Source organism: Crocodylus porosus, unplaced genomic scaffold, assembly GCF_001723895.1.
Source record: "Crocodylus porosus isolate Cpor-Errol unplaced genomic scaffold, CroPor_comp1, whole genome shotgun sequence".
NCBI classification, from domain to species: domain Eukaryota; kingdom Metazoa; phylum Chordata; order Crocodylia; family Crocodylidae; genus Crocodylus; species Crocodylus porosus.
This window is the reverse complement of record NW_017728918.1, coordinates 17,299,973-17,368,425: the sequence shown is the minus strand read 5'-3', so window position 1 is coordinate 17,368,425 and position 68,453 is coordinate 17,299,973. Positions and strand designations below refer to the sequence as shown.

Genomic DNA, 68,453 nt, shown 5'->3' with positions numbered 1-68,453 from the left:
AGACTAACCAGCCTATAGTTTCCCGGGTCGTCCTTCCTGCCTTTTTTGAAGATGGGAACCACATTGGCCCTCTTCCAGTCCTCTGGTACCTCACCAGAGCACCACGAGTGCTCGTAAAGCCATGCCAGGGGACTTGCAATGACCTCGGCCAGTTCCTTTAGAACATGTAGCTGCTTGGTATCTTGTGGAAGCTTTAAGGTAGGTGCCTCTGTGAGACTGTGAATTACAGCCTGAAATTCCACCTAGATTTAGGCACCAAAGTCCGAATGTCCACCTAGACTTAGGCATCAAACACATTATCCCTTTGTACAGATGTAAGAGGGTATTGCTACTGCACACCTAAACCACTTGCCCAGGAAGTGGAAACCCAGCATGCGGTGGTTCAACTCTGAGTCTTTACCTTCCCAGGGGAGTGTGTAAATCACTAAACCATGAAATACGCAGAGATGATGGGACCATCCATCCCTCTTGTTAAAGCTGGGCCACTTGGTAGCAAAAAGTTCAAGATCCAGAAGGAAAGGGAGAAAAAAGCAAAAGGGTAGAGTCCAGCTCTATACACAAGAGGGTAGCCCTGGATCTGTAGCCCATCAAGAAGGCCATTTATCAAGCAACTATTAATATAAAAGACATAATCAACCCAAAACCGAAGACTCCTTCCTTCACTCAGCCCAGGTGAAATTCCCTTTGGCTTCTGATGAGAGTCCTCACATTCTAATTCTAAACTCCCTTATGCTGAGGAGTGGGGTAGAAAACCTAAGTATCTTATTTCCCTCCTGTCTTCTCTAGCCATTAAGCTATTATGCAAAAGTGCTTTTCAATAAAAGTGGCCATGGCAGGTAAACTTGGTGCTAAGGGGACTTAGGCTTATGAACCTTTATAGTCTGTGAATTATAAACAGGCTTACATAGAGCATAGACCCTGAGATGCTTAGCTCAGCTGAAGTGGCAGCATTTCTGAATATGTGCAAGGTGCCCAAGTCAGGTTTTTTTCAGTAATTTAGTTCCTTAAGGAATTTCAGTTGCATGAGTAGGTCGAAGAGGATTTATATGAATCACTTCCTTCAGTGCCTAAATATTCTGCAAAGCCCCTTTATGGTGTCCAAGGTCCTTTGTCATTCTTATCTACCACCTCTTGGTAGTTTCTTCATATGGAGAAAAAGGATAATAAAAATTGTGTGTGTCACAGAAATGTTGGTGTTGGACAGAAATATACGATTTGTGAGGCTCTCTGATATGACTGTAAATCAATCATTGGAGCATTTAATACTGAAACTCCCAATAATTTTAATAGCAGTTAGATTCCTAAATATCATATTAAGCTTGCAGTAGCTAATGTATATTTCTATAAGAAAAAACTATGTTTAATAAAATGTGAGCCAAAACCTTTTTTACTGTCATACATTCCATTCTCTTCACTTAAACAAGACTGAGCCCTAATGTTATAACTAGAAATGATTTAACCAGTGAACCAAAGCCCACTGCAGTTATTGTTAGGATCCCACTGAATCCATAGGGCTTTTGGTCAGACCTTTAATTTTCTGAGCTACTCCAGTGGCTGATTCTCCAGTGCTTTGTCCTATGCAAAGTAGGTACAAAATGCTACTGAATTGGAACTCCCTGTGCACTTTCCATGGTGAAGAGATTTTACACCCGTTTCAGTCAGCTGTAAATGACTATAGAAGGCGTAGAGGAAATTGGTCCTCTGTGTGTTCTTCTCTTCCTATTTACTTTTCAATCACAAGCAATCCACACCTATATAAAACAGGTGTAAATTAGAGGGGAATCTGACCCTCCTTGTGACTAGGGAGGAACTAATTCCCAGACCTATATGGGAAGAATTAAAAATCCTGTGTCAGTTCAAGATGTTAGATTCATCAGGTGAAATGTAACCTTCATCCTTTATTGAGCCAAACTTCTCATCTTCTTCTCAATGAGATTATTAACATGTATTTCTAACGTCTGTTTATTCCATTTCATTTCATTAGCAACCATTCCAAGTTTAGGAATGCAAACCATGCAAAACTTCAAATACAGATTTGCAAGAAAATATTTAGTGCAATCCATATATATATTATTCCTGTTTTCCTTGGCAACAAAAATGCCACAGTGATGATATGTACTTTGTTCAGGAAGAGAACTTGGATTTGCCCAGGAGTCACCTGCACTTTATAGCCTTGCAGTCAGTGTTAAGGGCTATACAGAAAAGTCCTTGGGGGTCTTTTGCACAGCTGTAGACAAGACAGCAGCAGAATTTTAGCCAACAAGAGCATTCCAGATCTGCAGTCCTGTGTTCTAACCCCTCCCAAACAACTTTACATTCCCCCATCCCATATGTAACCTTCAGCCTCTACTCGAAGCAAACCGCCTGACACTAACAATAGTAGTCACAAGGAAAAGTAACCTCTGTCATCCTAACAACTTTTGAAAACTAAAATGCTTAGGATGTGATTTTAATTAAAATGCACATTGCCTGACTTTTCGTTCTCCAGAAAAACATCTCTCTCTCAGACAAAGAGAGAGAAGTTTGGAGTGTCCATTTCTACTCTCACAGTTTACTGTCAATGTTGCCACTGTACAGCCTGATTTATTTCATTTATACAGTTTTGAAGAAAGATATAAGTAAACAGATAAGGGTTGTTTTTTTTGTTTGGTTCTGTTTTCACAATAACGTTCGACTAAACCGTGTTTTGGAAAGAAACTAGCAGTAGATTTTTTTTCTTGCCATTTTAGGATGCTTTTCTGCATTCCCATGAAAAGAAAAATATTTTTATTACTGTTATATTTTTTCACTCCACTACTAGGGTTTTTTACTTTGCGTCAAGGTATTTTAATTTATTTCATGAAAAATTGCTTTGATCTCTGTTAGAAAACATAGCACAGAAACAGCAACAATTCTGCAGCTGACGATAGTGCCTACCTTTCGTGTCACACTTTCCATCGGTTGTTCTGAAAGTACTTTACAAAAGAAGGTCAGGGCCAATCTCATCATAGCCATTTTTACCAAGAAAAAGTAAAACCAAAACTAACGCTCCTTTTTCCAAGTTATAAGTGTAACTGAACTAAAAATATAAATGAGGACATTCAAGCATTGCTGTTGCCTACATTATATCAGTATAACAATGTTGGCCTGCCAGAAACTATAGTTGCAGAGGAACAATCAAATATCTGACTATGCATATAGCAGGGTAGAGATGTGCCTTACAGACTAGCTGAATTGGAGATGCATAAGCTTTCATGAGCTCAAGTTCACTTCATCAGATGCTGTGAAAGGACATGCACAGAGCAATCAAACAAATAGAGTGATCTGAATACAAAAGACAGGGCATGAAGGAGAGGGGGTCAGTGCTTGGAGTGGCAAACAGGTAAAAAATCTATAGGGACACAGTGGTCACAGCATTTAATCCAAGTAATGGGCTAGGAATCTATATTCTTGGTTTGCACCAGAGGTGTCAAACTCATCTGGCCCTGCAGGCTGGATGAGTGGCATGGGACCAGTCCATGGGCCAGATCAAACCCATGATCCCCACCCCACCCACATGTCAGATCCAGCGCACACGGTGCCTGCTCCAAGATCCAGGCTGCATACCCACCATGGCTGGTCTGAGATCCATGCCTCACGCAGCGTCCCCCCCTTCCCTGCTCCCCCCCAGCTGGTCTGGGACTGTGCTAGTCCAGCTGGAGTGGGCACCATGTATGGCACAGACCTGGACCAGGCAGAGCAGAGCAGGGGGCACGCCACACATAGCTGGGATCCTGGACCAGCTGGAATGGATTCCAAGATCAGTGTGGATCCCAGACCAGCTGGAGGGGATGTGGCATGTGAGGCATATCCCAGGCCCTGCCTGCAGGACTCATCCAGCATGAGCTGTGTGCTGTGTGGGTCAGCTCAGACTCAGAGGCAGTACCTAGGGCCAAAAGATGGGGTTCTACTGGCCAGATCAAGCCCGCAGGCTATATCTGTGACACCTCTGGTTTAGACCATAATTAACAGTCTAATCTGTAGATGATTGCTTGCTCTTTGTTGGATAGACTGCTCTGTGCATGTCTGTTCAGACAACCTGATGAAGTGAGCTTGGGCTCACAGAAGCCTATGCATCTTTGACTTCTTGAGACCATAAGTTGCATCTCTATCCTGCTTTCTATATGACTTTAGACTAAACCAGCTAATTACCTCCAACTGTGCATATTTCAGCCAATGGGCATTTCAGGAAGTCTAAATACTCATTTTTATGCATACTGCAGATATTCTGGACTCTCAGGGAACTCTATTTCATACATGAGCTTAGGGCCCAGAAGTCAATGGAATTTGACTCTTGATTTCAATGGGAGGACAGTTAACATTCAGTGCAGCTCCTAATGTAACTAAAAATTATACAACTTTGTGGAGAGTGCAGTCTCCAGAAGGCAAGATATGTTGTTCTCCTGCTGGGCTGACTTATTCAGGGGAAAGTCAGTCCATGGTGCAAAGGGGAAGGAAGCAAATAGTATATCTGCGGCATGCCTAGGAGATACAGAATCTCTGGGAAGCAGGTCTGTATTTCCACTCCCCACTGGGCCTGAGCAGCCTGAAGGAGTTACCACAGCTCAAAGGCTGCACAGCTGGAGCATGTGTTTTCAGCCTACTCTGTTATTAAATAAAATAAAAAAGTTGGGTATTTCTTGGGGATGAAGTCTCTTGCCTTCTCTACTGATAATTATGCTCCTTTCCTATCTCTGGTAACGCTGTAAAAGACATGGATGGGAGGACGAGTTGTGTCCCCCTGTCATTCTTTGAGGTGCTATGGGTCTACTCCAAGCCCTATTATATAGTTTTTAAATGTATAATTTTTTTCCCTAAGAAAGTATATGTGTGTGTGTGTATGTGTGTTGGAAGTGAATTTCAGCCCCAGTATCTCCTTGTCTCTTGGTAACCGTTCCCTTTCCATCATATTCAGAAAAGCCATCCCTCAGAACAAACTGTAGCCAACAACAGCCTCCATAGATGTGCACCTCAGAAAACATAGATACAGCTGTAGAGGAAGGAATGGGCCAGAAAAGGACCCTTATGAAGAATATTCAGTTTTGTTACTGTGAACTGGATGGGAAGTTTTGTTAGCATCTAGATATACCACCTCTCCAGAGAATTATGGTTTATTGCCAGCACGGCTGAGTTTTTCCTTTGACTTTTTAAAAATCATGTTATCATTGTAAAAAATCATTGTTAAAAAAAGAAAACAATGAAAAGTGTACTGATTTTAACCAACAGACGTTTACAAATTTAGATTTTAGATTAAAACTATACTGTGAGCTCAAGCCTTTGGGTTTTTTCCTTCATTTACCATAGGGCATATTAGAAGGAAGCATGCTTGAGTCTCATGTCATCTGCCAGTCTCAGTTATGTCTGAGTAAATGCAATATACCTAAAGTTGCCAGAGGATCCTTGCTCTCCAAGGAGAAGGGACCATTGCATGACATTTCTTATTTACAGTAATGCCAAGCATGAAAAAAACAGAGTACCTAAAAGACAATGAACAGTAAAATAGCTAATAGACTCACAAAGCACTAATCATTATCACATAGGTGGGTTTTTCATGCTGTGGCTTTGCAGACTTCTACGGGGGAGTTACTTCTGGGCAGAAGAAAGGAATTCTTGAAGGTTTTTGTCCAAAACTGACAAACGGGCAATCAAATGCAGTGTCACTGAGAGAACAGACGATCAAGTTCATGTCTGTAGAGCCTATTTAAAAATGCTAGGCCAAGAAGCAGGGATAAATATGCAAGACTCACATACCTGCCTAGTTTGCTAAGTAATCTGGTACTATTAAGCACTATTTACTCTGTGAAGTTTGTGGATGACATTATCTTTGGCCCAAAATTATTTCATGTCAGGTGTTTGCCGAGGGTCACACACTCCTACAAAATGCAACATAGTGGATTTAACCTGTTCTCACTGCAATCAAATCTAGAGTTCATATTGACTTCACATGAGTAAGGTTACGCACATTTGCAAAAAAATGGCCTTAGAATCAAGAACTGGATGACAGCCCAAATTCAAATGCCCACAAAAGCATTTTCCTGAAATGACATCATATACTGTCATGTCACTTCGCAGCATTTCCCAATGTATGACCATCTGCTGTAGTACACCATAATTCATTAGCTATTAAAGAAACAGTATCCAGGTCACTTTACAACTTACATTTCTGTTCAGTCAGTCAACAAATTATCTACTTGAAACTGACTGTGATGAGTAAAGAATTAAGAAACAACACATCAGAAGATAACTTAGTAGTACATAAAGCTGAATTCATTTTCAGTATTACTAAAAATTTGTAGTGTGATACAAAAAGCCCTTAGGGAATAGGGAGAAACTGGGTGCATCTACAAGAGACACTTTACTGATCAGTAGTGTGGCTTACTGTGCAGTAAGCATACACATCTACACGTGCACAAACTTATTGTACAGTAAACTTCACTACTCGTGTAAATTTGCAACCTGCAAATGCAAGTAGCAAATTTACTCACAAGTAGTTACTGTGCAGTAATGCATGTGTAGATGCCAACTGGGAGCAAATTTGCTCCTGGTCAGCCCTGTAACTAGGGGGCCAGCCTCAGGCTAGCCCCAGGCTCCCAGGGCTGGGAGCCTCTCCTGCCCCAGGGCTGGACTGTATTTATGGCAGCCCCAGCCCCAAACCCTTAAAAACCTGAAGTCATTTAGAGCCCTAGGACACATGTGCAGGAAGCCTGGAGTGACTACTGCCCTCTGCTCCCCTTGCTCAGGCTGCAGACTACCTGTGACAGCCTGCCTGCAGCCTGGTGCTGCTGCCTGGTGCCACAGTGCTGCGTGGGTGCCAGAGCCATGCTGTCAAGGCCTGCAGGGTGCTGCAGGCTCCTACCACTGGGGCAGTCACTCCAACACTCACATCTATGAGGGCTGTAAGGCTGGATGTGGGTGTGTGGTCACTATCTGTCAGAATGTCAATGCCATATAAAGATCAAGGCTTTTCGGTCACAATGTGTTACTATAACTGACCACAGCTGTCAGGCAAGGAGTGCCCACAAGTCCATGCCCTTTATGAGGGGGCTAAGTGACATGCTTATGCCCCAGGACCCAGGCCACAGCCATGCTGTGTAATGTAGTATGGGCACCCTGCCTGAGCCCCTACCCCAGCCTGGCACCCATGGTAATGTGTCACCAGGGAAGGGCCCTTGGGCCCCAAGAAGCCTGTCCTGCCAAACTCCCTGCCCTCAGCCTCCACAAGCACCTGCCCTAGAAGCTCCAAATTCTCAGCCCCAGCCATGAGGCACAGCTAGCCATGTCCACCAGCAGTGCCAGCTCCTCCATGGGGGGTGGGCTACCCAGGCACCCAGACACCACCCGCTCTCCAACTGATGAGTCCACTGGGAGATGCACATCATTGCTGCCAGGTGGGACTGACCAGAGCCTCTGGGCATGCCAGCCCCACCCAAGTAATAAGCCTTGCGCTGTGAGGAGAGGCCTCCAAGCTCTGGGCCTTGCCCTCAGCCCCTGCCCCGCTCCCTGCTTAGCCTTGCTCTCCTGGACCTCAGACTTCCCCCCACAGCACACAGGGAGCTGGGAGATAGTAAAAAATTTTATTGAGCATCCATGCCTCTGCAGTTAGGTGGGCACAGGGCTCTCACATACCAAGGCATGTGTTGATTCTGGCATCTATGTACTCCTAAGCTGCAGGTGCTTGGGATGTATAATGCAGCTGCAGCTAGCCCTCCATGCAGTGGCAGAGGTTGTGGGGCAGCACAGGATTGCCCCCCACACCACTGAAGCACAGAGTCCTATGCCAGGTGCACAGGTGTGCCTGGGGCATCATGGCCCTCAGCAGCAGCAGGGTGTAGTGGGTTGGGCACCCTTTGGTCTGCTCAAACAGCTCCTCACACTGCACCTGGGACACATGCAACAGAGGCATGCTTGGGGCACAGAGTGGCCATGGTTGGGGGGGCTGACCCTGGGGGCACATCCCTGAAGAGGCCCTCTGTGGAGAGGTCAGGGTCATAGGCAGCTCTGTATCCATGTTGTCTGGGAGCCTTGTACACTCCAAGCCAGAGTAACATGGTCTTGGTAGCAGCACAGGAGATAGACTGGCCTGCAGGAGGAGAAGGAGATGGGAGAGGGGCAGGAACTATAGGCGATGTGGTGGGGCCATATGCCCCCCCACCACTGAAAGCACTGGTGCACCCCTTGAGAATGAGTGCTCTGGCTGGTAGGGGGCATGGAGAACACTTGTGTCCCCCCTGAAATTGGTTCCACTGGCAGGATGTCAGTGGCAGAAGTGCCAGCGGCAGAAGTCTAGGCACTTCCATTGCCACCATGCCACATGCAGAAGTGCTGGCAATTCTGCCACCCCATGCCACTGGTGCACTCAGCGACCAGCTGCTGGAGGACCCCCCCGGTCATGCCCAACTGGTACCCCTCAGACTTGGAAGGCACCAGTCGCCCATGGCTGGAGCCATGGCAGCAGGTAGTGTCAAGAGCCCACTGGCCCCTGGGGAGCAAGCAGGGACAAGGGACTCGGCAGCAGCTGCCTAGGCCTGGGCCTGCCCAGACAACTTACTATGGTCCCTGGGCACCCGTGCACACATGACCCCCATTCTGAGGCCAGGCAGCACATGGGCCCCTGGTATAGAGCATCTAAGTTTCATAGTTTCATTGTCTTATCTCAGAAATGTTGCAAACTCTCACAAACAGCTTGTTTCTCATGGCTCTGCAGGCCCTAAAGCTTCATGTGGGGGAGAGACTTCATGTGAACTCCTCTTGGACCAGCTGGTGTCTGGTGATGGCTGTGGAGGACCAGCTTGTAGATGTGCAGGCTGCACGCAACTAAGTATGGCTGTGCACAGCCTTTTCAAGGTCGCACACCAGGTAGTGCTCTGCTCCCCCACATCAGAGCCAGGGAATGGAGCACTTCTCTGGCTGTCAGAGCCCATACCTGCCCCCCACCCCAGCCTCCATCCCTGCCTTGCCTCAGGGAGGAGCCACTGCCTGCTAGCTCCGGGACACTGCTTCGCTCCCCTGCATCACCTCGGGTAGTGGGGAGGCAAATGCCATCAGGGCCAGGGAGTGGAGCAGTGTCCCAGAGCTGGCGGAACCTCACTCAGGGCAGGTAGCAGCTCCTCCCTGAGGTGAGCCAAGGCAGGGATGGAGGTTGGGGCGGGTGGCTGGCACAGGCTCTGCCAGCTCCAGGGAAGTGCTCCACTCCCTGGCCCTGATGCTGGGAAGTGGAGCACTTTCCCAGAGGCAGAGAGCCTGCGCCAGGCTCACATTCCAGCCCCTGGTCACCAGCCCCTGGCCTCAGCCCCTGGCTCCAGCCCCTGGCCCCCAGCCTCAGCCTCTAGCCTCTGGCCCACAGCTCCCAGATCCAGCCCCTGGCCTCTGGCCCCCGGCTCCCAGGCCCCGGCCCCCCCAGCCCCCGGCCCCAGCCCCTAAGCCCTGGACCCGGCCCCTGGCTCCAGCCCCGGGCTCCTGGCTCCTGGCTTCCGGCTCCAGCTTCTGGCTCCTAGCCCCAGCCTCCAGCCCCCAGCATCTGCCCCATCCCCCAGCTCCAGCCTCTGGCCCCTGGCCCCAGTCCCCGGCTTCTGGCATCCAGCTCTCAGCCCCCTTTGGTAAGTGTCCCATGCCAAACCGAGGTGGTACACTCATGGACCGAGGTGGCACACTCATGGACTGAGGTGGTGGGCTCATGGGCCACTGCTCCTTAGAGGGAACATTGATGACCACCAGGTGCTGGACACCATCTTGGCCCTGGCAGTCATCTTCATGCCACCTAGTACCCTGACCCTGACAGTATCCCCATCTGGTCCCCAGCAGCCAGCTGCTGCCCATCTTATGGTCCCCCACCACCCAGGCCCCCTACTTGGGCCCAGCCCTCACTTTCACTCACACAAACTCCACACGGGCATGGAGCTGGAGCTGCCTGCAGCAGGGCCAGGACCATGCACCAGTCCTGCTGGCACTGGCCATCTACTGTTGGAGTGGGAGCCACCAATGCTAGGGTACCAGTGGCTGCCGTTACTCCTGGGTGAGCACCCACTCACCAGCTCACCACAGCATGCACACCTGCAAGGGAATGGACAGAGGCTGGGGTGTAAGCCACTTGTCCCAGGGCTTAACCCCTTTATGCCCACACTCCTTATCTGCCCACACCAGAAGGCCCCACACATAAACCACATTGTAAATAGTTTGCATGGGAAAGAGGGTGTTTTATTGTTGGTGGGTGGGGTGGGTGGTGGGGGGACTTGGTTGTTGGGGAGGAGGGGGATAGAATTAGTTTTTTGGGAGGGTAGGAGGAAAGGCGTCTGCCTGAAAGGGGCAATAAAGTGTTTTTTTGAGAACTGTCTGCAGTGAGCATGATGCTGGGGGTAGTGGTGAGGTGGGGACTCTATGGGTAGCTGTGCAGGTTGGCTATAGCAGGGAGTGCAGGAGGAGGTGGTACCTCTCGCACCCCATCCCCTGGCCTTTGCTGGCAGGTGTCTGGCTTGGCTGAGGCCTTAGTGGGGCTGGGAACCACTGCTGTTGTTTCCATCACAGCTGGTGCTCCCACTGCCAGGTGTCCTCCACCCACTGCACCTCCACTCCCCCCAGGGCTTGCAGATGTTATGCAACATGCAGGCTGTAACAATGACCTGGGAGATGTTGGCCTTGGTGAACTTGAGGTGGGCTGTGAGGGTGTGCCATGAGGTGGCAGAAGGTGCACTCCACCAACACACGGGTCCAACCTAGGCACCCATTGAAAGGAGTCATGCGGAGGTCCAGATGGCTGGTGTAGGGATGCATGAGCCAGGGGAGGAGCAGATAGGTAGGGTCCCCAATGAGGAGGGGTGGAACAACCACTGCACCCAGCTGGAAGTTCAGCACCGCCGGCATGAAGGACCTACTCTGTACCCTGCTAGCAGGGCAGAGTTTCTGAAGACACAGGTATCATGACACTTCCCCCCAGCCAGCACTCACATTGGTGAAGTTGCTATGGTGACTGACAATGGCCAGGAGTACAATGGAGTGAAAGCCCCTCCGGCTGTAGTAGGGGCAGTTGCTGTTGGGTGGGCAGGCGACAGGGATGCATTGGGGGACTTCCATCTAGGAACACATAATCTGCATCCCTGCTAGGGTTCAGTCAGCAGGATGGAGTCCAGGCAACAGCTGAGCAGCTGTGGTGGTGGCCCTGGGATGATGCAGTGTGGCCAGGCAAGCAATTGCTGTGCATGAAGGAGCTGGCAGGGCCCAGACATTCATATGCCAGCCAGTGGTCAGTGCAGTGGGCCATCAGGGCCAGAGTGGAGGCCAGCAGGATCCCAGGGCACTGGGCATCACTGCTAGGGGTAGAGGCAGGAGCAGCCATGGTGCAGGGAGGCAGAGAGAGCTACTACATGCTGCCCCTATGCTGTGTATGCTGGTCCTGGCCAGAAATGTAGCTGGGCAGGGATCAGGGAAATGTCCTCCAGCTGCAGGCGGCTGTAGCTGAAGCCTCCAGCTCACCCTGGTGGCAGCAGGGGCTCATAGTAAGGCCCCAGGAAGTGGGAACAGTTTCCTGCCATTAGCAGCAAATCTGCTCCCACTTCTGTGCATGTATAGATGTCTGCCTGGAAGCGTTTACTCATGAGTAGTTTATTTGAAAGTAAACTGCTTCTGTATCAAATGCACATGTAGACACACCCATTGTGTATGTTTGGAAACATGTGGTGCCTTGAGATATGATTTTAAGGTTCTTAAAGGCAAAGTGTAGCATTAATGGAGTTTTCAAAGATTACTTTTTTCTATAAAAACAAAGGATCAGAACATTGTAACAGTGTTAAAGATGTGTAAGATAAGTAAGTTTTCTAAATTACTTAAGCACTTCTGAACATTTTTTAAATGTGACCCATAATGCCATAAATAGAGCTGGCAAGGAAATCTTGATGTAAATGAAATTTCAGTGTTTGTTTCATTCCTTTTCTCATATTCTAGCCAGATCTAAATATAACAGTATATAATATGACAGTATAAGCTTAGTTTAATTTTCTATTGTTTCAGTCCCAATGGCTTCATGATAAGCAGAGGTTTTAAGTGCTTTGCTGGATCAAAGTCAAAGTGCTCACCACCTTGCTTTATCCATGCATGTGTGTATAATTATATTTATATTATATAGGCTAGAATTGTACAGTAAACTTGCTGTTGATTGACTGGTAGTGGGCACTGAAGGAGAAACAAGTTTATATACAGATCTGAATTGGGGCTACAGCCCCTAGATGGAGTCCTGGACCTGTCCTTCTTACTGTGCTGTGTATGGATCTGGTCTGTGGGGGTGTAAAAGGGGAACAGAAAAAAACAGGGGTTTTCCCTGATTTCCCCCCACCCAACAGACAAAATGGTGCAGGCAGGATGGGCTCTGGCATAGCAGTTCCACAGCTGCCTGAAGCTGTGGATCAGGGGAAGAAGGGGGCAGAGCTTGAAAGAGGAGTGGGCAGGAAGAAAATGACGCAATGTGCGTCGAAGAGAGAGGAGCCAGGAAGCGGCCAGAAAATGCCACAGGGGAAGATGAGCTGGGGAACAGAGGCTCGGAGTGGCTTTCCAAAGGGGCAGGGCTGGAGATTCACCCCAGGAGAGTGGGATGAGAGCTGGGAGTCAGCATGCAGACAGAGCAGGCTGCAAATGGCAGAGAGCAGACCCACTTGTGACGGGTATGGCTGGGAAGTCATGCACAGCTCGCCCATAGAACTGAGCCCACTGTGCACACCAGCAAAAAATGACCAAAACAAGAGAACAGAGAAGCCCAACCAGGAGCTGCAGAGGGACCCAGAACACAGCCAGGACTGGCAACATTGGGGCTCTGAGGTAACCCTCAGGTAAGAGTGGGGACAGGAGTCAGGAAACAATGCAAGCCCTGACAGGAAGACCCCTTATGGTCCTTTAGTGGACTGGGGTCATGAGGCAAATCAACTAGCAGGGAGAAATCTGCACAAAGGGTCAAGGCCTATCATCAAGACAGGACATGAAGTCCCAGACAACATAAAAGCCAAGATTGGCAGCCACAACAGGAAGGGACCCAAGTAAAGACCCTATTGAGATCAAAGGGCATAGCAATACCCAGGCTGGCCCAGTATGGGATAAGAACTCATTATCCATGAACGTATCCCAGCAGAGGCTGGACATTAGAATATTATGTTAATTCTCCTAAGTTTGTGTTTAAAGAACTCTTCTGATGCTATCCCATGATGAGATTAGTCACTGGAACATTGGGCTGAAATAGTTAACAGCTGAGGACTAGCCAATGGCTGGAGAGCATCTCTCCCTGGCAGTGGGAGGTTTGGGTAAGAAGTGATCACCTGCAAAGAGAGAGCCCTAGGACAACGGCGCCCAGTCAGGCCTTGGATGTGGTAAGGATGGGGTAAAGGGGAGGTTGAAACCCCCTGAAGAAACCAATGGAGTGAGATCTCATGAGGCTCCTGTGGGTACTGTCTCCCAGCAAGAACATCAAGACGTGGCAGGTGAGCAAAACCACACACAGGATTCTCAAGATCTCACCCTGATGTCACAAGGAGGTAGAGTGTCAGGCAAGAAAGGATTGAAACTGTATAACACCTACCAGCAACAGTGGGGTGGATCACAAACTTCCCAGGGATGGTTCTCTCAAGCTTACTGTAGTGCTGTGGTTACAGGTGGATTAATTAGTTTGGGATAGACCAACTGGTACAGTCACTCAGCTAACTACCCGCCCCCCCAGAGAAGCATAGTATGTTTACCCCTTCACCACGGAGAACTTGAGGAGATTGCACAGGTCTTAGACTAGGTGCTTATCTTTCAATATCAATTTGAGCTGTGATCCTATCAATCTAGAACAACAGTTTTTAACCCTTTTTTTTCCATTTATGGACCCCTAAAAAATTCTGAATAAAGGTAAAGACTCTTTGAAAATTTTGAGTGCACACTTTTGAATGATAAGTGTCGGTATTTACATACTTTTGATTGATCATAGACATCTTGCACAGATCCCTGAAATAAAGTCTGTGGTGAGGGTTGGGGGTGCTAAAAATAACCCTGGTTCTGGCAGATGGGGGAGAAATCTTTCATCCCCCAAGCCTCCCTGATCTCCACCCTGGTAGCCTCCCTGATCTCACCAAACCCTCCTGAACCCCACCAACCCCCTGCAGGTCCTGCCTGCCCCAACCCTGACACTCCCCACAGGCCCTGACTGATCCCCAATTCCCTTGATCCCACCTGGAACCTGTCCCTCAAACCCCACAAGCATCCCCCACTAGCCACCCATCCTTACTTACCTTAGATTGGGTGGCCATTTTGAATTTAATATAGCCTCCCCCTAACCATCCTAAATGTCTCTATGCAACCCCAGACCTCTCTAGCTGCTGTCTGTAAACACCTCTCCCTTGCCCCAACCTCCACCACCAAGCAGAGCCGCAAGAAAGTATTTTTTTACCTTCATTCTGTCTTTCAAAAATCAGGTGCATAGTTTATTCAGGGGTGTTTTTATATGTGAGAAAGTACAGTAACATCCTTTTCCCCAGGTCAGTAGCCAGGTAGATGTTATAGCTGATTGAAAAATATTATTTCCTACCAAAGGTATCAAAAGGAATGAACATTTTCATGTTTTCTTTCTTATAAGTTTTCCAGTTCCTCTACAAAATCCCCCATGTACTTTTGTTAAAAAATGGGGGAAAATCAACAAGATTAAACCATATTGTAGGAAATATGTATTATGTGAAAATTCATTTTATACTGGAATTTTTTTCTTACCAGCTCTAGGAAGCACAGGGCATTTTTATGATCCTTGGGGATTCCATTGGTATAAGCCTCTTGTTCCTTATTTCCTGTCCTAAACCATTATGCACAATGTTACCTCTTCTTTTGCTGTTGTATCGTACCCTAGAGTTGGCTGAATTTCAGGACTGGACTGAGTGAGGTGAGTCTTAGACAGTTTATCAAATTGTAAGGCATCTGTAGGTCCTCCCCAATGAAAGAAAAATGCATCTTCATTCATCTGTTGGAGGCTTCATGGATCCCTGAAATTCAGACCCATTTTCATTCTGCCTGAAATTCATATGGCTTGGGAAGAGGTAAACCAAGGCCAAAGAACAATGATAGTCTAGATCCAAAGCTGAAGACCCTTGTTCCAGTGTTTGGCTTTTTTTTACAAGTCTCCTGAAATTTGAGATGCTTCTTAAAACCCCAATTCCTAGAGTAATATGATTCAGCAGGCACTGCAGCTTTCATTATTGAGAGACTGACCTCATGGTTGTGGATTGAAACTTGAAAATGTAAAACAAGTAGAGGTGCACTGATACATTGGTCCGATATCAGATTGGCACCAATATAAAGAAAACTGACTATATCAGAAATAGGCCTGATGTGGCTAATAATTTGTCTGATTAATGCCCATGCAGTCACGCAGCTGCAGCACAGCACGCAGGCAGTGAGGAGCGCAGCCCAGCAACTTGGAAAGCTGCATGCAGATGGTAAGTCTGTTTTGCTGGAAGGAGTGTGTCGGGGGGGGAATCAATGCCCCCCATGGTGAGGGAGGGAGTGGGGCTATGGCTGAAGCAGTTGCTGCCCAGCTGGGGTGGGGCAAGACATGGGATGGAGCTTTGGCTTGTCCAGAGAGCACAGGTTGCGGGGGAGCTCCTGCCACTGTGTGCACCCTGGGAAGGCATGAGGGGGTGCCCCCAGATCTGCATGCAGTGGGGAAGGGGAAGCTGCAGCTGTGGGCTGGGACCGAGGCTGCACCAGGTTCTTCCTGGTGGGGGCAAGGCAGATTGCAGCTGTGGGCTGGGGCTGGGGCTGGGGCTGAAGCCAAGCTGAGCTCTTCCTGGTAGGGACTGAGCCAGGCTGTGGTTGGGGTGGGCAGCGTCAGTACTAGGAGGAGGCTATGGGGGGGGCTGCAGCCACTCCAAATTTTGCCAGAGCCCTACCATAGCCCCCCTTCCAGCGCCATCACTGCTCACCCCGAGCACAGCCCAGCCCAGCCCCCTCCAGGAAGAGCCCAACACAGCCCCGGCCGCAGCCTACAGTCGCAGCCCAACCTACTCCACTTCACACAGATCTGGGGGGCACCCCCACCATGCCCTCCTGGCAGCTCGCTCAGTGGCAGGAGCCACCCCCCAACACACACACACTCTCCAGACATACCATGGCCCCATCCCACACCCTGCCCTTCCTCCCAGTCCCACTCCCTCCCTCACCCCAGGGGACATTGGTCTGCCATCCCGCCCATGCCCCTTCTCTCCCCCTTCCCCTTCCACCACAACAGACTTACCCGCTGGACACAGCTGTATCAGAAATCAGATCAGTATTGGCCAATATGCCTTCTTAAAAAATAGCTATTGGTATTGGTCCCCAAAATCTCTATTGGTGCTCCCCTAAAAAAAGGGTACCCTCAATATTCAAATCCCAGAATGCACAAAATGGGAAAATGCATTAACTTCCAAAAATCACACTTTTGGGATTTTTTTTAATGCTTGTATGTTCTTGAGTGTGATTATGGATGAGAACCGTGTGGCTAAACCAACCCCCTGAACCAGATGTGCATCTGGATTGTTCAGAATCCCAGTTTTCAGTCTCAAGTTCCTTTGAAGTCCATGAACTAATCAAGCCCCAAGATGTAGCAGTTGTATTAACTAAATTTCAGGACAAGTTGTACTTTGAGGATGGACTTCAATATCTTTTTCTGCTAAGTGGTAGATGCAGATCAGCTTTTTTGGTGGATGAGAATGCAGTGATGTGGAGACTGAGTGTATTTAATGTAAATGGTTTCATTTATACCTCCCCTGCCCTGGTTCTTGAATTAAAGCAGTTAATACAACACTGGAGGCTGGGGTACACTGCAGGGTTTCTGCCACTTCCATAGTAATGGATCCAGCGTATGCTAAAAGAGGTTTCTGTAATAGCATAGCTACACCACCTCCTCAGGCAACAGAAGTGAAGCTGACAGAAGCACTCTTCTCATCCATATCAGGAGATTTGCCAACACTGCCACGTCATCTTGGGAGTATGATTGCCTTAGTGGAGACTAAGAATTTAAAAACTACATTTGCATCTACACCCCTACATTGTACTTCCTCCAAAAAGCCATTCATTCCCAAATTAACAACAATAAAGCATTCCTTGAAAGCCTGAACACTTCTTGTGTACTAAAGAAAAAGAACTTCCAAGACTATGTATCACAGTGCCATCTGGTGATGTATGCCATGGCTTTTTTTGTTGGCTTATAACGTAACTAAGGGCTTTCAGGCAAGTTTTGTCCACCTGCATGACAGGACTAAGAGCAAGCTTTAATTGTATTAATGACTGTCCCTAAGTAGAGCATGAGTGAGCGAAGTGTTTGTGGGCTTCTAAATTCTCATAATCTGCTGCTTTTAAAAATGTTTGCCACTGGGGTAGCATTGACAATATATTACCTGCAAACTACGAGATGGAAGGGTTGATGGAAATGCATCAATTTCACAAAGAAAGCCACTGTAAATTAATAATACCTTCCATTTCTCCTTGCTTTAAAAAATGAAAATGGCTAGACATTTCACTCCTTAATTAAAGAGCCAGAGACAGCTTTATAGTTTGCTGTTGGGAAGCAGATGGGAGGACCAAATGCATTGTCATCTTGGGATTTGATATACACTTATTGAATGTGAGCAGCTTCCACCCACTAGCATCAACAGGAGTTGCTCATATTCAGTTACTGCCTATCTGAGCATTAGGTGTTTGCCTCGGAGTAGGATGAATGGAGCTAAGCATAGATGTCCATGTCTCCATACAGGAAAAAAAAGTGAGTTCTGCCTTTACAGAAAAATTGGGTGATGAAGTGAATGAGGATTATATTATAATAACAGTGAGAGTTGGATTTCATAAAATCATCAGTTCATAAGTTCATGGCTTAAAACCTGGTTGTTCAGTATACCCCTGATACAACTCCAAAATGAGCACTAAGGAAAGAGCAGGACCTTTATATTTTTACATTTTTCTCTCTCCATTAATAAAGATTGGTATGTGGAATATAAATCCAGGAGGAAAACAATTGCAAAAACACAACTGCAAAAATAATTTCTTAAAAGCACTCATCCACCTGGTATCCACATAATAAAATGGAAGTTCAACGGAGTGAATGCATTTTTAAAAATGAATTCAATTGTGTACTACAAAGTGACTTGAATGTATGAACTGAGGGGAGTGGGTAAGTGAGAGACTCAGTCCTTACAAAAATTTCTTGGTAAAAAAAATATCCCTTCCTTCCCTCTTCTCCCCCTGCTTTTTAAAATTAATGTTGATATTCAACAATCACAGCAGAAGTTGTTCAGTGAATAGAAACAGAAAAGCCACAACAGCATCAATGCTATCCATGTTTGCAATCCAAAGGACAATTAACAAAGATCAGTGAAGTTTTTGCAGCATAGCCTCAGTAGATCCATCAGCTCTCCTTAGGAATGAATAGTCATATCTATTTAATGTAAGTGAATAGACTATGGGACTGAACGGAGTATGGACCCCCTCATGAACATCCAAATCCTGGTCCTCAAAGGACTTTGTGTCAAGGTGTCTGGGTTCTTTTTCTGGCTCTGATTAAAAAAAAATAATAACAATAAACCTGTGTGACACAGAAAGGCACATGACCTTTTCCATTTCCCCATGTGAAAAATGGTGATCATAGCACAAATATCTACACATTGGGTACACCTGCACGAGACGTTTTCTCCAGAGCTCCCTGAACAGCTCCGCAGTAAAGTCTCAGTGTCTATACATGTGGCCCTATTAGACCACAGTAAACTAATAAAGACTGGTGTAAATTAGTACTTGTAAATACAAGTACTGTCCTACAGCAGTGTTATTTCATGCACAGCAACACATGTAGAAAGTGGCAGGGCTGACTGGGGCACAAGGGTGCCTCAGTGCTGGGGCTGCCCGCTGACCAGCCCTCACACTGAAGCACCTTCATGCCCCAGCCAGCCCCGCCACAGCCCACTGAGCCAGGTCAGAGCAGCCCCAGGCTGGCATGCTGACCCTCTGGGCTGCCCCAACTCTGCTCAGTGTGTTGTGGTCCCAGGCATATGTGTAAATGTGGCACCTCGGAGCAATAAACTCTGGTTTGGTATGTACCAGAGTTGCTTGCTTCACATTAATCGCACGTGTCAGATGCACCCAGTATTACTTAATTCCAATGCTCATGGGTTCCTATGACTCTCTCCAGGCTTGTCCCATCAATATCCTTGGCATCAGATGGTGGAGGGCATGACAAACTCACTAAGACTTTTTTGACACGCCCTGAAATCCCAGTGGTCCCTCCCCGCTTTCCCTCCATCTTTTGGGGGCTCTGATTTCAGTACTGCAGCCTTGTATGCCACATCTACAGCACTCAAAGATCAGGCTTGCTGTGTTTGCTCCCTAGGTCCTCAAGTGGTGGCAGTGTGCCTGAACTTGTGTCCTGCACCGGACTCCATTTCATCCTCTGGCAGAGAAACCCTTTCTAAATTCTAATTTTTTTAGAGGTAACGTAGTCTCATGTTGGCAAAGAAAACAATTCTTATAAAGCCTGAGAATATACGTGCCCTGAACTGCTGTGCCTCCATCAGTGTTATATAGCCTCTTCCAAACTGTCCTCCCTCCTCATTTCTGACTTTCTCTTACTCATTCTCCATTCTTTTGTTTGGGGGATGATTTTCACCAAGGACGTGGCAAAATCCCTGGTTTTATTAAGTGTTCTATTAAAGGCTTAAATCACAGTGGTTATGACTGAAGTTTTCACTTCATATTTCTGTTCCATTATGTCCAAAAATTAAAAAAATAACGAAAGGAGGAGGAAACAACAAAGTATTATTTTCAAAAAATAGAAGAGTAGGGGCTAGTTAGATGCCTCAGCTAAGGCCACACCCACACCAGGGAAAATCTTTTTAAATGTGTGAGCTAGCTGTGTTTAAATCTAAGGTTTTAGAACCAATTTTTTTCAAGTGCCTTCAATTCACAAACAAATAGGCTTGGAGGAGACATAGCGAAGAAGCATGCTAGTTTAGTAATTTTGGCATAAAATGTCTGCTTTCCAGGAACCCAGAAAGCATGATTACTGTGAGATTCACAGACTTTTGTTGTACAGTTTGTGCTCAGATAATCTGTTTCCAGATGTCCTTTTTTGTTGTTTAAAATGCTACAAGGATAAGTTATCTTGATTCACAGAAGGATTTGATTGAAGTGAAGAGAAGGAAAGAACACATACAAATATAATGATTGTTTTTTCCTCTTTATGGCAGAAGGTCACTATTGTTTATTTGCATGATAATTTATCTGGAATAGCACAAGTTGTTTTCAATGATTGAGCCACCTGTACAATGTTATAAAGAACATGTAAAAGATGACTTTCAGTGTTAGCCATATGTGTCTAAAATGCCTGTTTATCTGTTAGGTAATTGGCAGCCTTTCTGTAAATAATATGAAGATATTGAAATATACTATGCTCTCTGGTTCTGCACAAGAAATGTCAATGCATAGTGTTAGCTAAACACATGAGAACACATTAAAGAATTCCTGTTTCATTTACCATCAGAAAAGTATTGGTTTTGGAGTAATTACACTGGTTCTACTATTGACAGCACTTGTGTTTGCTTCTGTAACTGTAAATACAAATGCAATGTAGATCTGGGTGTATATAGGGATCCCAGTTAGTACAGTATCTGAGCACCTTCCAGGTATATACAAATAGAAGTAACAGCAACTCATGTTTAGAGGTGGACCCAGTGGTGGTGCACTTGCACCACCTTTTGATTCCTCGTCCATTCAAAGTTTAAAGATAACTGCCTAGCAGTGGCAGTCGCATTTATATTCAGGCAGCAGTGAGGGAGTCAATTGATATAAAGGCTCATTATAATTTGTTTGGTTATCATCTTTCTAAACTCTCCATTTCACAGGTGGTACTGACCCTCTTTCTTTTGAGATGCTTTTAAATGGTTCCACTACTCCATTTAGACTTCTACAACGTCGCTGTCTATTAGCTAGTCCAACAATGGACCTCCCATTTCATAACCTTGTGGACTGTTTTTTACCTCTAGCTATGAACATTAACTCAGGTGTGGAAATATTAACTCAGATGAACATTAGCTCAGGTGTGGAAATCACTCTCAATGAAACACGAGAGGCACTGCTCAGATGCTCAAGAATGCCTGATTTTGTTTTATGAATCTGAAAAAGAGATGTACTTGTAACTATAATGAGTCCAGGACCAATGAAACAACACCTTTGGATTGTTTTTGCTGTTTGTTATGTTTTTATATATAATATATGATCTATCAAATTAATGCACATTCCAATAAGATTTTTCCCCTCCAATCTTAACCGGAATAATATATACCTAGGCCCTTACTTATTAGTAAAGCTTCTAATTTCTTTTTAACTGGAAAAAAAATGTGTGTTGTGTTGTGTGTGATAATGCACTACACCATCTACCCCCCCCCGCCTTTATTATAAATCCACCTGTGCCCATGTTCATTCCATGCTATTTTGAAATGAAAAGTCAACCTTTTAAAAATATGTACCAAAATAAACTTTGACTTTTCAGATTTTTTTCTTTAATTGAACAAAAAAATTGCCAAATGTGATTAATTTTAAAAATTTAAAAATAACTCTATTTTCGTGAGGAATTTACTGATCACCAAAAATATACATCCAGGTCTCATGGTAAAGATGTTCTAAGTAGAAAAACAACTTAATAATCAACTCCTCTCAATTATTTTGTTGTTATAATTTTGGGACAGTACTGATCCTCTAGAAAGACAAGGTGGCCTATTGAACAGAGCCCTGGACTGAGATTTAGGCACTGTTTTGTGCATGGCTTTACTATTGGCATGCTGAGTTACCTGGAAAAAATCACTTCACTTCCCTATGCCTCAGTTTCCCCATCTGTAAATCTGGCATAATATCATTGGCAATGCGTAGAGGGTCCATGCGGGTGCATGTGCACCCCCTGAGATGCAACCCCTAACAGAAGCACCACCAATGCTGCTGGCAGTGCATGCAGGCAGTCAGCACTTACCCCTGTCCCCCACCACCAACACCACTGCGGCTACCTGTGGGAGCTCCCTGTTCACCGCCACTACACCCCACCGCTGCCACCACCACCTGCAGGCAGTCGCCGTGCCCCCCCAGCCCCCAGGGGCACGCAACATTAAGCATAATATCCTTCTTTTTGAAAGAATCAGGCCCAGAGCTGAGCTCTGAAGATTACAGTACAGTTTAACAGCTAGGTACTGTGATTATTCAAGCTTTGCCTCTTTCCAGCGTGGGTGATAATCTATGAGATTGACCTCAGCCTAGGAAGGAAAATTAACTCAATGGAATTTTGATGAGGCCTTCTGTAAATACCTTCTGTGAATGTGAGATCAGCTCAGGAGCCTGTAGTTTGAATACCAACTACCATGTAGAGCATGTTGCCAATGGATCTGCAGAACATTCACCCAAGAAAAGTGTGTGGTATATTTAAAACCAGACTGGGAGTGCCTGTCCAAGTCTCTAACAGTGGCTCCTCTATTCTGAGATGCTCTGAACTGCTGAACCTGTGGTTAAAACATGCTCCTTTTTCCATAGGTCATACCCAGAGGTAGCCTCTGAGCCTGAAAATCCAGTAATATGACTACTGACATCCTCCCTCCACTTTCTTGTTTTTTCATCTAAATTTCTAGTGATGGGCTAGATTACATCAGAAGAATATCTGTGACAGTGGTCCATACCAGCTGCTCCAAAACAAAGTGCAGGAAACTGAGTCATGGGAAGCTAAGGAATAAACTACCACAGGGAAATTTTCTTTACACCCAGCATTGCTTATTTACAACTGAGTTATTACTTAATAGACCAATCACCTGAAGCATAAGGATTTATATCCCTTCCAGAGTTCAGTGAATTTCTGATGGTACTGAAGTCAAACAGAAGAGTTTCCATTGACTTTAACAGATCCAGCAGTTACCCTCCCTCTCTTATTCTAACTGTTGTAACTCTGATTTTTTCTTGAAAAAGAAACTTGAAAATGTAAAACCATTGTCACTGCCAATGAAAGAAAAGGCCATATATTCTACTCTCTTATATTTTCCCTGTTTCCAGGCATTTGCATTACAGCACTTAGTTTATGCATCAGTACCATTATAAAAGACCAATTTTGGTGTCACACAGTGTTGGTGAAGCACTGTCAGAATTGTCACCATTATTTTTACTGCTACACAGTAGTGGGCGCATCTACATGTTCATTAACGTGCTTTAGTTAATGTGTATTAAATCTACTGTGCAGTTAAATAAATTATGAAGTTCTATGAAAATGTGCATTAGCCTGCCTTAATGTGCATCAACTATAGAGCACAGTTTTTGGGTGCTTGTTCATGAGCATGGAGTGTGCTCTGACACATTGTAATTACAACATTTCAGAGCAGACTTGATTAATTGAGTCTGCTGGAGCATGGTAATTACCACACTCCAGCAACCTCCTGCATCTCATGTATTAGCATCCCTGTACTTCCAAATGGTGGTGGGGGCACTTGAGCTAAAGCTTAAGTTCAAGTGCTTGCAGCTGCCGTTTTGAAGTGCAGAGATGCTAATGTACAAGACACTGTGGCACTTTAATTAGAGTGGCTCTAATTAAAGGGCTGTCTCCCCCCACCCTTGAAGCATGTGTAAAAATACCCTTTAAGTGACTCTTAATGTGCATTAGCCTATTTTAATGCACATTAACAAAATAGCATATTTTAGTAATGCTTTAATGTGCATTTAAATAGGCTGATGCACATTAAAGTGCACAAATTGTGTCATTTTCTGGTGCCAGTATCAGAGAGAGCAGGAGAGAAGAACAGGAGAGAGGAACACGAGTCCCTTGCTATAGGCTTATGTCTTTCTGAGTTTTATGCCAAGGATGGAAACCCTAAGTACAGCAGGTTTAATATGCTTCTTACATTTAGTAGCTACAAGGGCTTTGCTAAGAGTGACCCCGATTTGCTCAGGTGTAAGTTAGAGAAGGATCATGTCTTGTACTTTAAAATGTTTTGATATTCTCCACAGAGTACAGAACTTGGAGAACTTTGTGAAAACAAGCTACTGTAGCTGACTTGCCAGGTAGGCAACCTCTCCTAGTGCTAGTTAAGGGCTGATCCAAATAAAATGTTTCACACAGCTATGACTGAATTGCACTAACTCAACTAATATCAACAATTACATCAGAAACCTGTGTTTACTTTGGTTCTGTGCCACAGAAACTGGGCCCAAAATGATGTTGAACATATGCCTGTCATTGTTGCTTATGGGGACAAATAATTTTACAGGTGGACCTCAGCATTCCTTAGCTTGACTGTGTACACTTCTTACGGTAAATAATGTTGGAACGTGGTGCAGAATTTATGGAATTATTTTCTTTATCCCTTTTAAAGTGAACAAAGTGCAAACGTAAATTTTCAGATGAGAGAGAGGGACCAATATGATCAGACTTCAGCTTCACTTCTGCCTTTGTTTAGAGAAAAGGGCCAAATCCTTTCCCTGCAGCTACAGCTGTTTATGTAGAGCCTACAGCTGAGGCTCTCATAGTCTTGTAAAGTAGGAATAACTTCTCTGAAGTCAAAGGAGCTTCATTAGTGTAAACAAGTACAGGAAGATATCAGAATCAGGCTTATTCTTGGTTAGTTAACTACTCAGAAATTGATCCAGACAGCCAGAAGTGAGGGAAAATGCTCTATTTAGCCAGACTGTTGGTTCAGCCGTCATACAATATCATTTCAGTCTAGAATTTTCACCACTACTGCCAAGAAAATTAAACAGAAACATTGCATGACTTCTACTTGCCTAAGTATAGCCATCTTGTTCCAGTAACAATTACCAGTATAGGACTACAGGAATTATGAACTGGAGTCTTGATTTGAAACTACTTGACTCTGAGACTGGAAACAGACATTGATTTTGTGACGCCATACCATTCTTATGGCAGCACAAAGCAAAAGCAAATAGACAGTCATACTGTTTGTCAAGCCATAAATGCTCCAAAGGGAGTAATAATTTGTGTAACTTTTATTGTGGCAGACATTTATTTCCCTTATGGCTGGAGAGTGCAGGCTGCCTGGGGCTGCCCAAACTCTCTAGCCACCCTGGGCAGGCACTCCCATGGCTTGAGAAGCCCAGTCCTGTGTGCTCTGGGAATTCCCATGCAGGATCAGGCCCTTCAAGCTCTGGAATCACCTTCCTGGCTTTGCCCGCTTACAGAGACATGCCCCCAGCATCTCCAAGGTTCATCTCCATAAGCAGGGTAAGTCAGTGCCCCCCACTAACAGAGACATGGCTGTGGACATACCCAAGTCAGGCGATCCACTTCATGTGGCAACATATATTTATACCTTGAGTAACATAATGGACATGATAAAATTTAAGATGGATGCACTTTGTCAGTGTCTTTTACATACTTTTAGGGGGGTTTCATTCATACTGTGGTAAAGGGTGATTTAAAAACATACAGGCTGCCTTTAAACAAAACACCAGTGATGCCTCTTTCATAGACTGAGGTGGGTATAAGCCTCTATATAGTATGTGAGTCCTTCTGCATATAAGGTACATTATACTATTTGTATGTGGTTATAATATGGCCTTTTGGGATCCTTTGAAATAGAAACGATTACACTCTTTTAGGTGTAAGCCACTTATTTATTAGTAAAACTGAGACCAAATTTCAGGCCAAACTTTCCCAGATTTTTGAGGATTATTTAACCACATATAGACATGATAAAACCTGTGCATATTTCTAATTAATCACAAGTTCTTGAAAATTCAGGGGTTTTGTCAGCTGGGTCCATCTCTATTAATACAAAATAGAATAAATTGTGTATTAAATGTGTTTGGTGAACCCCAATACCAATGTCCCACCAAGAAATATGAGTAATGAACATCCATTTATAATGACCTTTTGCTTGTGGCTATTGTGTCAGTTGTCTATTGACCCTATACTAATTTTGTCTAGTTCACATTTCTCCAATTTATTTATGAAAAGGTCATGTGGGTCTTTATCAAAGGCCTTGCTCAAATCCAGATACATTATGCCCACAGAATTCCCTTCATCCACCCAAGTAGTTACTTTGTCAAAGAAGGAAATCAGGTTTGTTTGACATGATTTATTCTTACTACACCCATGCTGGTTGCATGTGATCAGCCTTTTCATTCTCCAGATGCATGCAAATGGACTTCTGTATGATATGCTTCAGTAACTTCCCTGGTGTCAAAGAGAGGCTAACCAGTCTATAGTGCCTCCTTTTTACCTGAACTTTCACATGTGAAACTAAAATCAAAACACAATCATTTCTGAAATTCCAAAGGCATCAACACTTTTGCAAGGCTCTTCATTTCGTGGCAGCAGCTTCAAACATTATGCTTGACCTGTTACAAGACCAGCAGCAATTCATGCATTACGCTCTATCTGAACAGAAAGCTAATAAGAATGCTGTCGTGAATTTTTCCCATCCCCGTAGTAAAGAGCAAAGGTATTTAAATAACTCAGATGAGTTTCCAATCATTTATATGCTTATTCAGATCGAATCTCTAAATCCTTTTGAGATTTCCCTATGATTGTAGCTTTATTAACCAGTAACCAGTAACTCTATTTAACTAGGTAACTCAAATAACAGGGCTTTTTAGGATCTTGAAGAAGTCACCAGCGTCACACCTCAAGTCACACAGTGGGTAATTATTGATCTTAAAATACCTTTTTGTAAGAGTGGAGATGTTTACCCTGGTGTTGCGGCCCAAATCTGACTTGGGTCATTGGCATGACACCGAGAATGAAGGTAAGTCAGAATACATTTCAATATAGTATTCTTTAAAAATTCTTCCCATTAATTTTAGCATTGCTGTGCATGTTAAACTGGTGTAGAAGCAGAGAGTTTTTTAAAGCTGATTGAACCGATGCCTAGATAATATAAGAGACATGAACATTTTCTGCTGATTTGGGGAGTTTTCAAATTTGGTTGTCCAACCCGAGATAGTAAGGATTTTTCAGAAAAGGGGATGAACTTCCTTAAGTTTGATGAAAGTTAAGCATTTCCTTAGCTCTGAAAATCAGGTCACAGGTGGCTCAGGGTGAGCCAGAAAACGAAACCAACTATTAGTGGACACTTCTGAATATATTGACCTTTATATCTACAAGGCGCTCAGGGATCCTCAGATTAAATGCATCATAGAGATCCAAGTATTTTTATAATTCATAGAGGTCACTGAACAAGTCCTTCGTCAAAATGTCTAAAAGAGGTTGCTGGCAGCTTCTTTAGCATTCAAACTCAGGATACAGCTAGCAAGGGACAGGAAGAATAACAAGAAGGGTTTCTACAAGTATGTTAGCAACAAGACGAAGATCAGGGCAAGTGTGAGTCCTTTTCTAAATGGGGCGGGGGGGCAACCTAGTGACAGTTTATGTGGGAAAGGCTGAAGTACTCAGTGCCTTTTCACCACAGTCTTCACAGGAAAGGTCAGCTGCCAGACTACTGCACCGGGCAGCAAAGTTTTGGGAGGAGGTGAGCAGGCAGCAGTGGTGAAAGAACAGGATAGGGACTATTTAGAAAAGTTGGATTTGTACAACTCCATGGGGCCAGACGGGATACACTCAAGTGTGCTGAGGGAGTTGGCTGATGTTATTGCAGAGCCACTGGCCATCATCTTTGAAAACCCATGACAATCAAGGGAGGTCTCAGATGATTGGACCAGATCAAACATAGTGCCCTTCTTTAAGAAAGGGAAGAAGGAGGATCCAGGGAACTACAGACCAATCAGCCTCACCTCAGTCCCTGGAAAAATCATGGAGCAGGTGCTCAGATAATTCATTTTTAAGCACTTAGAGGAGAAGAAAATGATTAGAAACAGTCATCATAGATTCACCAAGGGCAAGTCATGCCTGACCAGCCTGATTGCCTTGTGTGATGAGATGACTGACACTCTGTAGATGTGAAGAGAGAAGTGGATATGATACACTTGACTTTAGCAAAGCTTTTAATATGATCTCCCACAACATTATCGCAAACAAGCTAAGGAAGTATGGGTTGGATGAATGGACTGTAAGGTGAATAGAAACCTGGCTGGACTGTCAGGATCAGGGTGTACTAATCAATGGCTCAATGTCTACCTGGCAGCCAGTCTCATGTGGAGTGCCCCACGGGTTGGTCCTAGGCCCAGTTTTGTTCAATATCTTCTTCAATGACCTGGGCGATGGGAAGGAGGGCACCTTCAACAAGTTTGAAGATGACACCAAGCTGTGGGGAGTAATAGATAAAGTGGAGGGTAGGGCTAGGATTCAGAGAGACCTAGAAAAATTGGAGTATTGGACCAAAAGAAATCTCATGAGGTTTAACAAGGACAAGTACAAAGTCCTTGTACTTAGTACAGAACAATCCTATGCACCAGTATAGGCTGGGAACTGACTAGCTAAGCAGCAGCTCTACAAAAAAGGACCAGCAGTTACAGTGGAGAAAAAGCTAAATATGGGCCAACAGTGTGCCCTTGTCATGAAGAAAGCTAATAGCATACCGAGTTGCATTGGTAGAGCATTGCCAGCAGATCAAGGGAAGTAATTCTTCCCCTATGTTCAGCACTGGTGAGACCACATCTGGACTACTATGTCCCATTTTGGGCCCCCTACCACAAAAAGGATGTGAAAAAATTGGAGACAGTCCAGTGGAGGGCAACAAAAATGGTTCAGGGGCTGAAGCACATGGATTCTGAGGAGAGGCTGAGGGAACTGGGCTTATTTAGTCTCCAGAAGAGAAGACTGAGGTGGGATTTACTAGCAGCCTTCAACTATCTGGAGCAGGGTTTGAAAGAGGTTGGACCTAGGCTGTTCTTGGTGATGGCAGATGACAGAATAGGGAGCAGTGTGCGCAAGTTGCATCAAGGGAAGTTTAGGGAGTCTGGGCTCCATGTCACTTCAAGTGGCGTGAACGCCAGGCAGGGCACTGCAGAGCAGGCAGGGCACAGCTGTAGTGAGTACAGCTCCACTCACCCCATTCTATCACTTAAGACCAAGGCATGACAGGAACAGAGAACAGGGCTGTCAGTTAATACCTCTGCCACTGGAAGGCCTTATCCCTTGCCTCTGCTACAGTTAGATATTAGGAAAAACTTTCTCACCAGGAAGGTAGTAAAGCCCTGGAACAGGTTACCCAGAGCAGTTGTGGAATCTCCATTCTTGGAGGTTTTTAAGACCCAACTAGACAAAGCCTTGGCTGGGATGATCTAGTTGGGGATGATCCTGCTTTAAGCAGGGGGTTGGACTAGATGTCCTCCTGAGGTCCCTTCGAACCCTCATTTTCTGTAATTCTATGATTCTTCCAGTGCTTCTATTCATCCTATTATAAAATCTATACCATTTGCAAATCTAAGATTATATTTCTTTCTGCCTCCAATCAACAATGAACCTTCAAAATTTTCAAGTACATCTGACATCATTTGGTCAAGAAAGTGACTGAAAAAGAAGGAAAGAAGAGGCACTCTTGTCTTACACCAAAGTTAAGCTCAAATTTTTCATGCAGAATACCAGGCGGAAATGATACTGTTTCTGTGGAGCGATTTGGTGATGTTCCTAATCCCTAGACTGACATGTTCTGTTATATTTATCCTTACAGCTTCATGCCAAATATGATCAAAAGATCTTATAAAACTTATAAAGTTTAATAGAGCTCCACTTGGTATTCAATATCTTTTTCACAGGCTACTCTCACATTACAAATCTGCTTAATTTTGCTACAGCCCTTTCTGAAGCCCATCTGTTCTTCCACTACTATATTTTCTATCTGTAGCTTCAGTGAATTATAACATACAAAATGAGTAACATAATGATGAGTCAGGCCTCTGGGCATTATCTTAACTTTTCAATCATCATTGACGTCTTCATGAACTGGACAAACACGTATTCCCTCTAATTTTCTTTATTCATATACAGCGTTCTTTCTTCTAGGAGACAGGTGCTTGTTATTTATTATTTGTATTACATCATATACATTTCATTCAGTAACTCATTTATGTAAAAAGGTTGAAATAGTCCTTTGAACTCCCATCACAACCCAGGTCACTGCCCTCTTAGGTGACTGTCTTAACTACTGGGCAGCTGTCATGTTTCCTCCCTCTGGCCCAACTAATCTTGAATTCTCTGCTAGAGGGCCTTCCATTTTCCTGGTGCTGGCACCATTGTTGAAATCTCTTTGCTTCCTTGCCTGATCTACAATCTTCTGTGCTAGAGACAGGTAAGCATCTAAAGGAGTTCTCTGCTTTGAGATGAGGTCCCTTCCACCACAGAACAGTCAGTGACCTGGTGTTTTAGAAAAGTATCCTGAGAAGTGAGGTATGCGTTTGACCTCCCTCAAACCGAAGAGAAAATTCAAGCAAGTTTCCAACTATTTAAATATTTTAATCACTATTCTATCACATAAAATGTGCTAGCACCACCAGCTACCACAGATGCATCCAGAAATGTATTTTTTGCGGAGACTGGTCCTAGAGATACGAGTTAGGTGCTCTTAGGGGCTTGTCTATACCACATGGGATGGTATTATGAAGAAACACTCCATGTTACCCATGTGCATTACCTCCTGAACCAGAAGTAATATACGTTCTGGACCAGGCCATGCAGGCAGAGGAACACTTAGCTTATGTATTCTGTTTAGCTTGGGCATGAGCTAGATGCTGCACTGCTCAGCTGTGTGACAAATGGGGCAGTTCTGGGCATATACAGATGGGTTATCATGGACTCCTAGAGCATTTCAAAGTAAAAGACAAGGCAACTGTGACATCAATTAAGCAGGGAGTTTTGTGTGTCACACTTCTGGACACAGGAATCTATGCTCTGCTTAAGTCCTTTAATAGATCTAGCTAATTTCTATGGAAATCAATGAGTCTTAGGTGGTTTTGGAAACAGTAACTTTACTGCTTTATGGCAGAAGTCAGCAATTGCTAATCTTACAAGTTCTTTTTCTTACCACCTGATCAGTGTATGGACTGAAATAAATACTCTGTGGGTGCATCTACACATGAAATGGGGGTGTTGGTTGTAGCTGTGTTGAGAACAGGACTGTCAGTTAAAACCTCTGTTCAGACGAGGTTCTTTGGGTAAATGTGATAGCTTTTATTAGACCAGCTAAATTAATGCAACATAATAAACTCCAACCCAGTTCATGGCAAAGTTTATTGAGCCCAGGCACAGCATTTACACACGCGCCCAGGGCCACAGCATGTTGAGCTGGGGTGGAGTAGCCCCAACTGGCAGGAGGTCAGCCTGCCCACCCAGATCTGCCCTGACCTGGCTGAACATGCTGCAGAAGGGCAGGCTGGGGCACAAAGCTGCTACAGTGTGGGGCTAGCTGGCAGGAAGACCCCACGCTGAGGCACCTTCATTGCAACGCTCATGTAGAAGGGGACTGGGCTGGCTGGGCATGGAGTAAAGTACTCCACCACAGGATAGTACTTGTATCTGGCAGTAGTATCCTGAAGTGGAGTTAATTAGTTTACTCCATCCTAATAGCACCATACATGTAGACAGTGACGTTTTACTGAAGAGCTAATTAGTCAACTCCACAGTAAGCGTCTCACATAGATACACCCAGTTATTGTTAGATTTTGTCATTTGGTTTCATGTGGACCTCTTTGAACCAGCTGGAGATTTCATCCTACTTTAATCTAGATTCAATTGGATTTGATTTCTTTCTGGGAAGGTGGCAGTAGTTTTTGTGCTGAGATTTCTACAAGAGGTATTTCCTGCATGCTTTTTGGGACTAACTATGTTAAGTGACAAATATAGGATAAATAAACAAGTTGCTTTAAAAAAGTCAGATTCTACATTACAGCATCCAAGTCTTCCCCTAACAAATTGTCCTGCAAGGCTCCCAAAATATGTTACCATTTGGCAGAGAGATGGTGGAACTATAATTTATTTCTCCCTTTTCTGAATATGCACAATTAGCATTAATGTTCAGCAGAACACATCAGAAAGAGAACAGTTCTCCAGTTTAGGACTAAGTTACTAAAATAAATTTCCTGAATCTTAGAACAGATCTGGATTATGGATGTTATTTGTTTTCTTGTTTTTATTCTTTAATTTATAAAATAGATAATAGCCCACTCAGTAGAAATTTCCCATCAAAAACAGTATGAAAAAGAGTTATGGAGTGCATGGTTGATTAGATGGTGTGCCTGTTGGCAATGATGCCTGTACTTCATAATTAATGGATCATTAAAAAGGGTCCTTTCATTCTTCACGCAACATGTATAAAATTGTGGCCCTCCAGCCAATGCAAAGAAATAAACCGCAACTTCCGGAGACACAAACTAAGATCTTGGCAAAATATCTCCTTTACCTAGTGCATAGTTTGCTAAATGTTTCTACCTCTGCTCCACAGTGGGATGTGTACTAATACTATGGTATATGATTGGTTTGTGAAACCTTCCAGGATGAAATGCCCCATATGAAAACCCATTTGATTTGTTCTACATAAAACCTGTTATAAAGTCACCAGTACAGTAATGGATGTTGCTCACCTGTCATTGTTCCCATCTTTGCTCTTGTACAAGGAGAAAGGTTACTTGCTACAATTTCCCCAGTCTCCTAGAAAACAAATGCTATTAGGATGCCTAAAGGCATAAAGTATTCAGGAATAAAATGTAATGAGAGGCAAGAAAGACCTCATTTTTTTCACTTTATTCATCAAAGCAGTGCAACATGTTACAGTGATTCTGTATGTGCACTTTGCACTGTTTCCCATTGCCACACATTTGAAAGTCCCACATTACTCTCTTCATCTGCCCGACAGCTTGGTTACACATGCCCCGAAGATGGGTGGAGTCCAGATTCCTGGCTGCTTGAAGAAGCTGCATCCTGTTAGCTGCACAATCTTTATGCTATTGGCCACTGTGAAGATGAATGGACTCCTCGGGTGTCTCAGAATATTCTTTACCTCTGGATGATTCTTGTGTACAAGGGAGAGTATCCAAAATGCTTTCAGAATATAGAAATCATTTGGAAATTTCTTGGGAAATTTCATTGAAATGATGTGTCCGGCAGTTTAATTCTGGAGGAGAATCAGCATAAAGGCTTTGTTATACTGCTGTTTGTCAGAGGAATATACAAGGAAGGTGCAGGTCCGTTCTTTGGGCTGTTCATAAAACACAAAGACGATGAATGATCATGTCTTGATTTGTATATTAAAGGAGGTCTATTGCTACTTCCCTAGGCCATCATCTACCACTGAAGGCAAAGAAAATAAATCATTTTAAAGCTATTTTTAATGTGTATTATTCTAACAGTGTGGTACTTGCCTTCTCTCTATTTTGTGATGGGAGAGTCTTCAAGAAACTTTTGAAGCTCCACAAATGCACACTATTTAGCTTTCCTCCTTAAACCATATACATAATTGGGTAGGGAGGCCCCATTTTGGAATAAGAAAATGAAGAGTGATCTGATTTTCTCTCCACCACCACCAGCCTTGAGGACGTGGTACAACTATACCCCAATTTCACTCTTTTCTCATAGGCCCTGGCCAGAGCAATTCAGGCCAGGCTCTGAATTTGCCTGAGTGAAAAAACCTTAGTCTTTGGACACTTTCATGCGTGGCTATGTTTCATTTCCACAAAGAGGTCATGTATTCATAGTACAGGCTTTTAGCATTTGCAAAACTTCAACTCCAGTATTTTAAAATTGAAAGTTTACTCTGCTCCACAGTTATGTCAGGTTCAAGTCTGCACACCTTACTCAGCCAAAGCTCCCTCTGGAGTAAATAGCAGGGGCAGTTTTAATAAAGACTGTCAGACCTTATCCTTCATTAATTAGTCAAGGCTGATGTTTATGAGAATCACTGGTATCTGGTGTACCAAAGGACTTAGGTTCATATCCCTGGGTTGCAGCAGCATATAAACCTGTTTCATTACAACCACTAGCGATGACAATTTTTCTCTTTAATACAACTCATTACTTTGTGGGAAAATACTAAAGACCAGTGATACGGGCTGCAATTGAAAGAAAAAAAACACAACTCTCTAAACAGTAACAGCCAACAGCAATTTCTGCTTATTGCCCATTACGGTTAGTAGGCACCTACCGTATTAAACTGTGTATATGACATTCAGAATTCTGTGAACTTCCTCCTTTTGCAATATCCATTTGAATGACACAAAGAATGGTGGAGACCATTTTACACAGTATTATTGGGCTACCATTTTTAAGAGTAAGGAGGTTACTATAAGAATATTTGTAGGGATTTGTGCTGATTACCAAGAGGAAGTAAACAAAGTCTTTCCATTTTCTATTTCCTTTCTGGGAGAAAGCAGTAGTGTAGGGCTTTGCCAGTCCAGTACATGCTTAATTGCTGTTCTTCTTTCTGTAGGTGGGTCAACAACCAAGCAAGGAGATGAGAGAAACTAATTCCCCCAAATTATGCTGCAATTGTTCATAGAGCAGTGTGAGGGACGTTATGCAGATGGAATAAGCCACTGAGTAACATACAGATTTTGTGAGATGTTATGTGAGTTATCACCTGCTAGTGGATTGCCATGAGAGAAACTCTGACACTTATCCAGGGGTCTAAAAAAACTATAGTATAGAAAAGTGGCAGGGCATGGTCCCAGACTGGGCCCTGAGGCAACCAGAGGCTGGGTCCTCCACGGAGCTGCCCTGGCTGCCAGAGTGTCTCCGTGGCTGGCCCCTCACCCTGGTGCTGAAGCGTGCAGCCCCAGGTCATGTGTTCAGCACATGAGACTCTGCGGGCACTTCAATGAGTGGCTCTCAGAGCTGCTCTAATTAATACACCCCCCCACCCCATCTCTGGAGCACTTGTAAAAATGCCCCAAGGTACTTTCCCAAAGAGTGGGAAATCCAGGTTCTAGGCCCTTCTCCCCTAGATACTGGGAGACTGACTCTACACCTCCCTCTTTCCAGTTTAACCAGCTTCCCATTGGAACTGAGCTACTGGGTGGCTGAAAGGGAAACATGTAAGGCCAAAAGGAGAGCAAGCTAATGGAGCATGGTTCGCTGAGATGAACACTGTTCTGGAGGCAAGGAGGTTCTGACTCCTGACGCTGCCCCTACTGGGATGGAAGTGATTGTACTGCTATTATCCAATTTATCCATTGACTGTTACGCTCAAATTCACCACTGGGGCTAGTGCTCATTTCACTGATCCAAATTCCTTTTGGTACTGCATAGAACCCATGAGTACTGATATCAAATGAAAGGGACATTGTGAAATCCTAACTTAGCTACCAGGTCAGAACAGACTGTAAGGACATTACCTGATTATGAAATCAGTGGCACATGTTGGGAGATTTAAGTACTTTTAAATATCAAGTTCCATAGATGCCAAAATATTAATTTAGGAGACTAATTTTAGGCCCCCTTCTTTAAAAACCTTTGAAAGTCATGATACTGAATATTCAGAGGATTTTAAATCCTATCCAAGTAGAGAAGTACTCTGGAACATTAATTTTAATTGTGTCCTTATTTTAATTTGACCAATATACCTGTTAGTTTTATGTCTACTGGGAAAGAGGATGACCCATTTCTCCTTTTCTTCCAGGGCTTTTTCCCTTTGCCTTATCCATCATGTACATTTCCCTGGGTCCCTATCTCTTTTTCTTCATTCCCTCACCCCATATCACAGAAGGAACCAAAGACATGGATTGAAACAGAGGGTGAAGGAGGAGCATCATGGAGAAAAGGAAAGTGGCCAGAGAATGGGAGAGAATCCAGAAGAGGAGCTGTCAGCTGCAAATTCCTCAAAGACAGACATGCAGAAGAAACGAAGATGGTGAACTAATGCTGCATTTACCCTTTCTCCTATAGCCAGAGGGTGCAGTCATTGCTGGGGATATTAAAGAACTGGAGGTACCCAAAGGGCAGCTCTCTTTGGAGATCTGTGGTTTGTCATTTGGACTGTCTGCAGTCTTGGCTTGCATGGGTCTTCATGGCCCCACACTCTGCCTAAACTTTATCCCCATCAAGAGGTTACGTAGAAACCACAGCCCACTCAGAGCTGCCGCGTTCTGGAACACATTGTTCCTTTCTGAGAAGTTTGGCAGAGGACAAGAACAAAGGAGTCATGATTATTGCTAATTATATTATAAACAAATAAGAGCAGTTTCTTAGTTATTTCTGTCATATATATCTATATCTATATATATCTATATATCTCTCATATGTATATGAGATTATTCTGGTCAAGCACATGACATCCAAGAATTGTGCCTTCTTCAAGAATCATCAGCGAGCTGTCCATTGTCCAGTTTCTGTGTCAGTGGGAAAGAATTGTTTCACATTTTTTTTCTTTTTTTTTTTGCAGCTGCTGATATGCAATGGGCCAGACAGAATAGCCTGTTGGGCCTCATTGTCTGAGTCAATTGGGCTCCAGCTGCAAAGTTCATCCCGTTTCATCTCCAAAGTTCCTTAACAGTGGTCTGTGTTCTCCCTATTGCCCAAACAAAAATATGTATAAACTGCTAACTCCCTTCCCCTCAAAACCCTGATGTAACAGAAAGCTGCACACATGGTGCTAAGTGTGCTGGAGCAAAAACTTGCCTAATACATGTGAATACTGACAGTACTCATTATGAATGGACATGATTTATGTGCCTGTCAGCAAGGAATCAATCATGACAACAGAGTCAACGGCAGTATCAACAACAGTAGCAGGACTGGAGGGTCAGAGCCAAGATGGGATAGTCCCTCTCTACCACCTGAGGGAAAGGCAAAGAGATGGATGAAGTAAAATACATCCATCCTTAAGGACATGCTAAATTTTAATACATCTCTTGAGCCTTGATAATGTCTTGTCATGTTTCTTTGTTAGGGGGATGAGGAACGGGTGACAAGTGGGCGCATATGGGAAAGCCATTAGAGATGGGATCTGAAGGCACAGGAAAGGAGACAGTGCTTCACTGAGATACAAATGTGACATCAAAGATATTTCAAGGGATCTTCACGTGAGACATTTGTACCAAAGTATGTAATAGACGATTTTCTGTGCTAGACAGATGGAATATGTATTTAAATATAAAACAAACTTCTACCCCACTGACACAGAAACTGGGATAAAATAAACAAACTGAGCACAACAGTTGTATTTGTTCTATTTGTACAGATACTTGTAGAGCCTGGAGTACGTTATTGAGATGCTTTGATCATAATGATGCCTAAAAACTTGTCTGTTGTATCGCCCACCAAGGGCCATTGACTGGGTCTAGAAAAGAAGCAGTTACCATCCAAGCTAAGTACAAGGTAGAGCAATTGTTTTTAATTTTGCCCAATAAAAGGTATCACCAAAAATCTGTGCCTTTCATATATTTTAAGAAATAAAAGTGAATGTAATAAACAGTAAAAAGCAAAGAGATATTCTGATCCAATTACACATTGATAAAAGCTAAAACATGCATAGTTACATGGTGGCAAATGTTAAGACAGGCTTTGTTTGTTTGTTTTTGTTGTTTACTTGTTCAATGAAAAGATACTATAGGTAATTACTGACCTTTAATCTTGATGAAGATTTCTGATATTTACTCTAACACTAACAATCAATAGCATTTTTGTGATACCTGATGACAGGTATAAACAAACAAAGCTGAACTGTGTGGACTGCATGCAATAACCATTTTGCTTGTAGTACTTAACAGCCCTGTTAAAGCATCTTATTTGTTCATTCAACTGCAAAACAAACCTTGCTATGTCCGCTGTTACATACCAAAGCAGAACCATTCTTGAAAGATGAAGCATAACTTGACGGCATCCTGAACACTAGAGTGCAGATTTCAGGGCCAAAAGGACTATTATGGACATCTGTTCTCACTGCCTACATAAGGACCCAGGACCCAGTAAGGTGTGCATCAGACTCATAGCTCATTTGAATTACACTAAAAGCCAAGTGGTCTGAAACTCCTACATTCCTATCCAAGTGGTCTGAAACTCACTTAATCTGCAGTGGGTTGCCAAATTAGGGAAGAATTGCTTTGCTGTTTGCTGCAGTTTTCAGTTCAAAGGGCACCACTTCTCCAGTCCTTTGGGGCTCATTGGTGGTCCTGGAGAATCATCGCTCTGAAACAAAAGCTGTAGCAAACAGAGGGAAGGATGTCAGTGGTTCTGAGCAGCTGTGTGCTTGCAGCTCAGTATATCCCTGGATACTCTGCAAACCCTGCAAAGCATCAGGGTTCTCCTGTCTCACATATCCTGTAGAAAGACATCCAGCTCTGCCTTAATGCTTTTCAGCCATGGAGAATCAATCACATCCCTATGTAAGTTATCCAGTCACTCAATTACCCTCACTGCTGAAAAAAATCGGGCCTCGTTTATAGTTCAAATCTGGGTATCAGGCTATTGAGGCAAAACCTCCTATTTACAAAGCCAGGAATTTCTTCAGTGAAAATATACTTGGGATAGAGAGTGCCATCAGTAACAGAACATGGAAATCATTTTTTATAAATGTAATAATAAAAATAAACCTCTCTCATCAAACTGGATATACCTTCAGAAAAGAAAGTCAGGGTGCACTTTGAGTTGTTTGCTTATTATAAGCCACTCTGAGCCTTTTGGATACCGCAGGATATACATCTAATTCATGATTAATTGATTAGTTAATACACTGGTCTGTAATTATTACCAAGGATCTGGGTTTTCTGTTTCCCACAGAAAAATGAAAAAACCACAGATTTTCCCCCTTGACTGAGAAAAACCCTGCCTTTTCGTGTTAACATAAGAAGGGAGAGAGTTGGGCAGGGCTGGGGCTGGCACTGGGGCTGCTGCCCAGCTGGGTGGTGTGTGGGGCCCAGGGCCTGGAGCCATGCACAACTGCAAAGCCCTGGTGGAGAGCGAGTGGGGCTGCAGACAGCTCATCCAGCGGGTGGGAGGAGTGAAGCTAGCTCCCCACCACTGCATCCACTACCAGGGGGGCATGGGAAGCACGTGCCCCCCAGATCTGTGCTCGGGGTGGGTGCAGGCTGCCCACTGCTGGCTCAGGTTCCCTGCCCTGCTGCCCTCCCTTGGGGTCTCTGTGGACAAATGGGAGGATGCAGCACAGCAGACCAGAGTGGGGCTCCTTGCTGCCGCGAGCCCTGAGCCACCCTGGTAATGCACCCCCTGTCTGCCCAGCAGCAGTGGAGATGGTGGGGCAGAGTCATGCCCTTGCTGCTGCTGGGTGGCTCAGCACCTCACCATGACAGTGCAAGGTTCCCAGTGACAGCATCGAGCTTCCCCATCTGGTCCTGTTCTGCCTTGTCTCGCTGGGTCCCACCCGCTAGGCCACAGAGGCCCCTGGGGGAGGGCAGCAGAGCAGGGAGCAAAAAGCCTGCAATGGGCAGCTCACATCCGCTCCCCACATCAGGCTCCACACCAGCCATACCACCCATGGGGGAACAGGAGCCACGGTGCAGCCTGCTCTCTGCTGCAGCATCCTCCACCCCCCATGGGCGGCAGCTGCGGCACAGGTGCTGCTGGGAAGGGCAGGGGGCAGTGAACCCAGGTCCCTGACCCCATAGCCCTGGCAGCTGGGGGTGCCCTCTGGAAGGACTGGGGTTTGGAGGGCTGCAGGTGGGCAGTGAGGGGCACCAACAGGGCTGGGCGGCTGTGGGTTGGGAGTGAGGGGTCTGGACCCGCATCCTGGTAAGCAAACAGGGCTGTGGTTTTTCATGACAAAATGCCCAAAATCAAATACCAAAATGTATATATACTTAGAATTTATTTTATTACAGTGATTGCGACACTGGTAGGTTTCCAAATGGCTTTCAGACTGTATATATATCAATAAAACATTGTCTTCAGCTGATACCTGTATAGTGGTGTTTCATTTTAATCACAGATTTGGCAGTTTAATTAGAGATCTTGTGGTTTTGATCAGAGAATTTGTGATTTTTAACCAGAGAAAGCCAGGATCCCTGGTCATTGTCTAATCCCTCCTTTTTATGTATGTGAAACTGATTTTCTTTTTACAACTAAAATAATTGATTTTTGTGTTAACACTCAAAGCTGCCTGTCTGCTTATAAGGAAGAATTTAAGTTTAATAATATCTAACATCTTTCAGTTATTATTTCTCTTGTTTCCAAGGCATTGTTTAGGACTTTCTGGCAAACTTACCAATAATAAATAATTGACTATATAATAATGCTGTGCGTGGGGCTGTACCAAAACAAAACACTACTTTTCCCCTATGTTATATTTGGAAATTTTGCTTCGGCAATACTCTATTGAATCCAAGTTTCTCTAATCATGTATCAGGTATAAAATTAACTTGTTCAGTCCTGGAAACAACACTGAAACTGAAAGGTTGTTTCCTGTGTATGCCTGGCTGGATTTCTTTTTAGGGTTTGTTAACTGATCTCAGACTTAATTCTTTGGAATCTCCTATGGTCAACAGACTTACATATTTTGTATTGTAAAACTGTATGGTATATTGAAGGTTAATGTAGAATTTGGGTTTATAATTGAGGCCTTGTAAGACATTTAAGGAAGACAAGTCTTTATAATTTTTTAGTAAGCATGGACCATTTAATGGTAGCCAGGGAGAAAAGATTCCTTTAGAGCAATGATTTTCAGCCAGGTGCTACACAACCCTGGGTTGCCTTAAAAACCATCCAAAGGTGCCATAGGGTAGTGGTTCACAACATTTTTTATACCAGGACCCATTTGTAAACATCAATGGCTAGTCCTGACCAGTAAATAGTTTAGATTGAAAACAGCCCTTTTGCCCTGCTAGTGCCCCTCACTCCCAACCCACAGTCCAATACCCCCCACTCCTGAACTGCTGCCCCCTGATCCCAGCTCTCTCCCAGAGGGAAGGTGGGGTGGTGCGTATCATGGGTGTCCTGAAGGGACTGGTAGTGGTGGCAGCCAGGCCATGGTTGCAGGGTAGAGCTATGGTGCAGTGTGCAAGTGGCTGGTGGTGGGAGGTAGTGAGGAAAGCATGCCCCACCCCCCACCCCATCCCATCCATTACTCCTCATGCCACTGGTGCTCCAGCTGTTCCAGGATTTATGGCAATGGCAGCAGTGAGTCTTACTGCCCTGCTCCACCTTCCCATGCTGGAAGCCACCTGCTGGGCCACAGAGACAGCTCCTGCCCATGTTGATGTGGCCAAACTGCAGTCTCATGCCCACTATGGGTGCACAACTATGGTGGGGCACATACCCCACCACCGAGCAAGTTGCCTGTGCCCCATCCTGCCTCCCTGACACATTGTCTATGTGTCCCCCCCCACACACAGACTTACCCATGGGGAGCTACAGGAACTGCTCTCTACCCTGCCTGGTTACCATGTGCATGTGTGCGCCTGCACAAGCATGTAGTGCCCCCTGCCTGATTGCCCTCCTCCCACTCCACCCAGCCCTAAGCAGCTTCTTGCAGGCTGGAACTCTGCCAGCCTGCAAGGGGAAACCCATGCTTTCCTGTATTTTTCTGTGACTCTTTGTGACCTTTTCAAATATTCTTGCAACCCACTTTTGGGTCGTGACCCATGGGTTGAGAAACATTGCCATAGGGAGCCAGGCAGTGTTAAGACTGGTAAGTATGCAAACGTGATTCACAAGTTAAACCTAAAGATTTCAAACAGGAATCCATAGTGTTAAAAAACATTCTGACTGGTTGTGGGCTTCAGAACTAAGAGCTACAATTTTCTGATAGGGGCCTTGAGTATCAATAGGGGCCGAGTCTAAAACGGAGATGAACCACTACTCTGTGGCCAACGGCAAAAGGCTAGAGATCCAGAACTTCTGGTTTGACTCAAGTCTCGACTTACTTTTGCAACTAAGTGAATCCAATCATTTCACCTCAGATCTACAAAGCAAATAATTATCCTTATTTCACATATGGACAAAACAACAGAAAAAATAACCAAACATTTTCAAACATTAATACATTTAAGCACCTAAATAAAAGACTTAGGGCAGAATTCAATTTTCTCCTCACATCTAAATCAGGGGCAGGCAAAATATGGTCTGCGGGCCAGATCCAACCTGCCAGGCCATCCTATCCAGCCCACAGAGCCCCTAAAAAGTTTAGAAAATTAATATTTATCTGCCCTGGCAGCCTGTCAAAGCTGACAAGTGCAAGGGGCAGTAGGACCAGGGGAAGCCTCAGCAGGACTGAACAGCGCAGCCCTGCCCACCCCCAGCCATTTCACTCCCTTCCTGCCCGCTCTGCTCTGGCACCACATGGCTGCCGGCTACGTCGCCAGACCAGGGAGCACGGGGCCATGCCAGTGTGTATGTATGCAGGCAGGGACAGTGTGTGTGGGGTGTGGGGGGAAGGACAGGGACTGTGTGTGTGTGTGCGCGTGCGTGTTTGTATCTGTGTGTGTGTGTGAGTGTGAGTGTGCATGTGCACAAGTGGGCAAGGACAGCCTGTGTATGTAGGCAGGGAAAGTGTGTGTGTGTGTGTATGTGTGTAGGCAGGGACAGATTGTGTGTGTGTGCATTCATAGGCTGAGTCCCAGATGCACACTCCACCATATACATGCACCCACAAACCTATACCCACCCCCCACAATATACAAGAGTAAAACTTCATTTTAAGCTGCTGTGCAATTACCTCTATGTAGACTACACAAACACATGTACATTGGGACAAAAATATTTTTTGAAACCAAATTAATGAATGCTGTAGATGTTTGCTTTTTAAAATATAATTTGGTATTTTCCTGGTTCTGAGATGGCAACACCTCTTCCTGAAAGGAGTACTTCCGGGGGCAAGGGGAGGGACTTTTGGTGGCAAAGGTCAAGGGTTAGGGGGCAGGACATCTCGTCACAAGATGGCAACCAGGGGCGGGGCATTTGTCAAGGGGAAGGGCTACCAATGCAGCCCTTGACAGCTTGCCAAAACTCTGTAAGTGGCTCTCTGCCCAAAATAATTCCCCGCCCGGCTCTAAATGAACCTGCATCTTCTTTGATTTTCCAACAAGATATTGTAGCACTAGGGCAAAAGCACCTCTCTCCCATTCTCCTTTTGATCCTGAGTCATTGCTCGTTGAATTTAAAAGCCAGTGGATAAATAGCCGTGGTGTGGGAAAGCTTTTACTCCCCTAGAAGTTCTACACTAGAACATAGAGCAGCATCCATCTCAATGAATCACAAAACTAGTGATTCACTTTCTCATCCCCCTACATATCTCTCTATCTTGGCTTCTGAGGGGGCCAGCCTCCAAAGAAATGCTGGAGAAGACACTAGATAATGCCTGACCTGTAGTTTGGTAGTTAAAGCCTTGTCAGAAGAAAATCAAAGAGATACAGGTTTAAATCCCCTGGGTGCATCCCCATGAGCAGGATCTCCTGGTGTCAAAAAAAATACACTGCACAGCAAATTAGCTGTGCAACATGTGCCATGTGGTTTGTGGCACTTCAAACAGCTTTGAGGCACCACAAACCACATGTGTGTGCTTGTGGGGACCCTCTCCTGTGGGAAATGAGACCTATAATTTAAGTCTTCTGATTCCTGAGCAGGTGCTCTAACCACTGAGATAATGAGGTTAAAATACAAGAGGACCACCCTCAACCTCTACAGTCTAATAGCTGCTAGTTTAAGTTTTCTGGCCAGCTGGAAAGCACATTTGTGACTTGGATGCAGGTACATATCCAGAATGGGTGTACATACATAGATGCATACATTCCTGGCCAGTTCATACCTTCCTGACCATAATCAGTATACACATTCACATTTATGTCTACACTACAAAGGAAGTAGAACCACTACCTGGATGCAAGTGTCAACAATGCCACTTGGATGGAAAAAGAGAAATACGATTCTACTCATAGGGCATGACCATTCAAGCATGGACATGTGTATTCCTGGGGACAAGTGGTAGTGACACACCTTGTCTCCCAGCTAGCGCTGCAATGGAGCACTCTTGTGCCCTGGCAGCCCGTATGCAGCACATTGAGCTGTGTTTTAGCATCCCCAGGCTGGTAGGCTGAGCCCCCAAGGTCCCTGCTAGATGGGGTGCTCTGACCCGGCTCAATGTGTTGCGGTACCAGATGCACATGCAAACGTGGCATCCAGAAGCAATAAACTCTGGTGCAATAAATGCCAGAGTTTATTGCTTTGTATTAATTGCTCGTCAATGTGCCCAGTATCTCTCATTCTGGTCAATTAACTTCCCTCTGAAGACACAAAAGCATTTTTTTTAGCCCAAGCATGGCTGATACCACCAGGTCCAGCTTATTTTCACTAAAGTAGGAAACTCTTATGCCACATGCTATAAGGGTGACATCTTATATCTTTTGCTTTTCAGTCTTCCAGTTTGTTTGGTAATAAAAGATTGGTTGAAGATACGAGCTGCCACTAAGAGCTGTGGAGATGAATCTGTCATGGTAAGTGAAACATACAGTATCCACTTACAGACAAGCTAGAGTAGACATGTTTGACTGTGATAGATAATCTTACTGGAACTGCCTTAGGCACCTAGTAAACACAAAGACTCCTAAGAAGACTTCACCCACACAACTCTCCATTATGACACAACTCATTGCGTAAGTATTTCAGTGATAGAACACGGGCAATTTTTCTCTTGTCCCATAGCACCCCTCAGCATGCACATACACTTCATAGGCTACCTAACAAGCTGCTGATCTTCATCAAGAAAATTGTACAGAGGCATATTAGCCCTAATCTACACTTGAAAGGGTTTGTCTATATAGCTATACTGAGATACACCAGCCAAGTCCACTAGTGGAGTTTTTGTAAGTCTCTACCTTAAACTAGTTCCCTAGATAAAATAAGTTATATCAGCAGAAGGATTTGTTGGTCTGCATCTGCTATGGGGCTTTTAACTACATAGCAACTGAGATTACAAAACAGCAGAAAAGTATCAGCCCCCTTACTGACATAATGTTTAAGCATTTACAAGACCTGTGCATTGAAACGCAAGCCGGTAACAAGGGGTCATTTTTGCCCTTGGCTATGCCAGTGTAAACTTTAAGTCATTCCATCAATTTTAGAGAATTGTTGCTAGTATCTTTAGTTCACCCCCATTGGTTCCAAGATGCAGCAGCTGCACAGATGAATCTCTACTGGGCAACAAAAGTAGTCTTATGTACACACGTCTGGCTGTGCACCATTTGTTTGTAAGCATATCAATTTTACATTTTTATTCATAGGGAGAAAATAAAAACAAAGAAATAAAGGAATTGTCCAAGAAGTAAGAATGGAGTCAAAATATGTCTTTGGGCCCTTTGTGCCCAAAAGCTGGTAAAATGCTTCTCCAAACTAATTAGCTGGTCCAATAAGAGGCAGTACCAAACATAACTTGCTTCTCACATTTTGTTTTAACATACCAGCACTTTAGCCCTAAAAAACTTTATTCTTGGTATGATACAAAAGCTCCAGCCTAGGTCTTGAAGAATGATATTTATAGCATCATGGCATTATCTACATAAATAGAAAGAATGTAAATTTGTCACTAGCTATGTGGGTATGTATATAGGTGGCACAGAGAGAAAGGAATAAATCAAGTTCTGACACCATGACTGCTGACCTGTGTGACCATGGGAAAATCACTTAGACCCAGATCTTCAAAGGTATTCAAGCACCTTATTCCCATTAAATCCTGTAGGTTTTAGTCTCTTTGTGCCTAAATTCCCTTTTAAAAATAAGAACCTTTTAAAAATAAGAACAGCACTTCCCTGGCTCACAAGGCTGTTTAAGGATAGATCTATTAGATCGTGTGACACTCAGTTCATGCATCTACAAAAGACACTAGTTAACTAGTTAGCTCCACAGTAAATGCCTCAGCATCTGGGCATGGTGCAGCGTGGGTGCAGGAAACTAATGAACTCTGCAGCAGGGTAGTACTTATAAATATACGTACTACCCCACTGCAGAGTTTTTTCATGCCAGCTAGCTCCACACTGAAGCACGCTCCTGCTGCAGCCAGCCCCTCTGCAGCACACTGAGCCCAGTTGAAGCACCCCTAGGCTGGCAGGCCAACCCCCAGGGCTGCTCTAACCAGGCTGCACACGCTGCACATGAAGAAACTCTGGAACTGATTGCTCCTGAGTTAATTGCTCCCAGGCACATGTTCAAAACAGCACGCCAAGGAGCAAAAACTCCAAAAGCAATAAGCTCCAAAGTTTATTCACATGAACTAATTGCACATGTAGACACACCCAGTCAGATCTGGTGCAGTCATATAGCCTCTTCAAGCTATATTCTGTTCCACCTGTCACGTATCTGAGGGCACATCCAGATGAGTGTGCACATGCAGTTTCCATAGGTGCAGACCTGTTTGCAACACCGCAAACTGCACGTGCTGCACATGCAGGAATTTGCAGCATGGTGTGGTTTTTTTACACCAGGAGATCCTGGTACCAAAAAACCCATGGCAGAAGAAAGCTGGGTGGCACTCATGGCAGCAGTGTGCGCTGCCCAAAAGTGGAGCCTGGTTGGCCAAAGCCAGGCTCCATCTGCCAGCTAGGCTCTGTGCACCCAGATCACTGCCGCTAGAGCCCAAGGAGCCTCCTAAGATCCTAGGTGAAGCCACTGGGGCCAGCTTAGGTCCCAGCCAGAGCAACTTGCCACATGCCAGAGTATGCATACACAAGTGTTCCTTGGGGACAAGTAGCAGCAGTACAGCTATGTGCCACTACTATTTGTCCCCAGAGTAACACATGTACACGTTCATTTAGATGCACCAAGGGTGGAATTTAACTTCCTTTTTCACAGAGGTGGAGTGAAATCTGACACACAGTGATTAGGGAACTGTTTTGGGAAGTAGAATCCCTTTGGGCTAAGGAAGGCACAGAGCCAAGGTCTCCCAACTCCTAGATAAGTGAGATAACCACTGAGCTATTAGACACAAGATGTAGAGCAGTAGCACCAAAATCTCCAAGCTGAACTGTGTGCAAGTTGGTATTCTTCAAGTATGTGCAATACACTGGGGCCCTCCTAGGTTTAGACACATCTCCACCATCCACCTGGACCATAATGGAGCTTATGTGGTAGCTAGATGCCTCAGGAATCAAAATGGGTGACCTCTGAAAATATGCAGAAACCCAAATATAGGCACTGAAGGAAGTTTGCATTCCCAAATGGATGTACTGTTGGATGCCTACTGAGTTTTGTGGACTTGTGGAGTAGTGACAATCTGGATCACACTTGGGATTTTAGATACCTGAATTCCACCTATATCCCAGGCAGGCACTATGGAACTATCTCAATCTGGTCTTCAGTTCCTATATATGAAAATGCTGTGTGGGTAGTATGTGTTTAGACAGGTTTAAAATCTATGTATAAAGCCAAGGAATAATCTCTAGCTGGGTCAAAATTGCAAGGAGGGGTGGGTTCAGACCAACTTCCAAAAGTTGATTCCTCAGCCAGAGATTTTTTGGCTAAATCTTCTGCAATTTCCAGTTACTATTACTTCTGGCTCTAGCCATTAAAAAGATGAAAAGAGCCTTTCTGTCAAATTTCTTTATTTCACAGCCCATTCCCAGACACCAGAACTCAAGAAGTTCCAAGTTTTTAAGAACCTCAGCAAAAAGTTTACTTTAAGTTTGGTTCCCAAGGCCAGGTGTAAGTTCTGGGATAATGTAAATTATTGTATTGTTTTCCAGGCCAGTCAGCCTGACCTAAAATGGAAATGTAATAAAAGGGACTATAGTCATTCAACCTGGAAACTCATCATGTTTAGTAGAGAATTCTCTACATGACCATATGAATTTCATTCAGTATTGACAAGATGTTATATAAAAGACATTTGCTTTCTTTAGGACTCATGACTTTTTAAAGGTGCAACATAAAATAACTAAAAACATAGAGAAGTTTTCGCTGACCTTTTTCTTAACTCTTTTTAAAAATCAGCATGATAATAGTGCATTACTAGTTAATACTGACCATACTGGAATCATTCTTTTACCTCAAAACAACTGGAGGATATTTTTGCTATATATTTATTCCTAATTTTTTAAAGATGCCAGCAACCATGTTCATATCCTTTTGCTGAACAAAGAAATTCTATAACTTTTATCGTGATATATAAACTTTTTCTTATATACAGTGATATGGCTAACGCAGAAGCAGCAACTTTTATGAATATCTGTCTCCTTCAGGTTAATTGCTTCCAGCTCTTTTTCCTTTTTTTACTATTATTTTCACAGGAACTTACTACACAATTATGACAAACATGTAACAAGGCAATTCTGTGCCCTGGACAGCAGCAGCACAGAGGGCAGTGACGGCTGCTGGGCCACCACCAGTGGCAATGTAGCTAGTTGGCAGCTGCAGCAACTGTATATTTATGACCCCCCATTCCCCCCAGCCAAGTGGGCACCTGGACCTACTGCCCTGGTTGCCCCTCCTTAGTTATGCAATTGCTTATGGGCACTTATACTTCCAAACAATTTGAAATGAATTTATGAGAGGAAGATAGTAAGCGAAGACTATCGAAAGAGTGATTGTTTGAGCTTAAGAGGTTGATCATAGCAAGCTGCAAAGCCTAACATGGTAGGAGATAAAAAGAGGAATTGAGGGGAGTACATACCTTAATTCAACAAGATCCCAAAGCCCTTGCTGATCTTTAAGCTAAAGGATAGTTATAATGTCCTTGCCTGTGCACATGATTAAAGTTGGGCACATTTTTAAATGCCTTACTGAATTAAGGCCATATGAAGCAAAAGAGAGAGAAACAGGAGACCTGAGCAGAGAAGAAAGAAAGTCAGTCCTTAAATATCTGAACAAATTTGTTGTAGTAAAAACATCTAGGGGAGGTCCTGATGAATGCGGCTGAAGATAGGCAAAACGAAAATGAAAGAAGCAATCAAGGTAAGAAATGAGAGAGGAATAGACAAGCAGTTAGGCAGTGCCCACAGAGAGGAAAGAACAACCGTCACATTGTTACATCTTGTTTTGAGGGCAAAGTCTTTTAAGATGTTTCAACACAAAGGAAATTACATGCGGGTGCTATTTTATAATATCCAATGTTAGTAAAATATTTATTAGTATAACCATGGATTTACTTCAGCAGAGAAAGAATAAAAATAGGATCTAGTGTGATAACTATGCCTGCAGTAAATGCGGGATATCCTAACTACCAAAAGGTATTATTTCGACCATAAATCTTCCTCTCTCATATGGAATAACTTTTAAAAAATCAGCCTGACTAACATCAGCATCTCGAGACTTCATTATTTAGGCTATACTATAACTAGGCTGCATCAATCAGACAACTGGTTAAAGTTCAGAGATAAGCATGCCCAACAAGATAGCACTTCTCCTGCATTAAACTACGTGCCTTAGCTGTGCTAAGTTTCAGAAACTGCTTCCTATATAGCTGAATCTCCAGTATGCAGAGCAGTAGGATGCTGGCACAGTGTTCACAGTCTGGTATGAACACTAGGAAGCCATAGCAATATTGGTCAGTTCTTCATAACTTCATTTCCCAAACGTTCATAATTAAACAGTTTTTATTTAAGTAATCAGCATGAAATCCTTAGCTTTGTTTTTGCAACCGGTATTGTGTTTATGGAGCCAAATATTGAAAACTTTGATACTGAATACCTTGTATGTGTTAATTTTGGCAATCTCTAAAGATTCTGTAGATGCCTTGCTATGTTACCACCACCCACTCTTCAACCCCCCTGGCCATCAGTCCCTCCAAACCACTGAGATGTGTTTCTCTTTTAATACTTTCTTACAGTATTTCTCATGAAAATCACAGGGAATCGTGTGTGATTTCAGCAGAGTGAAACTTGATATCAAAGTGTCTGTAGGACCAGAAGTTTTTAAAGAAAACATTTCTTAAATCTTGTGTTCACTGCTGCTTCAGCAGGCCAATTAGACTTGATGGGAATTCGAGAAAGCTGTCGCCAGGCATTGCAGCAGGAATAGCAAACAAGGCCCAAAGCAAATAAACGAATGGGCAAAGTGTGGCCATCCTCAGAACCTCCTAGCTGATGACCTTCTCTTCTTTGAAAGCGGGATGACTGCGGTACTAGATGAAGGAACTCCAGGTTAATGAGGTTTGACATTAGTTAACAGCAGCAATTACTAGAGAGCAATTAATCAGGGAAAGTCTCCAAACAGAAGGAGAATAAATAAACGGGCAGCAACATTCTGATCCTTTTACCCCCTTAGATAAGGACATGGTCCAGGTGTCATGCTGAGGTGGAACTAATCAGTCTTGCTCAGTTTCTCCCTGGAACTTTGTGTCTCTTCACACATCCATCTTCCTTCCCGTGGAGACAAACATGCATTCACCAAGTTGCTAACAACTCATCAGAACACAGGTCCTACAATAAATCAGGGCGCAAAAACACATTAAAATTCCTCTAAGCTAGCCCCCTATTTTTTAAAAGATTTTCAACAGGCAAATAACTCATTCAAATGAAATTATTATTATTATTATTATTATTATTATTATTATTTAGGAAACTCAGGGCCATTTGCCATATTTTATTAATGTTTACTGTGTACACAGAATTATTTTTCACAACCACAAGCACCAAAGAATCGCAGCTATCACATTTATAGGTAGCAAGTTTGCTAGCTTGGTCCTTTTGTTGGCCAACAAGTTTACATTGTGTGATCTCCACAAACACCTGCAATGAATGTCATGGAGTATATGAGGACTAAACTGTGGCTTTGCCTCGTGTGCTGGGGATGAGGAAGAATGGAGTGATAGTTATTCTACCACAAGACGAGACCTTTGCATTGTGACCCTGTCAGTCACAATATAGTGCCTGGTTTCTATCCTGCTCCTGGGGGAAGGAAATCTATGCCAGCTCTGCACCTGGCCCAGATTACTTCTACTCCCATGTGCCAACTCATCTGTGTTGGCTGGTACACTAAGGAAATGGATCCAAATTTTGACCACTCCCACCTACATGGATCAGGATAACATGCTCTCCCCACACCAGATTCAAAATGCATAAGCTACACAGGGAAGTAACAGGATATCTTCAGCTCCTTCCCTTCCTTGGGTGGACATGTTGTGTGAATCCCAAAATATGTACAGACATTTTTGTCCAGCTCATATGACAATGTCAGAGGGCTAGGGGGGAAAGAATGAAGCCTGTGTAATGTGAAAACACTAATCTCCATAGCTAGTCATATTTAATTCACAGAATTTACCCAAGAAGGCTAACTTGCTCATGGTAAAATATTATTAATGATGCTGGGTTTTTTCCATGCATATGTCTACTTCTTCCCCATAAAAATATCCCTGAAATATTAAAGCATAACATAAATGCTGCTATATTAGTCTAATATTCTGGGCAATACAGCTTTGATCTAATTCAGTACAAAGCTTATTCTGTTCAATGCAGATAGGTTTAAATAGCTCTGACCTAATAAGCCCTCTTAAATAACTCTCCAGAAAATCACAATTACATAAATATCACTTGATAGTTTAGATTTTGTTCAGCTGCCAACATGTTTGTGGGGAAAGAGTGAGTAAAACTTTAATTAAAAGAGGGTGGTTGTTTCCAAATATTATTCTGAAGGTAAATTTATAAAAACCCACAAGAGTAGCTAAGGCCACTATGGAAAAAAAAAATAAAGGAAGAGCAAATATAACCAAAAATAAATATAGAAAGCTAAGCTATGAAAATGAAGGGTAATACATTTAAATAGCTGTACTATGATTTCCAATTAGATTTGGAGTATACTTTCTACTACTAAATTAAAGTTAGCAATATACAGTAGTGGGAACTATAATATGTCGTGAAGACCATAATATGTAGAAAGTCTGTGGATGAAACCCTGGCTCCATTGAAATCAATGGCAAAATTCCCACTGACTTTAGTGGGGCCAGGTTTGTACTCTGTGGGCATGTCTACACATGAAATTAATTTGACTCAATGAACTCTGGTGTAGTTCACACTTGAGTTTATTGCTCCTACAACTGTAGCACATGGAGCCAGGGTGGAGCAGCCCTGGATGGTAGAGGGCCCTGGGGGTCAACCTGCCAGCCTGGGGCTTCTCTAGCTCAGCTCAATGTGCTGCAAGAGCAGCTGGCTGTGATATGAGTGCTTCAGTATAGGGCTAGCTGGAGGCAGCCCCCACTCTAAAGCACTGGCCCAGCCAGCCCTATCAGCATGTGCACTTGCTTTGCAGTGCACTAAATAACACCACTGTAGTACTTTTGTCATGCAGTACTACCCTACGGTGGTGTTTATTAGTTTACTATATCCTCATAGGGCCACGTTTGTAGACAATGATGTTTTACTGCAGAGCTAATTAGGCAACTCTGCAGTGAACATCTCATGTGAACATGTTGTGTGAATCCCAACATTTGTAGACACTATTGTCCAGGTCATATGACATAATGTCAGAGGACTGGGGAGAAAGGAGTGAAGCTTGTATAATGTGAAAACACTAATCTAGCAACCATTCAGATTGTGATACTTTACTCCGCAGCTAATTAGTCCACTCCGCAATTAAGCACATGTGTAGATGCAGCCTGTATGTGCAAAACTCCCCTTGAATTTAACTACCGAATAAAAGTTGCTAGTGCTATTTTGGTGTTTATATTTCTCATTTATAAAGTTTATTGCTAAATAGTGTATTATTTTTATGGAATACATAGCAAACTAGACAATACACAGTAAAGCAATAGACAAGAGATAAGCTCATTAAAGTGTTCATTATTTACTACTGGTTCATAGTTTCAAAAACCTTCCATAAGAATTCTTCCACTGACTATAGCTGACATATGTAAGATCTGCGCTGTTTTAAACAGGAATGGTATTTGGCTTTCAGCCTAAAATATAGTATAAAGTGCACCCTCTACTTTTTGTTCTACCTAAAAAAATATTAGACTATAGTACAATGGTTTAAACAGGTGCCAAACTTGCTTCAGTTTTCTTGCTTCAGTTTGCTTCAGATTTCCTGGGTGCACCTACATGTATGATTAATGCGAAGTATATCATGCTGGAGTTTATTCCCCCCAGGCACACTGTTTGAACATGTGCCTAGCACCACAACATGCTGAGCTGGGCTGGAGCAGCAGCCACAGCTCGTAGGGGACCCAGAGGACCAGCCTACTAATCTGGGGTTGCTCCAACACAGCTCAACATGCTTTGGGGGGGTGGGAAGGGGCTGGAGCGTGAAGATGCTTCATGGTGGGGCTAGCCAGCAGCAGCACCCCCATTAAAGCACCCTCATACATCAGCCAGCCATGTCAGCATCTACATGTGCATTGCTGCACAGTAAATAACGCTGCCACAGGATAGTACTTGTTCTAACCTACAGGAAGTATTTATTAGTTTACTGCAGCCTAATAAGACCTCATGTATAGATGCGGAGACCTTACTGTGGAGTTATTTAGGCAGCTCTGCAATAAATGTCTCATGTAGACACATTCCCTGAGAACTTAGACAAGTCTTTTAGGTGTCTCCACTTGCATGTTGCAAGGCCTAAACATTAGGCACCTTGATTTAAGAAGCAACTGTAAATCAGTGGTCTGGCAGTGCAGTCACAAATGTACTATGCAGTCACACAGGGTCCATGAAAGTACCTTAGCCATAAGAAATCCTAGTTTTCTTTTTATGTAAAAAGTTCTGACAAACACTGAACTTAGAGATGTCTTTAAAATATCTGTGAATGTTAGGAAATGATTTTCGTATATTTTGTCACACAAGTAAAATGAAGATCTCTCTGATGTATCAAATTTTTTACAAAAAATACAAACTGACACTGCACAAACATATGCAAAAGTTTGGTTTACATTGTTATTTAATCTTCTTCATCCCTGATTACTGATGTGGGGGGGCATGCATTTTAAGACTGATTGCAGAAATTACCCCATAAACAAAAATAACGTCAAGGGGATGAACTATAAATCAGAAAGATACTGCACAGTCCTGATGTATAAAAATGCGACTTTCCCAAGCATTGTCTCTGACAGACTTTCAGTTTAAATATTTGTTATTTACTTCTTGTCAAACAAGTACGTGACCAGTAGATTTTACAGGTCAAAAATGTTCAATAGTACCCAATATAACTTTGCTCAATGTACAGATACAGAGTTGTTTGATCACAATCAGATAGCAGTGGAAAAATTGCTTGCATTGCCTCATGTAATCTGATAAAATAGTGCAATAAATTTTACTACAGGTTGGCAACAGGAAGGGCTGCTGCAGGTCAGGTCTGAGGTGAATGGCACTTTACAAGGACTGAAGGAAGCCTGAGGTTATACAGTCCAGCTACAAGAGAAGTGGAGAGGAGACAGCATAAAGCCAGGACAGAGCGACTTTAGGAATCAGTCTTTTAGGTCTTAAGGTTCAGCTTTTGTATTCTCAGTCTGAATTCATAAGTGACATACATCCAACCAAGCCAGAACCCAACATTACTTTCAGTTTTTATTCAGAAAAAGCTCAGAAGCACATTTGTGATGTCAAGTTGATATATAAGCGTTGGGGAAACTATACTTGGCCTCCATGTCAAAAGCAACGATATTTCTTGCATGAAATTCTTGGCCACTTAACTCATCCTTGCAAAGATTTGGCATGTCACACAGTAACTGTAGTTTTTAGAATAATCAGTGGGGGTGCATTGAACCCACAGCACACCTTGAAGCACCTAACTTAGACACTTCGTTTTTTCACAAGGAATGAAACTGGAAATCTGGTAGTCACACCAGACAACAAAGCTAACCTCCTTAACAATTTCTTTGCCTCCATTTTTCTGAGCAGGGACCAGGCCATCCTCCCCCACCGGGATCCCGGACGGTCCCAAGACAGGCACAGCCAGGCGCAGGGTCAGTGAGGACCTAGTCAGGGAACTTCTGGTGGGACTAGACATGTTCACATCAGCAGGTCCTAACTATCCCAGGGTGCTGAGGGAATTGGCAGAGGTCATTGCAGGACACCTGGCACAGCTTTACAAGCACTCATAGTGCTCTGGCAAGGTGCCAAAGGACTGGAAAAGGCCAATGTGGTCCCCATTTTCAAAAAAGGGAGGAAGGAGGACCCGGGAAACAATAGGCCAGTTAGTCTTACCTCGATCCTGGGAAAGCTCTTTGAGAAAATTATCCAGGAGCACATCTGCGAGGGACCAGCAGGAAAGATTATGCTTAGGGGCAACCACCATGCGTTCATTAGAGGCAGATCCTGTCAGACCAACCTGGTGGCCTTCCATGACCAGGTCACAAAATCCTTGGATGCAGGTGTCGCAGTGGATGTAGTCTTTCTGGACCTTAGGAAGGCCTTCAACACTCTCTTACCCCATTCTCATCAAAAAATTAGGTGACTGTGGCATTGAAGCCTACATAGTCAGATGGGTCACAAATTGGCTGGAGGGCTGCACCCAGATAGTGGTGGTGGATGGGTCGTTTTCAACCTGGAGGTATGTGGACATTACGGTTCCCCAGGGCTTGGTCCTCAAACCCGCACTGTTCAACATCTTCTTCAGTGACTTGGACAAGGGGTGAAAAGCACCTTGTTCGAGTTCGCAGATGACACTAAGGTGTGGTGAGAAGTGGGCACGTTAGAAGGGAGGGGCAGGCTACAACTAGACCTGGACAGGTTACAGGGGTGGGCAGATGAGAATAGGATGGGTTTCAACACTGACAAGTGCAAGGTGCTGCACCGGGGGAGGAAGAACCAGCAGCATACCTACAGGCTGGGGAACTCCCTTCTCCATCAGCACAGAGGCAAAAAAGGACCTTGGAGTCATTATTGATTCCAAGATGAACATGGGCCACCAATGTGAGGACGCGGTCAGTAGGGCCAACCGGACCTTGTTATGCATCCACAGATGCATCACGAGCACATCCAAGGAGGTGATCCTCCCCCTCTATACGATATTGGTCAGGCCGCAGTTGCAGTACTGCATCCAGTTCTGGGCACCGCACTTCAAGAGGGATGTCGACAGCATGGAGAGGGTCCAGAGGAGGACACTCACATGATCGGGGGCTGCAGGGCAGGCCCTACGAGGAGGGGCTACGGGACCTGAACCTGTTCAGCCTCCACAAGAGAAGGCTGAGAGGGGATCTGGTGTCCATCTATAAACTTGCCAAGGGGGACCAGCAGGCAATGGGAGAGTCCCTGTTTCCCTGAGCAGTACCGGGAAAGCAAGGAATAACAGCCTTAAGTTGACTGAGAGTAGATTCAGGCTAGATATCAGGAGGCACTGCTTCACAGTCAGGGTGGCCAGGATTTGGAACCAACTTCTGGCTTGCTCCTACCCTGGGGGGTCTTCAAAGGGAGGCTAGATAATCACCTTGCAGGGGTCATTTGACCCCAGCATTCATTCCTGCCCATGGCAGGGGGTCAGACTTGATGATCTGCTCTTCCGACCCTACCAACTATGAAACTATGGACAAAAGGCTGATTCCAGGGTCACTGGAAGAACTGCATGAATCGCCTTGGAACAAAGAGCAGGCATAACCTGCCTGGAGCTCCCTACCAGTGAAGCTGAAGTAGATGTTCACACTACAGTATTTAGAAAGCCTTCAAAACCTCATAGTGTTTGACTTACTGCTCAGAAGAAACAAGGCCACAGATATATATCACTCAGATTCTCCAGCCCTCTACCATTAGCCCCATTCCCTAAACCATGTGGCAGCAGCTGTCATAGAATCATAGAAGTCAGGTCGGAAGGGACCTTGTAGATCTTCAAGTCCGACCCCCGCCTCCTGAGCAGGAGAAAAAACTGGGCTCAAATGATCCCAGCTAGGTAGGCATCAAGCCTCCTCTTAAAGACCCCCAGGGTAGAAGCCAGCACCACTTCCCTGTCAAATCTCTCCTGACCTTTGTCTCTGACCTCTCTCACTATGCACCTAGGTTGCAAAGTGTGGGAAGATGTTCATACTAAAGATTGTTGAACCATTTGTTCTCAGATCACACTGTGCACTGCCCTGCAAGCCAATGCCCCCTCCCACTTGCAGTGATATAACTCCATGGGGGCAGATCCTGCCGTTTGTCATTAACATGTAATCCACAATGTTGCCATGACTTATATTGGCAAAAATCCAGATATGCACCAGTGTATATGATTCATTTGGCATAATCTTTGGGTAAGATGCATAACAACCTTGGGAGCAAGAGCCAGAAATCAGGGCCCCTCATCTGATCTCATGACTCAGATTCTTGGCTGCCCAGTTCCAAGAAGAAGGGAATTAAATGTGTTCATAGTCATGCCTGTCTCACAAGTTAGTGATCAGGCTACTCCACTGAGACTTAGTTGCTGTGGGCTCAAATCCACCTCAGGCTAAGAGGAAGTCTAGAACCCAGGTCTCCCCTCTCCTCAGCAAGTGCTCTAATACAGTGGCTGGGGTCCACAGACTACGTCTAAGCAGTCTGTGAAAGATGAATGGATCAAAATATGCGAATACCTACACTTACAATTCAAAGGGGTCTGCACCTCCATTCAAAATCATTTAGGGGTCTGCAAATGAAAAAATATTGAAAACCACTGTTCTAATCTGTGGCTGGAGTTAGCTGAAGTTCTGCCTATGAAAATGAACTTGAGGGCTTTGTGGTTCTGCACAAAGAGTAAAATGTTCCTCCATGGTGCATAAGCTATGTGCTAATTCCCCATGAAAATTAGGGGGTCTGAACCAGAGCCTTGCACTACATCATCAACAGCTCACAACATAATCAATATGTCCATGTATCTACCAGAAATACCTCTTCTGATTTGTTTCTTCACAACTACATCACGCTGGTAACTTGTAGTCATCCTGTGATCAACTAGTATACTTAGGTCTTTCTCCACCTCTGCTCTTAAAAATGTCCAGGGGTGGACATTAACAACTTTTTAGGCAGCTTGTTCAAATGTCTGATTACTCTCTTAGAAAGTTCCAATTAATATCCAACCTAGATTTCCACTGCTGCAGCTTGAGTCCATTGTTCGTAGTCCTAGTTAGAGTATTTGCGCTCTCTTTTAGATCCACATTTAGCAAACAGCTTCCAGCACTCATGCTGTTGTAGTGTGCTGGTTTCTCTCTCAGTTTATATTAATCTCCAGGCCATGAATTATACTGAAAGATCATATCAGTTCATTTCTGCCATGTCTGATCGCTCACCATTATAGGTGAATATACTGGAAAGATGAATGTTTTCCAGTGGTTACTAGGCTTCCACTGCAGCTCACAAAGTAAACACAAACATCATTATAGCAAAGCATTGTCTTCAGATTTGTTTGCACAAGATCCCAAAGGTCCTTTCCAAGACACATATCCAATTTATGCTTCAAAGGCAAAGCACATGAATTGTAGACTAAGCACTTAAGTGATTCAATAGGCCTGTTGCTTCTTGTAGGAATACGTTTTCAGGGAAGAGAGAGAATTTATTTAGACTTTTAAATGAATGTAACTCTTGTTTAAAAGTCAAGAAGTGACTATTGTTTTATTTTCTCTGTATGATATTAAGTTGTGATTAATGATTATGTCATAGATGCTTAAGTGCTAATTAATTATCACAAGCTTCTGTGTATCTTGGAGTAGGAGACATAGGTTGCAAAGGAAAAAAATGGGTAAAAAGAACTTGAAAATGTCATTATTATAGATTTTGTTAGAACGTGAATCTTTTCTTCAACTTAGAGAAAATATAAACCCGACTAAGTTACCTATGTCTTTGACAGTTATAGACTATTTACAGTGTAGGGAAAAAGGTGAGCATTCCTGGAGCTGATGGTGGGGATCAGCTTAATTCCTAACAGAATACAAGTTGCCTTGCAGCTCCTTTAATTTTACCCAAACGCAACAGTTCTTAACAAGATTTTGATCAGAACCTACATCCTTTGCACCATATACCTGACTCTCCTATAAAACATCAGGGGATGTAAAGATGTAGTATATGGATATCTGCACCGGGTACAGAGGCCACCATTTTGTTTTGCATTACAGAGATGGGAAAACAGAATTAAGGAGTAAGATCTAGCCCCTAATATCAAATAATAATAATCTGCATGTAAACATAGACAGAGAGACATCCTCTTTCTTTAATATAATTGTTCCAGGTGTGTCCTTTGTTGTTATGAAAGATGTTCCATTGAAGTTCTAATTACAAACTTTAATTGTTATAGTTTTACATTTTGTCATAATGTCATTTTTGTGAAAAAATATTGCAGTTAAACTCTCTAAATTGAACACATTCCCTGTGTTTTTCTAAAAATGTCAAATTTTTACAAAAAGAATAATAAAAAAAAAGTTTTGCAAATTCGTTGGCCAGCTGTGTTCAATCATCTGCTAGGCCTGTAAATTAGATCTAGCCACACTAATCATTGTGAACAGGTTATTGAATACACTTGTACCTTTTGTTTTCAAATTGTCCGTGAATCATTCGCTATTTTAACAAAAATGTTATTCACAATTTTATAAGCCTTGAAGGGCACACTGTTATTTAAACTAATCTAGCAATTATATTTGTTTCAAACTTGAATGGTGCCTAGCCCAAGGTCAGGGAGAGGAGTAAAATGACTGAAGCTGGGCAGCCATATTAGAGGATGTGAGTAGGAAGCCAAGGACTGCATGTACAGGGGGCCAGCACTATTATAGTTAATTGAAACTGTATACTTTGCATAGCTCTGTCAGGGTTACCAACTGTCTATCAAAAAAAGAAAAAGACTAGCTTTAAAAAACAAAACAAAACCCTAAGAAATAATGAGCTTAATTCAAGATCATTTGCTGAATGAGACTGCATGCAAATGTTGATGGACAGAGCAGAGTAGCACCACCTTGTGTCTAAGCAGTGGTGAAGCTCAGTGCCCTCTAGGGTGCTTTCCATCATGTTTTGTGGCCCACAGATGCCCCCATAGATCCTTTTCCCCCTTCAGCTTCATGCTGCTACTGCATCTTGCTGGCCTGCAATCAGTTGCTTGCCTCCAAGATAGGCAGGGTTGCACAGTCCTGGAGAGTCTGAGGCACTGGGCAAGACAGGGAGGAGAGCAGTACAACTGGGATAGGGATAGCAGGACTAAGTTAGGGCTGTGGGGATCAGCATAGTGCAGGGTGTGGATGAAGATGTCAGGGTGTTGAGTGAGTAGGGGCCCCCCTGAAGTATAGCAGCGTGGTGCCAGTTGCTGCTTCCCAGGACCTGGCAGAAGGACTACATTTACATCCTGTTAAACATCTGTCATTAAAAGAGTTTTATAACAGTAAAAATTTGCAGATTATCAGTAAAAAAATAAAGTCTAGATTGGTAACTCTGATCCATGTGTAGTGTAATGTGAATGTTACCCATTGCATGGGAGAGAGGATGACTAACTGGAGTGATGAATATAGGCTGCTGACAGATGTGGAAAAAAACAAATAAACCAAAATGAGCTTTACTGGAAGAAGCAGTATGTTACTTCTACCCGTGCTGCAGTGTCTGTACAGAACAGGCACTTCAGTGGGGCTTTTGGCACTTTTTTCTAAAGCTGGGTCAATCAGCAATTAGCTAAAAGCATCACAGAAGCCCCAGTAAAGCGCCCAATCTATACAGATGTTGGGTGAGCTAGGTCCAACTAATATGATGCCTCTTCTGGGAATGCAGAACTCAAAGTAAAGAGACGGGAGGGGTTGGGGGAGAAGGGGTGGTTTGCTTTGTTTTTGTTGGCGGGGTTTGTGTGTCTATAAGCAGCCATATTGTATATCCATATATATCCCTTTAATTGGGACTGGGAGGAGAGGAAAAAATTTGAATTTGAATTAATTGGATTTTTTAATTTCCCTTTGTTTGTTTTCTACTAATATATGTACAGGTGATGCCTTTTTAGATCAAAAGTTTCACAGAAAGGTAGTTATGTTAACACTCATGCAATTACATATATGTAAAAGCCCTTGCAATACAAATGGTGAACCACCTTGAAAGCACTTCGTAGGGTATAACAGGGAGACACTGCCCGTTATGGAAATGTTCAGGAAAAGCACCCAATTTGTTGAGAACTTTCTGTCAGACCCATGGAACTGGGTGACATATTGACTGTTTGCCCATCCAGGATACCCACTATGGACTTTGGTGAAGTGCCCATTACTTTCTGACAGTGATGAGATGCTCAAGCAGATTGAGATAACTAAAGGCTTCATTCCCAATTAAGTCTTCCCGGCTGGTGGTGGACAACCAGAGATTGACAACAGCTGGGTGGAAACATTATATAAAGGACTGTTGGTGCAATCAGCTTTTCCCCAGAAGGGACCAGAGACAGCAAGCAGCCTGCATGGAGACACAGGCAATGAGAGAGAGATTCGTCAAGAACTTCTTGTTGAAGCAGCGAGTGTTGGGCATCCAACCCATTGGAAGACGAGTTGCTGATTCAGCCAGATGATTGCAGCTTCATCCATATCTGTGACAGGGATGTTGCTGCTGTGAATTGATAAGCAGGGTGGGCTTGCAAACGTCCACTCAGTGAGTGTTTATTGTGGGACTTATACATGAATTGGAAACATGTAGGGAGAGCCAGCTGAGGGACCTATAGCTGACAGCTAGCAGAGTTGCACTTCTTGTGAGCGGGCATTGTTGATGCTCGTTACTAAAACTAAGTGAGCGCTCCTCTCGTGTGGTGTCCCCCTTTAATCACTCCCATCAAAGTCATTACTGGTGAGATTAACACCAAAACAAGGGAAAACAAAGCTATAACATCTTGTTGTGTGGCTTAGAAGAACACGCTCACATAGGGTTAAAAATCATCCATTAAAAAGCTGTATGATACAGCTTGAGTAGCCAATCACAAAGAACAAATATTTGATTATGAATAGCTTATAATGACCTTCTTTTGTAAAGTATTTTGACATTTACTGAGGAAAAGTGCTAAGAGCCATTTGATATTGTTGTTCTTGCAATAAGAGGATAATAGCTGTAATAAATAGCTCACAAACCATATCCATAAGTCAAAATATATCTGCATCTTTTATTTGTTCAAATATAAGTATATTTTTAAAGCATAAAGTCTCTTCACAAATAATTTGCAAACATGAGGAGGAAGCAACTAAATTAAACAATTAAATAAGTTGTTCCCTACAAGTAGCCCCACCAGCTTTAATTGGCACCACACAAAGGTCACTGAAGACATCACAGGATAACAAGTTCTGATCACTACCAAACTGAATGGATTTCAATTAGGCCCTTCCTACATAAGTAATCCCATAAGCTGCTCTGGGTCTTCATTTTCCCCTGTTTTGTAAATCTTTTAAAACATAGACATAGAAACAAAGGCCCATATCTAAAGATGTGTGGAAAACATAGGAAGGAGGAAAAAAAACCTTAACAGTTTGAGCCAGACATGTTACCACATGGTTTACATTACAGCCCAGAGTATTAGGGCTGGACCACCACAACACACAAGTGGAAGTGTGAGTCTGGGAGCCATTGAAGTTTGAACATGGAGAATTTTCCCAGTGTATCACAATTACAGAAACATCTGTGCAAAATAACTTTGTGCTGATCTGCTGTGAAAATGGAGTGCTCTACAGCCCTCAAGACTTCTAATCCCTTGCTTGTTATCAGGTGGTGATGTATAAAGCAGTCAGTGGTGAGTTCAGAAACCCAAAAAGGTTTCTTTTAAGTTTCTTCCAAGAACACCTTTTATCTTTCACTTGTACTTATCAGTTGAGATTCTTTCATGTTACATGTTTAAACTACTAAACCTTTAAAAGAAAACAGAAAGCATTTCAATCTAAACATAATCTCCCAGCACATAGAATCCATATAAGGGCCAAACCCCTTGCTGGTGTAATGAACACGACTAAAGGCCCATTCCAAGGTTCCAGGCCAAAACACAGTTTGCAGCTGGCCCGCAGTTAAAGGAGGACATGAAGGTAAGACAGAGCAAACAAGGGGCTTGAGAAAGATAATACAGTAAGAGAAGTAAAATGTGAGGTAATTGCTCTTTTATAGCCATGAGTGAACTAAATGCTTTTGAAAGTGATAGCTCTAGCTCCAGCCAGGAATAGCACAGAATAGTACTGTGCCAACTAGGTCAGCGCCACCTTTCATATACAGGGTTGGCGGGCACCTTAGACATGGACAGCAAGTCAGCAACTCTGTGAAAGAAGGGGCAAGCAGCAAAGAAGTTTTATTTCAAGCAGGTATCTGAGACTCGGGGCTTCCTGAAGCTATTATGGAATGCCACTGTTTATATACTACATCGACAAGGCCTGTACCCAAAGTCCTGTCCCATTCCCCCACCATATTCAACCCTACATTATTTTGTTGCCTATATAAATGGGGGCTCTAGAATTTGCAAACGGTTGTCAAAAATTATTTTTATTCAACTTCCATTTAAATTAATGAAAACACTCATTGATTTCAACTGAGGTTCAATCAGGCCTAATAGCAGGTTCATGTGACTAAAATCTGCACCCAGATGTTTCAAAATTAATCTCTTCCTGCCTGCTTGACACTGACCTGTCAGTAAAATAGCATCATGAGTCCAGTATCTCATTGATAATTTGCTCTCCTTTCACTGTGCAAACGCTCAGTACAAAACCATCTTGCTTGGGCATATGGGCTAGGGGCAGACATTCAAAAAGCCTGAGCCTGAATTGATTCAAGCTTTTGAGGTTAGTCTAACCTGGCTAGTCTAAATCACTTTGTAACTGTACAGACATCCTAGAAATGCAGGCACATGCCTGCAGTGGCTCAGGCTAGAAGCCGGTTGGGGGGAGGAGGGTGATGCTAGAACAGCCCTCCCTTCCTTCCATAGCACTGAGCTGAGGAGGGGTATGGCCAGGCCCCAGAAGGAGGCTCTGATTAGCCCAGCAGGGAATTGATAACAGTGTTTATCACCCTTAACTCAGTGCTTATTATCCCATTAAGAAAATAACAAAGGGACGTTACCAGCTACCTGTTGATTCTGCCTGTTGATTCAACACAGACCATAGCCAGCATGTGGTCTGCTAGCTAATATACAGACACCTGTCCCCAAGGCAGAGGGGAAGAGGGGAATTCCTGCTTAGCAGGGAGTTGGGGAGACGGGTGAGCAGCCTGCAGTCCCTGCTGGAGCTACAGCCAGGGAGCAGAGGGGATGGGACAGCCCTGCTGTGGAGCAGAGAGCCCTGCCCAGCCCAGACAGTATGCCAAGATGTTGGGGGAGTCTGATTTATCTTAAACTTGCGAGGGGTTTGAGACAGACATTTCATAAACTGGCTTGAGCCAAATCAATTAAGATTGAGCGAAAACATTTATTCTTCAATCTGAGCCTTCAAGAGGCCGAGAAGCGATAACTACATTCAACCAGGTTTATCTCAAATAGGTTTCAGCTATTTTCAAACTGGTTTATGTGCACTGAGCTTCTATTCAGGTTTAAACCAGTTTTTGATCATTTAAACAGGTTTATGTGTAATGTCTGTCCCTAATGAAGACAAGCAGGATAGCAGATTCTCCAGGATACACTCTCATACATCACCAAGTATTTGAGAAAGGATGAAACTATTAAATTTTCATGGTTACCTTACAGTCAAAAAGGTTTTCATTTTGCATATTTGCAATGTATGTAGAACTATATGTTCAGCTAGATACAACCCAGATGTCAGTAAAGTCACGGATGCTGGATATGGCAGAAAAAGATATTTCACTTTTGGCAAATTCTTGGGGTGGAGAGTAAAATGTATTATGCTACAACTGAAATGAGGAAATGAGGCTGTATGCTACAGCCTGTCCTCAGGAAAGACATATTCCAGGTTGACCTCAAACCACAAACAGTAAGGTTTGCACCAAACAATAGCTATCATAGTTTAACTCTCTTACCTAAAAAGATGTCTTTAAATCAAGTCTTACTAAAATGATTCCCTCAAATACTGAACCAACATAAGATCTCTGTAACATGTAAGCCCTGAAAAGATGGACTAAGAGGGTCTCTGCTGTTCCACAGGTGCTGACTTCTCCCGGGGGTGAATTGTGAAGTTAGTGGGCAATCTGGTCTTGTAATCCTTTCTTGCTTTATGAGAATTGTGAGGAGAGAGTTTTTTGGCTTTTCACTACCCAGTTAAACTCCCCCTTTACTAGGCCATATAATATTTTATGCATGAAAAATCTATTGCATAAGAATGCTATTCCCAAAGGTTTGTAACTTTGTCAAAGTAAAGCAAATTTTCACCAAATCACTTCTTCCCAACAAAGATTATTTCAATGCCAAATTACAAGCCAGATTTCCTGCAGGTACAAATTGGCACAACTCCAGCGACTTTAATGGAGTTTCAGCCATTTATGCCAGCAAGAAATTTGTCCCTTTATCCTTTTATCCTAACAACTTTGATGAAAGATGTACTCAAAGTAGTATGTGAGTTGGTTGGTTTTTTTTTTAATAATGGAAGACTTGTATTTTTTTTAATGTTTGCCTGCTCCTTTGTAAGAATAGTTGGAACATTTTTGCACAACCTAAGCACATGACTTTTGAGAGTGAATAATGAAAAATGTAGATATCTGTAAGGGATCAAAAACAAGGGGTTGAAATGGAGTTACAGAACCTTAACTACAGTACTTCTTGTTTCTCCAGCTAATATAATGATTAAGTAATAAATTAATAAATGTTAACTAGACAAGGTTGAGTGATATCTTTTATTGGACCAACTAAATAGTTGGAAAAATAGTTCTTTGCAGGCTTTTGGACACAAACACTCTTCTTCAGACATACGGAGAGTTTGCTGATGTTTTGTGTGCTCTGGGCATCACCCAGCTGCCCTGGGCATGGAGTTGCACAACTATGCCTCTGACAGTATGATTGTTCATAGGAGAAGGCATAGAAAACCAAAATTAACTTGGATTATGTTTCATACCATAGATCTAAATGCTCTGTTGCTCTGCCTCATATAATCCTTGAAAAATGTTGCAAAGGGAGTGCAAAATCATTGTAAAATGCTGTCATTCTGATATGCAGCTTCAGGACAAGAGAGATCAATGCTTAAAATATATAAGGGTAGGAGAAATCCCCTTCTTATTTCTCTTTTAAATAAAAGAGCAAAGAAACTGAAAGAGACAATTGTTCACTTTACTATTCCCTTTCTCTAATTAGGGTTTTACTGTATCATTATTTTTCTATGCTGCAAGGATTATAAGAAAAGCAAGTTTTAGATATGGGTCTTGATTTTTCTTTTAGCTACGGAAGTATAAAATCAGGAGTACCTTCATAGGACAAACCCAATTCTGAGACGATATCCATATAGGCAGTCACTTATAGAACCAATTATCCACCCATAAAGACTTCACTGCAGGATAAGAGCCTACATGAAAGCTAAGTTGAGGCTACCATCTTTAGAAAACCTGGACACTTATGTCAGACAAACTCTGAATATTTATTGGGAAATGTTCATCCTTTGAAATGGGAGTTATAGAAGGGGTAAAACTAGCACAGACAGAATCCAGATCATAGCTTTTGTTCTATAGCTAAACAATTTCTAATGGGGCAAAGTTTGTACATATTTCAATAGACTATCCGGTCACACCAAGGGTAACCTGTGCTCTTACTGTCCAAGGCCCTTAGCAAAGAGTCAGCAGATTTGCTGTAGGAAAAACAATCAGAAATAAGATTCTGTTAAAAAAATCCCATTCATCTAACTACAAAGTGAGTTGCAATAAATACAGTATTGAGAAACATAATGGCTTAGTGGGATTTTAAGTAGTGTCTGTATTCTCACTACCTCCTTACCCCGGCTTTCACATATACATACACACACATGCTGTCCCACACTCTCCATCGTGCTGCTCAAAGCAAACACTGGATATGATGGACAAACACTGCAAGCACAGATGTGTCCATTATAACCAGCATGAGACATGCTCATGAAGAGCACTGTCACTTCTGAAAGTCCAAGTGTCTCCGGCTGAGAAAAAGCAGTAGGGTGTGAGAACAAAAGAAAGCAGTGTTGTGATTAGGGCAGGGCTAATGGCTCATTAACAGTATCCAGGGCCCTGGGTCTGCAGTTTAGAAGTTAAAGATTTATTTCAGAATTAACTTGGGCTTTTATTTTATTTTTTTTCTCTGATATCTCCCCCCTCCCCTGTCTTTGGACAAGGATTTTAGCTTCCACCTTTGGCCTTTCATTTGATGGCTCCTAAAATGTCTGGCAAATGAAAACACACTGAGCTATTGAAAACCATCTTTCTATTTCACTCTGAAAACAGTAAGGGGGAAATGACATGGTCCTGGAAAATAGGAGTTGTTCTCCATCCTGGAAACCTTGGCATTTTGACCATTTGACTGAAATGAAAAAGCATGTCTTCCCTGTAGCATGTGCCTGGTTCTGGGCTTCCAGAAATGAATGGCAGAAATAACCAAGTCTCCATCTATAAAATGGAGCTATCCACAGCACATATCCTCGTAATGTGCCTACTCTGACACTGCCATTATTAGTATTGGTGCTAGGGAACATAATCCCAAATTCTTAACACTTCACTAGTTTAAGTCACCGTTGGAGTCATTTTGAGTTAATGAAAGACAGGCATGTCCTTCCTGAGCTCCTGCATCCTTAGCCTGAGAAGCATCCTTAGCCTGCCCACACATTTAACAGTGTCACTTCCCGCTCCCATCCCCATTCCTTACTGATGTCCTTTCCAAATGGTGCCAGGTCAAGAATCTAGCCTAGTCTGATGAGCTGTTTCTGCTTTTGATTGCACTATTATTGTAGCAAATGTAAAAGAGGGCAAGGAAAGCAGTAGGGTACATTTCAACCACAGTTTCACACCCTCTGAAGGCCACAAAAAATCCTGGGAAGGAGGTTATCTGGACTTCATGTTTATATGGACTCAAATTCTTTACTGGGCTCACTGCCCCCAGGCTCGGTTCAGTTGCCCGGGTTGGCACCTCTCAGCTTAGCCCCCAGTCTAAAGGTATTTATACATGTGCTCTGGGAATGGCAGGGGGAGGGGGTGAAGGACACTTCAATTACAGTGGCTCCAAGAGCTGCTTTAATTGAAGTGCCGAGAGCGTCTTGGGTATCAGCATCCCCATGCTAAAATATGGAGGCAGGTACACTTTAACTAAAGCTTGTTGAGCAAGCTTTAGCTAAAGTGCCCCACCAACATTTTTCAGTGCAGGGACACTGATACACAAAGCACTGGAGTCTGCTGGAGCGCAATAATTACCAAAATTAATTGTGTCCACCCTAAAGTGCTGTAATTACAGCTCATTGGAGCAGCCTCACTGCATGTGTATAGTAGGACTTTGTGAAACAGCACTGTTTCATTTCAACTTCTGTTTCGATGATTGCAAACCAGTTTTCATGGATGAGCCTATGAGCTGCACTTCATCAGCCTTCCTGGTACAGCAACTCATGGACTCAGTATAGACAGTGGAAGTCTGACGCACTACAACCTGCCAGACATCTGACTCCCCAGGTACCTCTGCACTTTTACCTGCATTACTACATCCCCCTACCCCCCACCCTCACCCCCTGAAGCCTCCATTTCCATTTTCACTGACTCGCTTTCTTGCCTGCATTGCATGCCGGCCTCTGGCCTCTTTACTATTCCTTCCATCCAGGAACAGCACACACATATACCAACTGCAGGTACTTCCTCAGCCTGACAAAGGGTTTTTCAACCTGAAAGCTGGCATCCTCCTGCTCAGTGCAAAGAATTATGACGTCATTGGGATAATGGAGACCTGGTGGGACTCCACCCATGAC

General features: G+C 43.6%; 3 long non-coding RNA genes across 3 annotated transcripts in view; 2 read left to right on the top strand and 1 right to left on the bottom strand.

The window, feature by feature from the left end:
- The first annotated feature begins 13,939 nt into the window (after nucleotides 1-13,939).
- Nucleotides 13,940-33,010, top strand: LOC109311624. Its single transcript, XR_002101551.1, has 3 exons — nucleotides 13,940-14,902; nucleotides 24,010-24,063; nucleotides 32,766-33,010. It is a non-coding gene; the product is annotated as an uncharacterized LOC109311624 (long non-coding RNA).
- A 90-nt stretch (nucleotides 33,011-33,100) lies between these two features.
- On the bottom strand, nucleotides 33,101-44,640 carry LOC109311622. The gene is made up of 3 exons (XR_002101550.1): nucleotides 44,627-44,640; nucleotides 39,222-39,224; nucleotides 33,101-34,531 (listed from the first exon to the last, which is right to left on the bottom strand). It is a non-coding gene; the product is annotated as an uncharacterized LOC109311622 (long non-coding RNA).
- An 8,730-nt stretch (nucleotides 44,641-53,370) lies between these two features.
- The window catches only part of LOC109311621, a 17,580-nt gene continuing 2,497 nt past the window's right edge, over nucleotides 53,371-68,453 (top strand). The window contains exons 1-2 of the long non-coding RNA XR_002101549.1: nucleotides 53,371-53,380; nucleotides 58,779-58,780. This is a non-coding gene — a long non-coding RNA (uncharacterized LOC109311621). The remainder of the gene's footprint in view (nucleotides 53,381-58,778; nucleotides 58,781-68,453) is intronic.